The sequence below is a fragment of the Brassica napus genome, chromosome C2, assembly GCF_020379485.1.
Source record: "Brassica napus cultivar Da-Ae chromosome C2, Da-Ae, whole genome shotgun sequence".
Taxonomy (NCBI): Eukaryota; Viridiplantae; Streptophyta; class Magnoliopsida; order Brassicales; family Brassicaceae; genus Brassica; species Brassica napus.
In genome coordinates this window covers 28,217,954-28,289,027 of record NC_063445.1, presented here as the reverse complement: position 1 = coordinate 28,289,027, position 71,074 = coordinate 28,217,954, and the positions used below count along the sequence as shown (strand labels likewise).

Below are 71,074 nucleotides of genomic sequence, written 5' to 3'. Positions count from 1 at the left end.
AATATACCTAATTAATATTTCATAGAAGTACAGATAATGGAGCATAAACGCTTGGGACTGATTGTACAAGATGATGGAGTACCATTTGATTTATATATATACAGAGACGGCCACTAGCTTCCTGCTTCGAAAACCCTAATTCTTGTTATTAGTATAACGCTTCATTAGGCCTTAATGGGCCTACGTTCAGGCCTTCAAATAAAAAAATTGTAAGCCTGCTTTGGGATTCTCAAAAGGAAGAGAAGCCACGGAGGCTACATCAACAGACGTTTGTTGAATATTTAGCAGTTGACATGAGAATAAAGCAAAGAATATGTAATCAATCAAGGTGATGACCATCCCTTTAACATAAGATAAGATGATAATGTGATCGAATTGGAACTAGCAACAGACGCTGATACAATCAAGGAGATGAGAGAAAGAAGACTAGGACGAACGTGGAAAGCAACAGAACCAGAACGACGAGAAGAAGAAGCTCCATCGAACTGCAAAGCTTAATCCGATTCATCCGTTTCTTCTCCATGGCTAGCTTTCTCCTCAGCTCTTCTACTTCTCTCCGCGTCTCTCCTTCCTTCTGCGATTCTCGGAAACTATAATCATCGACTGTACCAAATCCATACCGATCTGATGATGAAGAAGAAGGAACTAACCTCAATGGTGATCGTCGGATCGCGAGATGAAGAAAGTCGCTCTCTCATCGATTCGTCTTTGCCTCTCATCATCATCTCTCTCTCTCTCTCTCTCTGTTTCCATTTCGAAACTACGCTAGATTTTTAATGGAGCGCGGATTGGTGCATTGCTACTTGTGTTGACACATGTCAGTATTTGATTGACGCATCGACCTATAGGCAGGTGTCATTATCTGATTAGTACACCGTTTTTTCTACATAGTACATTTTCAAAAAAACCATAGTAGATTACAAACCTTCGTATGATTTTTATATAAGTTTCGTTGCATCTTCGTCTTGTTCCCCACCTGTGAACAATAAATATTATTTATAGATCTTCTCTCCTTCGTATTATCTTTGTTTTTGTTTCAGCTTTAATTAACACATTCTATCACGCATCACGTGCCCTGTTGCTGAATTATATTCAAACAACTTGGTTCTTAACAGAATTATATACTCTCGAGTTTGCTTGTCAAACAATATATATATCATATATGCCTTTAACATAACTATATATAGTCAGTATCCATAAATGTTTAGTTAGGATTGTATTGGACTTATAACATTTCATGTACGTGTTATCTCAGGTAAAATTCAATTCAAATACTATTAGGTTGCGAGATCTTAAGCATGAACAAAGAGAAAGGATGTATCCTTCATGGAAGCATCGATCACTTTTGATGTATCCTTTTTTTGTTTGGACGACACATGCTGCATTGTCTTCATATATGATGGACGGTTTTGAGTTGACGTTGATCCCACTACTTGAAAGGATTTATTTACTTATTGATCTGAGCCAAACACATTATCTGCTTGATTCATGGAGAGCAATTATTTCAGTATGGTTCGAGGAAGTGGCTACAAGTGTTTGTTTCTGGGATCGCCATGATATAGCGGTTCCTCCAACTGTGAAGATGTACCCTGTTTGTGATCGAGCTTTATGGGGGTCAGATAAATATACAGTATCTGCAAAGCCAGCCATTTCTCCGTTAGTATTCTTAGGATAAAATAATCCTAAATCGATCATTCCTTGGAGATAGCAAAAGACATGTTTGATCCAATTCCAATGTCTTTGCGTAGGGGATGAACTAAATCTTGCCAAAAGATTGACAGCATATGATATATCAGGCCGAGTACAATTAGCAAGATACATAAGTGCTCTTATTGCACTTAAATATGGCACTTCAGAACCAAGTATATCTTCATTTTCTTCATGTGGTCGAAAGGGATCATTTTCGACATTAAGTGATTTGACGACCATAGGAGTACTAAGTGGAGTTGCTTTGTCCATGTTGAATCGTTTCAACACTCTTTTTGTATATGTAGACTGGTGTACAAATATACCTTTTTGAGAATGCTCAATTTGTAGGCCAAGACAATATTTTGTCTGTCCGAGATCTTTTATCTCAAATTCTCTTTTTAAATAATCAGATGCCTTTTGTATTTCTTCTTTAGTCCCAATAATATTTAAGTCATAAACATATATGACAATGATAACAAATCCAGATGATGTTTTCTTGATGAAAACACAAGGGCATATAGGACTGTTTACATATCCTTCTTTAGTTAGTTGTTCACTGAGAAGATTATACCACATGCGTCCAAACTGTTTTAAACCGTGTAATGATCTTTGCAATTTTATTACACATAACTCTTTAGGTTTAGAACTTAATGGCTATGGCATTTTAAATCCTTCAGGGGTTCTCATATAAATATCAATGTCCAAAGATCCATATAAGTATGCAGTAACAACGTCCATTAGACGCATCTCTAGATTTTGATTAGCCGCAAGACTCATAAAAAATCTAAATGTGATTGCATCCATAACATGAGAATATGTTTCTTCATAATCGATTCTAGATCTTTGAGAAAATCCTTGAGCTACAAGACGAGCCTTATATCTCATAACCTCGTTTTTTTCTCATTTCGTTTCCGAACGAAAACCCATTTGCAACCAACTGGCTTCACAGCTTCAGGTGTGACTAAAATAGAACCAAATACCTCTCGTTTGTTAAGTGAATCAAGTTCAACTTGTATTGCATCTTTCCATTTTATCCAATAATGTCTCTTTTGACATTCTGAGATAGATTTTGGTTCAGGGTCATCATTCTCTTCATCTATTTCATTCGAAACAAAGTATGAGAAAAAATTATCAACACCATTCACTTTGTTTCGATTCCATATTTTTCTATTATGAATGTAATTAAAAGAAATCTCATGACTTTCTTCAGAATCATGATATTCAGCATTGTCATCGACCTTGTTGTTCATCTCTTCCAACTTCTCTGCTATATTGGAAGGATTTTTTTTTTCTGTCTCCTTCCGTTTTCTAGGATTCTTATCCTTAGAACCAATAAGTCTACCACGCTTCAAGCGTATTTTAGAATCTCGTGTATTATCTTTTACTCCACATTCATGTGGCATTTCTACACGAGCAGGAGCATTTGCAGCCGGTATATGTGATTTTGTAATCAATTTGGTGTCTGCAAAAGTATCGGGTAGTTGATTTGCGATGCTTTGTAAATGCATAATACGATAGACCTCTAATTCCGATTGTTTTGTAGGAGGATCAAGGTGTAGTACAGATGGTACACACCATTTGATATCCTTTCCTACTTGTTTATTTTCTCCCCCTAGAACTGGAAATACTTTTTCATCAAAGTGGCAATCAGCAAAACGTGTCGTAAACATGTCACTAGTTTGCGGTTCTAGGTATCGTATAATTGATGGAGATTCACAACCAACATATATTCCTAACCTCCTTTGAGGTCCCATCTTTGTACGTTGGGGAGGTGCAATCGACACATATACAGTGCAACCAAAAATTCTTAAATGAGAAATATTTGGTTCTCGTCCAAATGCTAACTGTATTGGGGAGTATTTGTGATATGCACTTGGTCTCACCCGAATCAATGCTTCTGCATGCAAAATATCATGTCCCCAAACAGAAGTTGGGAGTTTAGATTTCATAATCAATGGTCTTGCAATCAGTTGCAGACGTTTAATTAATGATTCAGCCAAACCATTTTGTGTATGAACATGAGCAACAAGATGTTCAACATCAATTCCAGTTACCATACAATAATCATTGAATGCTTGGGAGGTAAACTCACCAGCGTTGTCTAGTCTAACTCTCTTCATCGGATAATCAAGAAACTGAACTTTTAGTTTGATTATTTGAGATAAAAATCTCGTAAATAGCACATTTCGAGAGGACAATAGACAAACATGTGACCATCTACTCGACGCGTCGATCATTACCATAAAATAATAGAATGGTCCACAAGGTGGATGTATAGGTCCAAAAATATCGCCTTGAATTCGTTCAAGGAACTTTGGTAACTCTTTATCTATTTTGGTTGGCGATGGTCTTATAATCAACTTTCCAAGAGAACACGCAGTACATGTCATTTTATTCCCCATATAAACTTCTTGAGGTTTCAGTGACTGACCATGTGAGTTCTCGATGATTTTTCGCATCATTGTAGTGCCTGGATGACCAAGACGATCATGCCATAGTGTAAAATCGTCAGAATTTCCCTTAATCACCAAATGTGATTCGATGGCACTTACATATGTATGATGCAGACCAGAAGGGAGTTTTGGTAGTTTTTCCAACACCTTTTGTTTTCCCGATTTTTCAAGAGTAATATACATATACTTCTTTCCATTCTCAGTTGCAGACTGAGTATCAAATCCTTGAAGATATATGTCTTTAAAACTCAACAAATTCCTCATAGAATTTGGAGAAAATAGTGCATTATTTTATCGAGAATTTTGTCCCATTGGGTAACGTGAAATGGGCTTTACCAATCCCATCAATCAAGTCTGCAGGACCCGATATTGTGTTAACAGTGATATTTGTCGGTTTTAGTTCAGAAAAATATTTTCTGTGTTTCAGAATAGTGTGCGTTTTTTCACTATCTGGTATACAAATATCTCTAGCATTGATCTTGGTTGATGTTACATTTGTAATGTCCATTTCTGAGGCAAACAGAAAGAATTAACATAAGATAATATTATTCATAAAATATTATGCATCATTAGCAAACATTAAACACACAATAATTATACAGAAGAAGGTGTAAAGCACACAATAATTATCCATTAATCTTCCACAAACAACAATTATTTATGGTATAATTGTGGAAATTCAAGAGTCACATGATGGGTACTTAAGCTTTCGTGATAGCGGTCTCCTCGAAATCATTCACAAAGTCAGACGCATCGAGGTGTGTTGTACCCTTAGAATGTTCCGCAAAGTTTACTTCTTTTTCTTTCCCTTTGACGGACTCCTTGTATAGAGCACAAAGTTGTGCAGGGGTACGACATAAACAAGACCAATGTCCCATAGTACCTCATCTGAAACAAGCTTCTTCTCGCTTCTGAGAGGTATTTCCTTGGTGTTCTTTTCCCTTAGGGGATTGCTCAGAGCAGACCCACTGGAATGACTTCCTATCTTGTGGATTTTACTTTCGTCCACGTCCACTATAGTTTTGACGACCATGACCGCGACACCGAAAGGCCTTATTTTCTTTGACTGGTTTCTTCGCATCTAATGCGTTTGCTTCTGAAAACGGTTTAGAACCAGTTGGACGAGTCATGTGTTTCTTGATCGGAAGCTCGTTGTTCTTTTCTGCTATGAGAAGCGACACAATCAATTCTAAAAATTTGGTATATCCCTGCAACTTGTACTGTTGTTGCAGGGTGATGTGGCTCTTGTAGAATGTGGTGTATGTCTTCTCAAGCATTTGAGATTCTGTGATCGTTTCACCACAGCATCTCAATTTGGCCATATTTCCTAACACAACAGAATTGTAATTCATCCCTTTGTAGAAATCTAAAAATCTCAGACTATGCCATTCATCCCGAGCAAGTGGAAGTGTTATGTCTTTCTGATGATCAAAACGATCTTTCAGAGACTTCCATAGCTCTTTAGGATCTCTCATGTTGGCATAGTCATAAATAATACTTTTATCAAGGTGTCTTCTAAGGAAGATCACCGATTTAGCCTTTTCTTGAGGCGTTGAAGTATTATTCTCTTTAACTGTATCGGATAAACCAAGAGATTCAAGATGAAGTTCGACATTTGTAACCCATGAAATGTAGTTGGTACCGGTGATGTCTAGAACGGGAAATTGGAGCTTCTCCATGTTTGCCATTGGATTTCTAAAATCAAATAATAATACTCCCTCTCTTTCATAATAGATGATGTTTTTTTTTTTTTGTCATCAACAATACAGACTCATATTGACTCTGTGAACCAAACTAGGTGATCTGCATCCATGTGAACGACGAAAGACGGCTGTTTTCTAGCACTGCATGCTAGACTATCCGCTTTTGAATTTTGCGTCCGTGGTACATAGATGATCTCTGATCGGGTGAAACTCTCTTTCAGGGTCTTGATATCTTCCAAATATGTTGCAAAAGCTGGCCATTCTTCTGGTTCCGAAACCATCTTCACCAATTGAGAACAATCTGTTGCAAACGTAATCTGAAATTGACGTAAGTTCCTCATGCATTCCATTGCCCATAAAAGTGCTTCCATCTCCGCATGAAGAGGCGAAAGACTAGCCCTTACATTCCTCGCCCCCAGTAATCCATCGAAACCTTCCAAAGTACTAAGCCAACCTTGTCCTGAAAACCTAGCACCCTCCTTCCACGAGCCATCCGTAAAACACCATCTTCCTGAGATCGACGGCAATACCGTGTCTATTCTTGGTGTTGGCGTCCTCTGGTCATTTACTACTTGTGCCTCAGCCCATAATATTGATTCTATTTCCGCCAATTTAATCGTATCCATAGGATCTATATCCAAGTTGCTGAAAACTTTATTATTCCTACCTTTCCAGATATACCATAGAATCAATGCAAACTGGTGATCCTCCATATGCGGGAAAACTCTCCAGAATAGATGATCCATATTTGTGAATAGGGAACTTGTTGGAAAATAGACTGGGTTTGATGGTATCTTCGAAAGAGCCCAAACCTGGAGAGCCGGAGGACATTCAAAAAACACATGATTTATCGATTCCTCAGGAGCTCCACATCGGGTACAACAAATATCCCCTTGAATCCCCCTTGCCTGTAAATTCTTACGAACTGCTATGCATCCTGTCACTAATTGCCATAGAAAATGTTTTAGCTTTGGTGGGCACCGTATTTTCCAGCAGTAAGCCTTCAAAACATCAACTGTGGGACCAATCAGTAATGGTGGTCTTCCTTTGTCTGGATAAATCCGTTCTACCTGATATCCTAATTTGACCGTATATTTTCCATTTTTTGTAAAGTGCCATCCATCTCTATCCACCCTCTGATTCCTACTTAGTGGAATATTTTCTATAAGTTTCGCATCCTGAGGATCCACCAAAGTCTGAATTACCTCTAAATTCCAAGTACGCGAGGTAGAGTCAATGAGGGACTCTACTGTAAGATGAGGGTATAGATTGTGTTGATTTTTATTAGCTGGTCTCGGGCGAGTGGTTGGGAGCCAAGGGTCATTCCATACTGATATAGAAGATCCTGATCTCACCCTTTTGATTAGTCCTTTGCTAACCAGAGATCTAGCCGAAACAATACTCCGCCAGCCATATGACGGAGAATATGAGCGAATCGGTTCTAAAGGTGAAGCATTCCTATAATACCGACCTTTGAAGACTCGAGAAATTAAAGTATTTGGCTTCTCTATCAGACGCCATAACTGTTTACCAAGCATCGTTGTGTTGAAATCAATGATATCTTTAAAACCTAAGCCACCTTCCTCCTTATCTACACATACCTTGTCCCATGATTTCCAGTGCATCCCTCTTGTGCTTCCTCCTGGACTCCACCAAAACTGTGATACCGCACTTGTTAGTTTTTTCACCGTTGCTTTAGGTAATCGATAACAGGACTTCGAATGATTTGGTAATGCCGTGATCACCGACTTAATAATCACTTCCTTGCCCCCTTTTGTAAAAAACTTGAAAGTCCACCCATTTACTCTATTATTTAAACGATCCTGAACAAAACTAAAAACTTGAATCTTTGATCCCCCCCAGATTTTCTGGAAGACCAAGATATGATCATATTCCTCCAAGATTCTGAATACCCAAGATATCTCTTAATTCCTGTCTGACAGGTTCTTCAATCTTATATCTAAATTGAATGGAAGATTTATCAAAATTTATTAGCTGGCCCGAGACTGTCTCATAATCCTTTAAAATCCTAAGGATGGTTTGACACTCTTCCTTTTGAGATTTACAAAAGAAGAGACTATCATCCGCAAAAAGCAAATGAGAAATTGATGGGCAAGCTCTAGCTACCTTCATTCCCGTAATTTGTTCCTCTCTCTCCGCCTTTTTTATGTTTGCAATTAAAGCCTCAGTGCAGAGAATAAATAAATAAGACGATAAAGGATCTCCTTGGCGTAGACCTCTATGTGGAACAATGAGGCCACAAGGTTGACCATTTATAAGAACCCGATATTGAACCGATGAAATGCATTTCATCATCAATTTAATCCAATGAAGATCAAAACCCATTTTCTGGAATAAAGCCTCAATAAAATCCCATTCCACTCTATCATATGCTTTGCTCATATCTGTTTTAATTGCCATATACTTTCCCTGACATGCTTTATTAGTCTGCAATCCATGAAACATTTCCTGAGCGATAAGAATATTATCAGAAATCAATCTTCCTGCCACAAAAGCCGATTGAGTCTCTGATATGAGTAAAGGAAGACAGATTTTCAATCGCTGACACAAGACCTTGGAAATGATTTTATATCCTACATTACAGAGCCTGATTGGTCTCAACTCCGTCATCCTTGTAGGTCTCTCTGTTTTTGGTATCATACATATATTAGTAATATTTAGTCGTGCATCCATTGCCCCCGAAACCAGAAAATTATTCCCCATCTCTACCAAATCTTTCTTAATAACATGCCAAGAATGTTGGAAGAATAGTGCTGTCATGCCGTCCGGGCCTGGTGCCTTTTCTGGGTACATCATAAATAGAGCCTCTTTAACCTCCTCCTCTGTTGCTAGCCTCAACAAACATTGATTCATCTGAGGGGTGATGGTCGGTGTAATCTCCGCCAGGAAACTATCAAAGTTCGATGGAGAGGTGGTACTAAATAAGTCCTCAAAATAATCCACTGCCACCCTTTCCACTCCATTATCCCCTGTAATCCAATTCCCATTAGCATCATGTAATTCAACAATCCTATTACGAACCCTCCGTTGCTTAGTTAAAGCATGATAAAATTTTGTATTAAGATCCCCAGATGAATACCACATGTTCCTACTTTTTTGGTGCCAATACTCTTCTTCATCCTTATATGCATCCTGTAATTTCCTAGAAACCTTCAGAATATCCTCTTGAGTCCTGGTATTATCTGTTTGTACCTCTTCAAGTGCTTGTTGTAACATATTTATTTTTTCCTTACCATAAGGTGGATCATTTTTCCGCCATTTAGCAATTTCATGACGACAATTACTAATTTTTGCCACTATACTCTCTGCGCCCCCTCCTGCTCTTTCTTCATTATGGTCTATCCAGCCCATTGTAATTGATTCTAGAAGACCCGCTTGTCCAATCCATCTCTTATCGAACCGAAATTGTCCTTTCCTCCTGGGGACTTTATCTTCCATATAAGCCACCACTGGACGATGATCTGAAGCCACCCACCCAAGATACTCTGTAAAGGAACATGGAAATAGAGTATGCCACTCTTCGTTTGCTAGGGCCCGGTCGAGGCGACATCTAACCATCACTGCCCCTTTCCCTTTTCCTCTTCGCCCTTGCCATGACATTTTATTCCCCCTAGCCGGGAATTCTAGTAGACCACTATTTCTTATCATATTATTGAAAGGAATAAAAGAATCCGCACTCCTTATAGACCCTCCATCTTTTTCATGATTTCCAGTAATCTCATTAAGATCACCAATAATGAACCAAGGGGCAGTTCGCGCCAAACCATATCTAGTTAACCGTTCCCACACTTGTTCCCGCAATTTTTGAACTGGATCTCCATATACAAAGGTAATATAGACCTTTTTGCCCAGAGCTTCCGCTTCCACATCAATCATCCGGTTACTTGAATATAGAACCTGTACCTGATACTCATTATTATAGAAAAGCACTAATCCTCCACTTCTCCCCACCGGGTCTATGGTGACCAAATTATCAAATCCAAAATGAGCTTGCCATTTTTGAACAAACTCTGAATCCTGCTTTGTTTTTGCTAAGAACAAAAAATCCGGTTTATGTTTATACCTTATCTCACTCAAATAACTTAAAGTCCACTTGCTTCCCATTCCTCGGCAATTCCAACTCAGAATCCGCATTTAAAAAATTGTTGTTTGTGTGCTCTGAAGAGCCGATTTGATGGGTGTAATGATACCCTATTTTCACAGCCCAAATATCTTCCTTTCTTTGTAAGCTTAACCATGCCAAAAAACAACCAAAATGATGCCACGAAGACAAAACGATTTTTAACATTTAGTCTCCATGTTAATGCAAAACCTATACCATAAATTAAATGAAATATACGATCTAGGATACGACCAAAATCACACACTATATGCCTCGAGCAAAACACTCTATCATCGCTATCAATTTCTTTTTCTAGCCAGTTTATTTGACCAAAATACCAATCCCCACTATCACCTTGGTGTGGGAGAAACCCATCGCCTCGCATCGCATATATATAACAATATAATCCCTTCCATCGTAACTGTGACTGATCCTGGTTTAATGATACCAATGACCCAAAAACCTCTCGCACCATGTCATATATAAAAGGCCAGTCCACACCCCTCAAGCTATTCTTTACAAAAAAATCTGCAGCACCATATCTGATACACCAACACTTCCCCGAGCATGGAACATATATAATATAAATAGAGCTTACTCTACCCCAGCAACAGAAAACGGAAGCTATGGGATAATCCATGATCACAAATGCCAACAAAAGAAAAACAATCTCCTAACTTGATATGCTACCACTGAATTAAAAGATTCCTGCAACCTATCAAGCTCACCGGACTATTCCTTCCCACCCCTAGACTACTATATCTCGTATTCCTTGCCATACCTACTATACCAATATCCCATATTCCACTCACACAGCCATATATATACTCAAATCGCAAGCATAAGCACAGTACCATAATTAAGCAACCAAACCAATAACAAAAGATTGTTTTATTATTCCATTTCTTAACCTCAAAGAAAAACCTTACCATTAGCCATAACAACGCAAGTAAGACCAACCTCTTACTACTTTTAGAAACCAAAAAGATGCAAATGCTCGTAGAGCTTATTAAAACCAGAAGACAAAAAGAAACATAAGACAGGCCCTGCCTGCTTAAAAACTCTCGAAGCAAGACTGTATCCATAAATCAGACCCTCTGATTCCCAAGTTTCGGGTTGGAAACACCCTTACTCTCCACATGCTTACCGGTATCTCCCTGTCGTGCTCCTGGCTTTGCTGCAGCTCACTTTCGTGGAGACGCAAGCGCATTAAACACTCTCATTTTTGTGCTTCCCACAGTTCTGCTTGAAGACTTGAACAACCTCTTGCGTAAGCCATGCTTCTTCACTGCATCTCCTCCAAGCTTGCCTTGCACATCATCCACAACTACCACTTCATCTGTGTCTTGAGCGTTACTCTCATCTTCCTGTTCCTTGCCCTCCTCGTCAATTTCCTCTTCTGATAGTTTCTCCATGAAATCCTCTGCATCCATATCTATTTCATTCTCAAGTAAATGAGCCTTAATCTCATCCATATCCATAACATCCTCCTCCTCTAAATCAACCTGATCCTCCTGCTCTAAACCAACCTGATCCTCCTACATATCATGTACCACAGCCAGACCTTGGTCAACATCAATAGGATCCGAAATGACTTTCGATCCCTCAGCCTGAGTTTTAGCCAGATCAACTTGAAACGCCTGGGAAGGTAGCGTGTTGCGACACTCTTCTACGGATCTGATCTCACCCTCCTCGCGAGCTTCCTCACGAGCACCATGCTGAGGCTGTTGCTCCCTATTCTGCCCTGTAGATGGTCGAGTTTGTCCACTTGAAGCGCCAGACCTAAGGTCCTCTTTCCTCGCAGTTCTGTACCGCGAAGCTTCCCCATCACCTCTATGAGTTCCACGATTAGTGTAGGCTCTCTTACATCCTCTCTCTGCCACCTTCGTCCATTTAGAGTCTGCTTCCTCCCCCATCTTACCCTTGCCCTTGCTATAATACTCCCGGCTCTCTCTTTCTTTATTCTGTTGAACCTGATTTCCATTGATAACAACACCTTTATAACTTCTTGCGCGATCATCGTACTTCCCACCATCATACCAAGCACCATTCCCTTCTCTTCCTTCACGTTTCTTTTCTGGACTCTTATTAGTGTTCTTCACATCTAAGGGGCAGAGTTCATCTTTGTGGCACAAACTACCACAAACCTGACAATAGCCAAATAGCTTCTCGTACCGCAGTGAAACCGGGGCTTCCTCACCATCATAGAACTCCCCACCCGTGAAGTCAACCGTTGTTTCGAAACAAAGCTCCTTAAAAGCATCAACCACCACTTGCACACGCGGGCGAGTGATCCAAGTCTACTGCCACCGTCCTTCCTATGGCATCCCCAATGCTCTCGAAAGTGGGTACTGTTTTGAACTCTCCCGGAACTCCTATGATTCGAACCCAGAAAGTTATCTCTGACGGGAAGAGTACTGACTTCTTAGGTTGCCAACGCGCCAAAGACAACATCCAGTAATCGAAATGAAAGGGTTGAAGCTTAAGAACTCCTTCCAAATCCTCCACCTTGTCGAAGTCAAACTGGAACTTCCCAAAACCCAAATCCGAGCCAACGACCTTCTCTTCCAATTTCCATATCTTCGGGAGGTTCGAGATGAGAGCCTTCATCTCCTGTTCCTCTGTATTCATGCATCTGCCTATCAGAGTTTTGGAAAAAGTCTTGATGAGAGCTGAATTGTCAAAATGGGGCACAGAAATCTTCAGGCGCTTTCGAGTTCCTTCTCCATTCTTCCCCTCTCCCACATTACCCAATAGCTGACTCTGTGTCATTGCCAAAAGAAAACCAATAAAGCTTTGATCTTTATCAAAAACACAAGAGAAAGTTACACAATATATGTTCCAAGTATAGAACCCCATATTCCTTTTATACTGATCCCAAACTCGCATCCCACGGCTCCCCCAAATTTCCTTAATTGCTCGATATCCTCTTTGATTCATGTTAATCAAATCAAGCTCCCTTAAAAATCCCATTAACCGTAATCTCCTTCTCCAGTCCCCTTTTTCTCGTGTTGTCACATTACAACTTTCCTTATAATCCTCTGTTCGGAATCTCTCCGTATCTCTAAATCTCGGATTGATCAAATTAACGGAAAGAAAAATAATACCTTCATCTTGATTCGATTTCATCTTGATGGTGATCAAAATCAAAATGAAAATCCTCATACTCCTTAGTTGTCGCCAAATCCAAATCTCCATTTTCCTTGTGCCCTCGATCATATCTTCCGATCCCAATTTTAAATAGAATCGCGATATTCCGTTTCCAATCTTTCGATCTTGGAAAATCTCATTTCCAATTCGAACCTCTGATTCAGATCTACCCGCCTCCTCAATAATCCCAGGATCCCAAAACTGTAGAAACATCAAAACCCAAGAACTCTCCTTCACTTTCTCCTTCAATCTTTGTTGTGTGTGATACATGATGTTTGATACTATTTTTGATGTTTCAAAATACATTATGTTTGATACTATTTTTTAATTAGTCTAAAGTTCATTGAAAACTGTGTGACCAATGATGTTTTATAGTATTTTTTATGATTGGCTGGATTAGATTTATTTTATATTTTTAATGTTACTTTTTAGAAAATGTGTATATTTTAATTCTTGTGCCTTCATCCAAAACATCAACTATTTTGGAACAGATGGAGTAAATAACATGATTAGAAATATTATTTCATTTAATTATTCGAGATGCAGGGATAAACATTGCGATTACAAGTAATACAAATGCATAAAACATTAAAATAAAAATAAACACATTTTCTTCAGGAAAGAATTCTTCAAAGAGCAAATTATAGAAAGCAGCAGATAAAAACGCAATTACAAGAACAAAAATCGGATTAAACATTTTCTTTTTATGAATGAAAATGATTTCTTTTGTCGAATAAGATTTTGGAGAGATGTGAAATGAATTGAATGGATTGTAAGCATATTTATAGATTTTAAAACACTGTTCATTAGCCGTTAACTAGCCGTTTAGAAAGTAATTTTTTTTTTCAAATTTATATATGACCGTTGGAGGTAAAAAAACATAAGATAAAAATTAATCATAAACAATCAGTGAGTAATTATAAAATTTATCAGTTTAAACACAAATATAAGTAAAGGTGCTTCCTTAATTATATTTAATTATATATATGGTGATAAAATTATTCGTCAAATTTGAAAGTAAAAATATTATGGTGATCAAATCTGTAAAATAATAAATTATGATAATAGAGTCAATTATAAAATAAGAAATTAAATGTTTAGGCGGTATACCGGCCATTATGATGCCTTAACCAACCATTATAAAATTAACAATAAGAAGCGGGGCAGCAGGACCGCACTCCGGTAATCATAAACGTAACAAATAAAAATGGAGGCCTCACTCCGAACACAATAATCAAAAGAAAGAATTATAATAATAGAGTGATCGTGCTGATAACGTGTTATAATTATATTATATATTGTTTTATTTGTGTTTCGTATACATGAAGTGTTTATTTGTTTGATCATGTTACGTAACTAATAGAAAAAGTAGAGGAAGAATAAGAAAGAATAAGAATCATAATAAATGAGAAGAAGAAGTAGTATATTGATGTTATTACGTTAGAAAGGGGCAATGTGATCACAATGCATTACATGTTTTATATAGAAGAAAAATCAGACAAATAATATTGTAAGAATTTATGATGATGGACAACAAGTTAACTTGTATACGCAAGTGCTTGACTTTGTAACAAGTATAAAGTTTAAAGCTGAATCTAGGTTCACCAACCAATAGAAAATTGTCATTTTAAATCTAGTATCTTTTAATTAAAGAAACCAAATAACTTAGCAAATTATATTATTTTTTCAAAATAAAATTTAAAAATAAATAAAAATAATATATAAAAAACGAATTCAAAAAAAAAATAATGTTGTCAACAAAACACTAAACCCTAAACTCTAATACTAAATCCTAAACTCAAATTCTAAACCCTAAATCCTTGGGTAAACCCCTAAACCCTTGGAAAAACACTAAACATGTTGTCAACAAAACACTAAACCCTAAACTCTAATCCTAAACCCTAAAACCTTGGGAAAACCTTAAACCCTTGGGTAAACCCTAAACCCTTGGGTAAACCCTAAACTCTTAGGTAAACCCTAAACCCTTGGAAAAACACTAAACATTTGGATAAATTCTAAATTATAAATCTTAAACACTAAACTCTAAATCTTAAAAATAAATATTTTTTTAAATAATATTTTTTTAGAACTATTGTTATTTTTATTTATTTAATTTTTAATTTTTTATTTTAAAACATAATATAATTTGGCAAGTTATTTTGTTTCCTTAATTAAGAGATACTAGATTTAAAATGACAACTTTCTATTGGTTGGTGAACCTAGGGTTCAGGTGAACCCAAGAAAAAGTCTAAAGTTTAAAGGATAAAAATTAAATTTTGAAGGATGGGAGAACAAGCCTTTAAAACTCCCAACACCCGCTCCTCCGTGCATGCAAACTACAATTAATTAAGTGCATGCCTCTTCTTTTCAATTCATTTCGTACTATGACCTTTAACTCGAGAAACTGAATTATATATTTAATAAAAATGACTGTCGCAGGAAAGGAAGAAGGATTCTCATCAATATATATAATCGTTAATATGTAGAAGATTGCAGCGTCGATTGAGACTGGTTGTTTCTTCTAGAAGATGTGGTTAGGTATGTGTTTGAATTTGCCATTGAAGAAGGAAAGACTGGAAAGATTCGAGAGATGGAACGTTGTAAAATAGGGATATCGAAGGAGAGCGTATATTTTAAGATTTTGAAATTTGAATAAATGAGCTTATTATGGGCCTTAGTTTCAAACACCGGTAGGCCCATATTGAAACCCATCTAATATGGCGGACCGTTGAGAGTGAAGTTAAATCGTACGGTTGAGAGTTGCGTGAAAAAGTGCAGGACCGTCCGATTGAAGTATCCAACGGATCAACAAAAGATCTCATAGCGGCAGGAGCCCGATTGCCAACGAAGACATACTTCTCGTCTTTATCGTTCTTCTTAGGAAGTGGTGAGATTCTTAGATTAGCATGTCTTTTTTTCAATTTCTCTAATCTCTAGATCGCGAATTTGCTCTTGTTCGTTCTCATTTTGTTTAAACTATCTTGTTTTTGCAATTTTGTGAGTTAGGGTTTCAAGTTTCCTCAATCGTTCGTTGAATCTACATGAAAGCGCTTGACTCCGCGTGAAACCGTCGTTGAGGTACTTGAACTTCTCTGTCTTTTGCTAGAGTTTGCATCGTGCTTTTAGATTTGGGGGTATTTGATGTTTATTCATGGATCGATCATATAAAGTGAACAGATTGAATGATTACTTTAATTAAAAGGTTGGTGCGAATATGTATATTCACAGAGATTTTGGGTTGTTTTGAGTTCTAATAAGTCTGTTCTTTTAGATGTTTGCAACCGTAGAAGTAATAAGGTCTCTCACTTTAGCCTCTCTATGTATTTTGTTTCTTTTCTTCAGTATGTGTGAAGCCATAACAACTGAAGATAAGTTTGAATCTGTGAGCCGAACAGCCGAAGCAACAAAACAGATAAGCTCTTTTTTTTTTTTCTTGATCCTTTTAATAAGATTTTCAAAGGTTTTTATCCAATCCAAGAGATGAGCCTTTTTGCTTTGGTTTTTATCAAAACAGAGAAGCTTTGTTTTGGTTTTTCATCAAACCCCAAAAAGGATCATAGGCAGACACTAATCTGATAGTGTGCTGACAGATTCTTATTTGGGGACATTGTCCCGTTGCTGAAGCCTAGACCCATAGAAATTTTTAAATCATGGCCCCAACAACTATTGGTTGGTGGTAGTGCATGCCTAAAAAATGGGGACATTGTCCGCTTGATGGTTGGTGGTAGTGCAAAAGATGGAAAGTATGACATACTTTAGTTACCCACGGCTTTTACATAAACAACAACAAACAACTTAAGAAAAGTTTTTAGACAGAGACTGAGATGGTACCCACGGCTTGATACTGTTGGATGGAAATGTTCCGTGGCTTTCAAAATAGTCTTTAGACAAAAAAGACTATCAAACATTGGATGGATGGATGGATCAAACGACCCACAAGTCCACAACTTACCAAAAAAACACACAAAGAATGTGAATGTTGGATGGATTAAACGACAAACAATACAACATAAAGACTGAGAATGTTTGGATGGATAAAATGAGAAAAACAAAGACTGAGTTACCCACGGCTTATAAAGGTTTTAAACAAAGACCTTGACTTCTATGAAGAGTCTTTAGACAATATCTTACCCACGGCTTATGAAAAGTTTTTAGACAAAGACTTTGACTTGCTTGTTACACACGGCTTATGAAAAAGTCTTTAGAACAAGTAAGTTAAAACAGCTTTATGAAGAGTCTTTAGACAATACTACTGCCCACGGCATTACAAAGGCTTTTTTTAGACAAAGACTCAACTCAACTTGGACAATACTACTATTACCCACGGCTTATAAAAGGTCTTAAAGATAGAAATTATGAACCCTTTAGACTTCTAAGTTTATTTGATGTGAAAACGACTAAATGTGGATGAAAAAAAAAAACTGCATGCGGCTTAGAAAAGTCTTACACAAAGACTATGTTTGTTTGAGTTGTTGTACGGTGAACACGACCAACAACTTAAAACAGAGACTTTGAACCAAAAGGCAAAAACCATATCTGTTCTTCAGTAACCACAAGGCTTCAGAGAAAGACCAACGGCTTAAAAGACGAATAATATGAAAGAAAAACAGACTCTTTACTTCACCACAAGCCTCAACAAAAGGTATTTTGACAAAGACTACATGTCAGTGTTTAGCTTGTTGGATGGAAAAAAAACGACCAACGGCTTAAACTAAGTATTAAGACTTGAACTATGAACCGAAATTGAGTTGGAAAAATGACTAACAGCTTGAACCAAGTCTTATGACAGAGAGTATGAAGTGGAAAAATTTCTCAAATACTGTTACCCAAGACTATGAATGGAATATAAAAAAAATCTTTATGAGAATCAAAAACAGATACCCAGAGCTTTGAAAAGTCTGTAGACAGAGATTCTTTGGGGACATTCATGTCACAACTATTGGTTGGTAGTGCATGCCTAAGCAAAGGATGGAAAGTCTTTAGACAGACTTTGATTGTACCCACGGCTTAGAGAACTAACAAACGGCTTAAGAAAAGTCTTCAGACAGACTTTGATTGTACCCACGGCGTGCAATAAGATTTTAGACAAAGACTGTCTTGAAAACGTCTGATGAAGAGTCTTTAGTCCATATCTACCCACGGGTTAGGAAAAGTTTCTATACAGAGACTTTGAGTTTCTTGCTACACATGGCTTATGAATAGTCTTCAGACAAATAATGATTTTAAAACGGCTTACTGAGAGTCTTTAGACAATATCTACCCACGGCTTACGAAAAATCTTTGGTTTTAAGACAAAGACTTAACCTAGACATACTATACTACCCACGGCTTTATGAAGAGTTTTCAGACAAAGACTGTTGAATCTTAAACAGATTTATTGCCACAGCTTAAAAAGTCTTCAGACAAATACTAAGGGTTAGTTTTGGACTTTGTGGATAGAATGGAGAAAACGTCATAACAATACCAGTACCCACGGCTTCAAAGAAGTTTATACACGAATCCAATGAATTGGTTTTGGAGTTGATATGAATCAAAATCAGACTCCTTACATCACCACAAGCCTATTTAGACAAAGACTATATGTCAGTGTTTAGCTTGTTTGATGGAAAACGACCAACACAGAGTGTATGAACCACACATTGAGTTGGTTCTTCTGACTTGTTGCTTGGGAAAACTCACCAATGACTTAAGACAGAGACTATGAACCAAGTCTTACGGCTTATATGAATTTCTCAGATACATAAACCTAAGACTTTGAACAGAATAGAAAGACTTTTAATGATAACTGAAAACAGATATCATAACGTGAAGTAAAGACTAATGAATTCTGTTTTTTTCTCAGGTATGCATGTGCTTCAGAAGGTGCTCATTTTAAGTGTAGCAGGTTTCTTTGTAATTATGCTTTCTAAATTTCTCAGGTATGTATGTGTTTTTCAAACTTGTTTGTAATTTAGTTGATGAAAGTCACAAGAAGGAGACACATACATGTAAGTAAAGACTAGTTTAAATTGTTTAGGTTTGGGCTTGCTTGTTCATTATCTCGTTGATGCCAAGGTTCTGTTCAGGTATATGCTTTTCTTGACTTTTTCTCTTCTGAAAATTTATAAAGTAGTTAAGTGATGTACACGTAAACTAAAGAAACTGGAGAAAAGTAACTGAAATGTTTTTCTTAGAAAAAATAACATTTTGTTTGTGTGTCAGTGTTTGTAATCCCTAATTTTGTGAAATGAATGTATGTTGGAGTCTCTTGGAAATCAAAGTAAGTGAGAGACTCCTGCATATTGTGGTGGTAGTTTAAAAAAAAAAAATTATAATGTTTCTCTTTTGTGTTATACTCCTAAAATCCAGTGATCATTCTAAAACAATGTTAGTAATCTCTTTATAGTTTGGCGCTTAGAGTTACTTATAGATCAACATATGTGAAGACTGCAGATTGTAGTATTATTTTCTTTGGATATTGAATGTTTGTGTGTTTGTGTGTTTGTGTACGGACATTACCCTCTGTGATCAGTGTAAACATGCGAAATGACATCTTCACATTTATGCATTTAACGCTGCTGATTGCTATGTTAGATTCGAATTGTATATGTTTGTATTTCCATTAGCTTTGGTTTGGTGCTTGTGAAATGGTTGTGCTTTGGAGTCTATTGTAGATCAATGTAGGTGAGAGACTCCTGCAGATTGTGGTGGTAGTTTCTTTGAATCTTGAATGTTTCTGTTTTGTGTTATACTCCTCCTAACCCTCAGTGATCATTCTAACAGTGTTAGTAATTTCTTCAGTTTGGTGCTTGTATGTATTATAAGGTCTCTCATTTTATGAAATAGATGCATATTCAAATCTCTTCTCTTGTCAATCAACATGTGTGAAAGACTGCAGATTTTGGTAGTAGTTTCACTGAATCTTGATTGATTATGTTTACTTTTAGGCGCATAACTCTCTGGTGATCATTATAAACATGTGAAATGACATCTTCAGAATTTTGCATTCTACCTTGATGATTACTATAACTATGTTAAATACTATAAATTGTATATGTTGACTTGAAGTTTCCCTGCTATGGTACTTGTGTTTATCCCTTGGTTTTTGAGTCTTGACAACATTTCTCTCATTTATGTAGTTTCCTTGAATCTTGAATGTTTATGTTTTGTGTTATGCTCCTAACGCTTGGTGAGCATTCGAAACATGTTCACATTTTCTAGAATTGTGCATCATATGCCGACGCTTACATGTTACATTCTATAAATTATACATGTTGAATTTAATTTTTACATTTTCTAGAATTGTGCATCGTATTAAGCATGGAAACCTATTGAATCAATATGTGGAGTTATTAGAATGTGCAACTGATCATTCTCGAGTTTTTATTATTGATAGATGTCACATTCAAGATATTAGTCGTATCTAAAATCTATATGTAATCATGTGAGTAGGTGTTCTATCATATTTACATATTGAAACAATATACATTATTACAAAATTTTACTATATATATTTAAACTTTTAAGTCTTAACCCCCCCCCACCCCACCACAAACAAAATCTTCCTTTTCCGATTAATAACCTAACCATTTTTTTTTAATAACCTAAACATAAAGTACATTTAGTTGAATATTTATTCAACTTATGTCTCCAATCTTTACAAGCAGCTAAAGTCTATCTTTCTCATTGATATGAGAACAAACCAATGTACTGATCGTACTGCCAACTTATCTTCATGTGATTAAAGGGTATCAACTTACTGATCGTACTGCCAACTTATCTTCATGTGATTAAAGGGTATCAACTTAGTGGACATCCGTTAAGGCAATGGCATGACACTATGGGACGATCGTTACGGCACGTGGACATAATTTAATTACCAGAATAAAGTCTGGTATCTTTTCTTTGTTTTTATTTTCACTGATAATGTTTTGGAAGTGATGGATATAAATGTTTGAAAAAGAAGATAAATGTACCAAGTAGAAGGATAGTATTTGCAGAGAGATAACTCTGTAAAGTTATAAAATCCCTACAGGATGATGAATTGATATGTGCCTCCAGAACAAAGCTAACAAGAATAAAATAAAAATAAAAAAAAAGCTAACAAGAATAGATCTTGCTGCTGAAAGAAGAGGCAATCTTTATATCCCAGAAACCAATCCACAAGCAAAGAAAGGAAAAAACTAACCCTAATTTCTCAACTCAGAAACATGTGAAGCCATCAAAACGGGAGCTAATCAGTTTATAGAACCGTTGTAATCGGATAAAAAAAACACTTACGATGACAGTGTATCATTATGGAATAGCATTAGTGCATATCTTTATATATAAAATAGACTTTCAATCCCTCCTGGTGATGCCAACAGGGACGACACGTCAGAAATTCGTTGCACGAGAGGACGACACGTGTCCGGCCAATGAAACACACCGTTTCATTTAATCCAATTCGGGATGGGCTTTCATTGTTTATTGCCTGTTGGGCTGTTAATTTGGACCCTCTTACATGATACATGAAGATCGTCTCTCTTCTCAGTGCGACGGCGAAGCGTGACGTCTGAGATTCCTTTCGCTGTCTGAAACGGTTCGACTAATCAAATCGAACTCTCATCTTCTTCTTTTATTTTCTCTTCTCTTCCCTCTAGAGTTTCAGGCAATTTCTCTTCCGCCTCCCTCCGTCGCCTTAAGAGGTTCTCAGTTTGATTAATTTCTCAAAATTATTATCCCGAATTGTGTCTGTGCTGGGCATGTCAATGTTCTTTCTTCTCGATCCTGTGATTTAACCTTTTAGGTTTACGATTCATAGAGCTTAATTAATTAGTATTTGTTTCACTGGTAGATTGCCTTTGTTGAGTTTGTGTAATCTATCATTAATTGGGTTAACATTACTCTCTTTGCCCTATTCTTTCGCTTAAAAATCTGAACTTTGAGAGCCTTTGTGACTGCTTGTGCAGGATGTTAGTTGGGTTCAGAACATCAGATATTTTGGTTCTAGATGTCTGGCAACAAAGATGGATGATTGGGGTAAGATGTATACATTAACTATTCTTTATATATATATATATATAGATACTGACTACTTTCGGTTAGTAATCAGCCCTCTTGGAGCGAGCAGTACGTGTACGAGACGCTCTTTGTGGTGTTAGCTGAGTTTGAAGAGCGATGCAAGGAGCCGGAACGTGCTAGGTTTATCTACAATTTGCTCTTGATCATATTCCTACAAGGAGAGCTTAGGATTTGTATAAAAAGTTTGTGGCGTTTGAGAAACAGTATGGTGATAAGGAAGGGATTGAGGATGCCATTGCTGGGAATAGGAGGTTTCAGTATGAAGATGAAGTGAGGAAGAACCCTTTGAACTATGATTCTTGGTTTGATTACGTTATGCTTGAAGAAACTGTGGGGAACAAAGATAGGATAAGAGAGATCTAGGAGAGGGCTATTGCTAATATTCCAGCTGTTGAAGAGAAATGATACTGGCAAACACACATCTATCTCTGGTGAGTTTATTCTTTTTCAGTTTGGTTTTGGCAATAATGCATAATCGATTTAGCTAGAATTAGAATATTTACTTCTTATGTAGTTATGTGAATCATGCTTTGGATAAGAAGGTTAATTTTTTAAACTGAGTTGTTAGAGTTTGATCATGGTTTGCATAATTAGTTTCTTTAACAGTGAAAGCTATTATTGTTTGTCTTTTATTTGCATATTTGGTTCTGCGATTTTGAAATAATGCAGAATTATTTTAGAATGTTGGGTTCATGGTTTGCGTAAAATGTTGATCATGCTACGCATAAGAATGTTAATATGGGTTTGGGTTTGGTTGACTTAGTCAGTATTAGCTCTCATTGAGTTTTAAGCTGCACATTGAGGTCACAATTAATTTATTGAAATAGATTGTTGCATTACGTGGAAAGCTATTGTTGTTTGTTTGTCTTTTATTAGCATATTTTGATCTGCGATTTACTGAAATTGACACTGATATAACTAATTGTTGTAGGATTAACTATGCATTGTATGAAGAGATTAAAACGGAAGATGTGGAGCGTACACGAGATGTATACTGGTACGCCAAAGCCTACCTGTTCTGAAACTTGTGAAGTTACTTTCATTTGTGTTTCACTCTAGCAGTTTAGTCTGACTGTTTGTATTCATCTTACCAAACATTACATAGAATGTCTTAAGCTTATCCAAATTTTTCTTTGCCAAAATATGGTTGCTTGCTGCTCAGTTTGAAATCCGGCAATTGAATCTCGCCGGTGCTCGGTAGATATGAGGAAACGCTATTGGGAAAGCTCCAAAAACTAAGGTAAGCATGAAATGTGCTTGAACGTTATATGTTTCATTGCTCTCATTTAACGTACTTATTTTTGGTTATATTTTTCTTCTGTAAACAGATATTCAAGAACTACATTGAGATTGAGCTCCAGCTGGGAAACATAGATAGATGTAGAAAGCTTTATGAGCTTTATCTTGAGTGGTTTCCAGAGAATTGCTATGCTTGGAGCAAATACGCTGAGCTAGAGAGGTCTCTTGCTGAGACTGAACTAGCTAGAACTATCTTTGAGCTTGCAATATCTCAGCCAGCACTTGACATGCCCTAACTGCTATGAAGGTAAAATATTCAGTCCAATAGATTCAAAAAAGTAAAATATTCCTCAGACTTTTGAATCGCTTGGATCATTGAATTTTTTTTTTTTGTGTGTGTGGCAGGCGTTCATGATATCAAAAGGAGAATCGGAAAGGACACGAGCTTTATATGAGCGACTATTGGACCGCACAAAGCATTACAAGGTATGGCGGTGTGGGTTTGGTTTGCAAAGTGTGAAGCTTCTGCTGCGGAACAAGAAGAAGACGAGGAAGAGGAAGACCAAGAAAAAATAGATGCTATTGAACTCAACAAAGAGTGCATCAGACGTACAGGTAACATTATAACTACATGTTATAAGAATTTTGATTATAACCTTGAGACATGTATTAACTGTTAAGAGGGAATATTCAGTGCAGAAAAATGTATCAATGGATCAGCTGCAATCACCAATTTATATTAAAATGAACAGGGGGGGGGTGCTTGATATTTTTGTAAACGATGGAGGCTCCATCATGGAGAATCGGGGATGGTCTCTCAAGTGGTATATGGAGCTACACAATGTCTTTATAAATTAATCCAACTCTCAGAACAGATTTTTTTTTTCGATCTCAACAATTTTATCATGCATTTTTCTCTGTTTTTCAATAAATTTTGAGAGCTCTGCAAATCTGTCGAGAACACTTAGCAATTGTAAAGGAGATTCCTTTTATTCATATTTGATATCGTGACATCCTTTATATGTAACAACATAGTATATGGCCAAATACTTATCAAGGTTACAAACATCCAACTTGAATAGAAAACACTTAACTCAAAATTTGTATTTATAAAAATTTGTAAATAAATTAAAACGCTTCAATTTATAAACCACTTTCTACTAACAAATTCATGATAAAGTACAAGATGTATCATGAATGGTTATTCGATTGTTTCTTATAAACTTTAATTTGAGATATGAGATTAATACGTAGTGTACAAATTAAATAGGATAAAAGTAATCACTGTTTTGTTAAAATGTATGAAAAAAAAATATAATTGTAGGATTATATTGACGCTTAAAATTTCTAAAATAAATAGATAAAATTGTTGTAAAACAATTATGAATCTTAATACTATTTTTAGTTAGAGTAAATTAAAAATTAAAACATAAATTTTCCTATTAGTTTATTCACATGCCCGCCCGTAGGGTGGGTTTACCCTAGTATATTATATACAGAGGCGGCTTCAAGTGTTCTGTTTAAAACCCTAATGTTCCTTGTGGGTAACGCTTAAGAGGCCATAAATGGGCTTCACCAGTTAATAAAAATTATTATGTATTAATAAAAATTATTAAAAGCTTAAACCGGATTAAGAAACCCGATTTTGTTACAACATGAAATTAACAGAGACAAAAACAACAACAAAACAAAAGAAACAACAGAGCAAAAAATACAGAACAAGAAACAAGAACACAAAAACACAAAAACAAAACATAGAGCTCTCGTGTGTGGACACATTCACCAGAGATTATTCATAAAAACGAAGCCTTGGGACCAGAAAGAAAAACAACAACAGAGTCTTGAAATTACAGACTTATTACAGTCTCAACACATCCTTTCACTTCTTCAATAGATTCCTCGAGAAAATCCTTTTGCAATAAGGATTATTACGCAGAATCGCATGTGGTCTTATGACTTCCACTAGTGAAGCATGAAGTGGACCCTGTTGATATGTTCAATCCCGGTTTAAGTTCCTTCAAACCAAACCAAAAGAAAATTAATCAAACTTGGTACGTAATGTCTGTAGTACCTTAGTGGCAGCAAGAGCGGCTTGGATGACGAAATTAGCGTAAGGGTCTTGAAGAAGGTGATCAAAGTGAGGAACTGAGACAAGCTCACGCACTATCTGTGGACGACTCTCGGGACAATGCATGAGGCATCTTTCCACCATGTGGCTACTGAACTTCTGCATGGAAAGTTGTACGTAATGCCCTTTTAACTGACTCAACATCATCGCTACGGCCGAAGGTATCCTCAGCTCTATAACGAACTGTACTGCGTAGTTCCTACACAAAAAAAAAATATCGATCATGCAAAAAGAGTATGTGTGTTCCTTTGTGTAGTGAGATCAATTTATTTATACCCAAAGGGGTCTTGAGCAAGTAGGAGACTATTTCTAGAGATTTCACCGATCAGCTTCTCTCGTTGTTGTCTCATTGAATAAGCAATGCATTTTTGGAGTACACAACATCCATGTCGATGTGTTGCGATTTCAGTGCAGAACTTGGTAGCTGCGTCAAAGATAAACTGTCGAGAAACAAAAGGAAATAAAGTTTAAATTAGGGTTTTTAGTGATAAATCCCCTCAACTAAAGATTTTTCGTAAAAAATTTCCCCAACTTGTTATCTTGTAATTTAACCCCTCAAGTTCTATTCCGTTAGATTTTGTTATCCTCCGTCTATTGTTCCGTTATTTATGGACGGATATCGTTTACGCCGAGTTTCATTTTAGTGATGAATCTCCCAACTAAAGATTTTTTGAAGAAAATTCCCTCAACTTGTTATCTTGTAATTTACCCCCTCAAGTTCTATTCTGTTAGATTTTGTTACCTCGGTCTATTGTTCCGTTATTTATGAACGGATACCGTTTACACACAAATGCAAAGTTTCATTTAAACCTAAAAAAACATGTTTTCTTTTTTTAAATGTGTTTAGTCGAGTTGATTTTTATTTTTGTTCTAGTTTGGTTATGAAAATTTAATTTGTAAAACATAAAAGAAATCTTTGTTCTATTTTTTGTTCTATTTTTTTGTTCGATTAGAGAAAATAGCATTGACTTTACACATAATTTTTGTTCTATTTTTTTTGCCCACCCCTAATAAAACTGAGCATTGAAAAAGACCATAAATAGAGACAAGACAATGTTAATTTTTGTCTAAATTAGCGTTATCTTTTTCAATGCTCTGTTTTATGGTCTTTTATGGTCTTTGCATTGCTATTTTGGAACACCTAACTTTCGATTTGGGATTTTGAGCTTCATTGTCTGCTCTATTTCATTTAATAAAGAAAACATGTTTTATAGTTTAAATGAAACTTTGGGTTTGTGTGTAAACGGTATCCGTTCATAAATAACATAACAATAGACAGAGGTAACAAAATCTAACAGAATAGAACTTGAGGGGTTAAATTACAAGTTAACAAGTTGAGAGAATTTTCTACGAAAAATCTTTAGTTGGAGAGATTTATCACTAAAATGAAACTTTGCGTTTGTGTGTAAACGGTATCCGTGCATAAATAACAGAACAATAGACGGAAGGTAACAAAATCTAACGGAATAGAACTTGAAGGGTTAAATTACAAGATAATAAGTTGGGGGAGAGTTTTAAGAAATATCTTTAGTTGATGAGATTTATCATTAAAAACCCTTTAAATTAATATATTTTTAAAACCATAACGCGAGGTCAAAACCATCTTAAATTAACATTTTTTTGGTGAGTATCCAGAACTTTTTAACCGGGCTAGAATATGGGACCTCTTAGATCCCTATTAGGTAGAGGCAGACTTCTTCAGTGAATGGGGTGTCATGTGATGACACATCTTTATTGAGTGTATGTTAGAAAATCAAGAAATCTGTAGCAGTCTTGGTAAAATTTGTTCAATGACCCCTCTAAAAAACCAGGGACTGCTATTAGGTGATCCAAGAGTTGTATCTACTATGTCAACTCCTAGTTAGGTTTTAAGCTAATGTACATGATCTTGAGATCAAGATTAAAAGAAAGTGATTTGACCTTGTTATCTTCAGTGCTTAGGCATTGCAAGCAACGTTGAATCACATGGTTGCCATTTAAATCCTTGATCAAATCAAGAAAGCCAGGTCTCAGCGCCGATTTCACAAGAGAAACTTGTTTTCCTGTCTTAATCGTTTCCACTAATCTCTGAACAACTCGAGTACTACAAAACAAAAAGGAACAAAGGTTATTACACGTAACCTAAAACATCACAATCATGGTCGGTTCTGATCACAACCGGATGAATCATTTGTTTTGGCTCATAAAATTTTAAGGTAAAGTATATTCATCAAATTGTCAAATTATTAAGATTAACATATAAATGTTCATGAATCATGACCCCTTAAATCTCAGATCCGGCTATGATCACAAGTAACATGTAATAGTTTTTTATTTTACCCGTATGCGTTGAGAGATATCCTGATAAGTTGACCAGGCTCAGCAGTAGCCACAAGCACAATCTGCGTCCTTTGTTCTTCATTACAAACATCTAAAAGCTTCTGCATCAAGTAATTCCCAAAAGGATCCATCATAAGCTCAACGACATGAGGAATAACCTCATTGAATATAACCAAGGCGTCAACAGGTGTTCCTTCATCGAATATCCTCTGCAAGAATCTACATCCGTGTTGGTCTTTAGCCATCAAGTACACATATCCCTGAACGTCACACACGTTAGGCAGACTAGTGCTTCCATGGTCAGAGATGAATGATTTGGTTCTCTGATGATCCAAGCTAAATGGCTCAGAGCCTTGGCAGAATAATGGCGACATGTCTGATGTTGCCATTGTTCTGTAGTAAGCCGAGTGTTCTCTACTTCCTCCTCCATTGATGTAAGGACTGTTATTACCAACGTTACTGTTTGAGTAGCTAGGCCAATCGAACTGGCGAGTGTTGGATATGGAATCTTGAGTTTGGTTCCCAAACGTGTTTCTCTTGTCGTAGTTTATGTTTTGGTCGGAATCTTGATTGTTGTTCAACCATGAAAAGCCTCGATGAGTCCCTGTCTCCTCGGTGATTTTCATGTGATAGAGATCTTCGCATAGACCCGTATCATCACCATGAACACTCTTCTCATGATCTTTATAAAGCAATGGCTCGTGATGATAAGTGGCGTGGTTGTGGATAGGGATGATCCCGTTGAACGGAGGTGAAGCGAAGGGAGAAGAAGAACTGTCATCGGAAGAAGAGAACCCGTTAGAGAAGGAACTCGACAGAGAATAATCCGACGACGAGTTTAAAGAGAAATCTCCATGAAAGTAGTTTTGTCGTAGAAGACTGAAGTTAGGTGATTGCGACGGTGTGCGTAGAGGAGACGAGGAAACATAAGCTTCTCGAAACTCACCCATCTTGCATAAGAGAGAGGTAGGAGGAAGATGATGACAACAGTTGGCTAGTTTATTTTGGTCTCTCTTAAAATGAAAGTGAAAGGTTCAAAACCACACAGTAGTTAAGGAGGAGGAGGTAGGGAGAGTGAAAACATTATTATTTTTTTCAAAGAAATAAAATAAACGTATATATCTCCTTAATTGTCTGTTTTAGCGTTATAATCGTTCTCTACTTACAGATTTGATGTAAAGACTAAATCAACAGTAACTGATTTAGAATAAAATCTTTATAAATGATCTTTTAAGGTTTTGAATCGGTCAAACTTACTTACATTTTCTAAACTTTATTTAATTAAGGCAACATTGACTATTTATTGAGTATTCCAATAAAAAACTTATGAGATTTATTCCTAAACAAACTATGCGGTGATATCTAATCTATTAAAATAGAGTCCTACTTTTTATCTACTTACAAAGGTTGTCATTGACTTTTGGACCTATTCTAGCTTTTACAATTTATTATCCATACTCAATACAAAATATTCCTAATATTATCGAGTGACTTAATTCAAACCGACTTTAAACAAATCATACTTTGGTTATCTACTGAAAGCTAACAAATATAACTTTTAATCGTACCAATAGTAAACCGACCTTACACAAACAATACTAGCACAAGGCGCCTATTTCTCTGCTTGATCGCTTCAATACGTACAAGTAATATCAGGTCAATATAAACCTCATAATTGCTCATCTTCAGTTTACGAATTGCACATGCAACATACCATAACCAAATCAATTCATATCAATACATATTTGTCCATATTTCATCATACTAAACATTTTAACAATCTCTAGAAGTAGACTTACGTTTGGTATGAATAATAAACCGAATTGTTTTATTTCCACATCATATATCACCAGTGAAGCTTGAATGTGAGGCCTTTATCTAAACCGAAATCGTTTGTTCCTCTGTTACATCTACTTAAATTTTCATTATGTTGCCTGCCATTATGAACATAACATAGTCAGCAATGAAGCTTGAATGTCTAATATCCACAATCATGTAAGCCAAATATGATCTGTTTCATCTTTACATTTCAAACAAACCTTTGTAAATAAGACAATTCTTTATATTTTCGTTTCTATTCATACACATTTTTAAGATTGCTTAAGTCATAAATTTAGATGAAAATTACTGTGAGTTTAATAAAAATGGTAAATTGATATATATTGTATTTTCAAAATTTCAAAATATTTATATCTAATAAAGATCTACATAAAATCAGCTTCATCAAAATATTTCTTACCTCAAAAAAAATGGATTTGATCAAATCTACAAAACCTAATCTTCAGGACCGTAAATATTTAAACTATTAAACTGTTAAATTTTAGTAGTATAGATTAGCTATTTTTAAGATTTCTTCCCTTATAATTTGATTTTGTCATCTACCAACTTCCCATCTATATTCTTTAGTTTTGATATAAAAAGTAAAATTTTTATTTTAAAGATTTTATCCGTTTATGTGTTGACTTCGTTATGTAACAACTTCCCATATATATTACTAGGATTTGATATCTTAACTTTCTTAAAACTGAAAATGAATACGCCTAGCAACCTCTACGGAAATATTATACTTAATGGTTAGTTTAAGAGCAGGTCAATTTAAGTGTCTTAGGTAAAGATGATAACCTTTAAATTTTTTTGCCAATTGACATAGCAAACCTCATGCATCTCTTGAGAAACAAAAGAGTTATAAGAAGATCAATTGATTACGTAGATAGTTTGGAAACCACAGTTTCGATCGGTCCATCAAAAAAGAGAGAGAGAGAAACAAAGAACTTTATTTGTGTTTTCCCTTTACTTTTCAGTTTTCACCGACAGAAACAATTTTTTTAACAAAAGAAGTTGTTGAGCTTACAAATTTTTTTTCCTTCCCCGACAAAAATCTGTTACAAGTGTGAGCTTAATTTTGTTTCTTTGTCAAATTACTGTGTTTAAATAATGGGCCTAATCCATAAACGAATTTAACTAGCAAATTGATGATCTTAAAATTCTATCCATTGATATTTTCTGGCCAAATGTATTATAATATTTTTAACAAAAAATGTGATATAAGAAAATCCCATAAATTTGTTAATTATATTTAATAAATTATATATATATATATATACATTCTTTAAAAATGTTAATCTTAATGTTTAATAAGATATATATCTAGAACACATTTAAGCACATATATTTTTTTAAATACACTTTGATAATTACAATGTTAAAATATGCAAAATTAAAAAAAAATAAATTTAAGAAAATTTAAATTTTTTAATTTAAGGAAAATAATATCACAATTAATCGTCAAGTTAAACCATTAAATTACTATATGAAACATTTACATTGTAAACTAATACTATAACACAAATCAATTCAATATACATAAAAAAAAATATTATATAGATGTCAAATATATATATATAACAAAAAATATAAATAAAAAATTTGATAAAACAATATCCGCGCATAGCGCGGGTCAATATCTAGTTAATGCTTATACACGAGGATATTTGGGTTTCGATCCCCGGAGAAGATAGAGTTATACGAATTAATGAAAAAAAAGCTTACAAGAGATCTTCAGCATGGCTCAAGAAGTACCGTCAAGCGTGGATTTCACAAGACGGCTCAGATGATCCAGTTAGACGTAAATCCTCGTATAATTGTCGGCTGTAAAATCGTCTGTAACATTTACCAACGTTAAAAACAAAAAAAACTATGTGGTGATATTTGATGTAATGTAGCTTGTAATTCTATTAATGTGTTACGTATCCAAAATTTTGTTCAAATGTTTGCTATATCATACTTTTTAATAAACGCAACTATTCTTTGTATAACATAAATATTTAATATTCCCATTTGCAATTTCTTGTAAACTATAAGATTCTTCTTAACATTTACACCCAAAAAAAAGCCTATAAGATTCAATCTTATCGCAAGTTTCAAAGTGATACAGACATAACCGTTTGTTGTGGTAAGGTGTTGCTGAGAGTATGTTAATCGAAGATATTGTCAATGTAAAACCATTTGTCATCGAAGTGTTATGGAAATAGTTCTTCGTGAAATTATGTACCAAATAATTTATCCAAAGACTTATTATCGAGAGGTTCACCAACCAATAGGATTGTGTTATTTCATATTTGATATCTTTTAAAAAAAAACAAAATATCGTCAAATTATATTATCTTTTTAAAATTAAAAGGTAAAAATAAATAAATAAAAAATAGTAGTAATTACCAAAAAAAATATTTTTAACATCGTCAGCAAAACATTAAACCCTAAATCATAATCCCTAAACCCTAAATCCTAAACCTTAAACCCTTGGGTAAACCCTAAACTCTAGGATAAATCTTAAACTCTATGATAAATCTTAAACTCTAAATCAAAATCACTAAACACTAAAACACTCAAGGGTTTAGGGTTTAGGGTTTAGGATTTAGGGTTTAGAGTTTTAGGGTTTAGTGTTTTTATTTAGAGTTTAGGATTTATCCAAGAGTTTAGGGTTTACCCAAGGGTTTAGAGTTTACCCAATGGTTTAGGATTTAGGGATTAGGATTTAGGGTTTAGTGTTTTACTGACGACGTTAAAATGATTTTTTTAATTTTTTTTTCTGTAGCTGCTATTTTTTTTTACTTTTTTATTTTAAAAACATAATATAATTTGATAATATTTTCTTTCCTTTTTTAAAAGATATCGAATTTAAAATAATGAAATCCTATTGGCTGATGAACCTAGAGGTTGAACCCAAGAATAACTCTTATGCAAATTGCATATGTTAGTAAATAGTTTGTCAACATTTGTAAAATGTATACAATAATGTACCTAACGTTAAAATATATATATGGCCAGCCGCCTGATTACGGACTCTCGGTAGAATTGCCGACTTTCAGTGGGAATTTCAGCTCTCGGAAACACATATCGTTTGTTAAATAAAATGCAAATACGATTGTAAAATAACATCTGATATTGTATATATGTACTATATTTTATATATGTGATTCCAAGAGAGAAATACAGAAGATATAAAAAAGCAAATAGCGATTCCAAAGTGACTTGGTTTTCAAAGCACGATTGTGATGCGTGGAAGCTAACAAGAGGTCCCTCGTTTCTTACTCTTCATCTTCTTGGAAACTAACTACTCTTTCCTATTTTTAGAACTAAAGGATCTTTTCCTTTTTGCAAAGTAGCAAAAGCATCGACCATCTTCTCTTCATTTTCCAACAAACTCTCGTCGTGTTTTGAGGTTTTTAATCATAAATAAAGTTCTGCGTCGTGAATCATGTGTATGTGGTAACCCCACATTGCAATATCACAGTAACTTCATAAATTTTTAAGACAACAAATCTTTCAACTCAAGCAACATCCTCTGTCCTTTTAGAGCTTGTTAAAGGAGATACATTAGAAAGCCCTAAGACCTTTAAAACACAACTGAATAATAGTTATTATATCACCATAACCAAAATAAACCAACGAAACTGCATAATACAAATCACACTTTTGACCTGAAAGCGTATGAGAGATACCAACAAGAACACACACCGATAAATCGCGGTTTTTAAAAAGAGTTAAGAGGATTCTAAACGAGAGCAATGCTTGTCTCACCACCTGGTGGTTTACGCACACCGCCTAGATAGTCTCTGGACTCTACCTTCCCATCTGCAAATATGTTGTTCCCTCCTATCTCCTTTAGCTTGGCTTCACTCAGCTGCTTTTCGCCACAAGATGACGTACCATCTCCCTTGAATATATCATTCCCTGAGAGCTCTGCAAACTTCTTGTCATAAATCTTCTTCGCCGTCTTCACAGATGAGTCTTCTTCACCAGACTAGTGAACATAAAAATTCTCAATTAAGCTATATATAACAATATCAAGAGTTGCTTAGAGAAGTCAAGTTCTTACGGTTTGAGATTCAGCTCCGAGGTTGAAGTTGTCCTTAAGAGCCAAAGCTCGAGTGGCTCCGGACCGAGGTTTGATCTCAGGTGGTGGTGCGAAGATGTTCTGTCCGCTGATCTCTTTGTACTTAGCATCAGAGAGCTGCTTCTTCAGATTAGAAGCCGATTCGCTCTCCATTGTCCCACTAAGCTCTCGCTGTTTAGCAACCTCAGGTAAAGTAATAGGCTTTTTAGGAGACAAGTCCTCCTCTTCACCAAATGATATATGGCTTATACCACTAAGTGCTTGCTGAAAAGAGGTTTAAAATCAAAGTGTTAAACATTACAGAACATCACATGATTCTAAAAGAAGTTGATTAATAATACCTGATATACCCTTCCACTTGGAGCACTAGAGAGCTCTGAAGCATCATCTTCTTGGTTACGAGCAAAGATCCCACTCCCAGTTATCTCCTTCATCTTATGTTCTGAGCAAGGCTTCCTAAATGCAAGACAAACAACAGTTTCACAAGTTTGACATCATCTCTCCAAGCTATGCAATGAATCTCAGTGCCATAGTCCAAATATTAAGAATTTTTCAAAAATATTTACATAAATTATTGTCTAAAACTTTAAATTTTTAGATATATGGTCAAATTTAGAGCTTTTACTTTCAAAAAAAAAACTTCAAAACAAATATAAATAGAGTTATTAATACTTTTATAACTATTTTAAATAAAATTTCCCAAATTGTAAATAATTCCCAAAATCTAGTTTATTTTTAAAATTACTTCATTACATGGCTAAATCTACTATTAATATTATTGAGACGGCACTGATGAATCTATACAATGCAAATCATCAAGAATCCATTAAACAAGGCACATCCCCAAGATGAATCCAAGGTAGAAACTAAATTTGCCAGGAAATCAAATTAGAAAACCAAATGATAAAGGAGGAAACTTTGTAACCTTCTGTTCAAGCTCTCAACTTCTTCATCAGTGACTTGACCTCCAAATACAACTTTGCTAACCCCATCAGATGGCTACACACAACAGACAAAACCCATAAGAGGCAAAACTGAAAAACAAGAGAGGAGGGTAATAGAAAGTGATGAGCTTTGTGTACCTGGTGAGATCGAACGGCGGAGCGAGCGGCGGAGGAAGGAGAATCCGACGGTGGAACTTCCGACCAAGTGAGTAGATCTGCGGTGGATGTGTGTGGCTTTCTCACTGGAGTGGTTCTCTCCATATTGTTTTTTTAGCAGAATCTAAAGGCTGATGCTTTTTTTTTAAAAAAAATTCTCGCGAAGAAATGAAGAAGACGAAGAGGAAGAAGAAGATTACGCTTTACAACCCCCCTCTCTTTCTTCACAACCCCCCTTGAACTTCTTTCTCAATTCTCCGTGAAACGACGGTTTTGCCCTTTTCCTTTGATCCACTCACGGTCTCGCTTGATCTGGAAGCTTCTTCTTAAGGCTGTGTGTTGTTTAATTTGATTCAAAATTCGCTGTCCCGTTTTTTTTTTAACTTTTGCCATGAAAAAAAATGTAGATCCAAATATTTCAATCTTTTATATATGCAGATTTGTATATTTCGAACTATTATCGATGATGATTAATGTAAAATCTTTTACCTTTATAAGAATATAATTTATACTATTAAAAAAAATTTCTAAAAAATATAACACATAAAAAATATTTTCCATTCTAACTTTAATGATAATATGTAAAATTTGTGAATAATTTGCAAAATGAACATAATTTGACCAAAAAAATTCTGATCCACAACAGAGCGGATAAAGTGAGACATATTTAATCTGTTTTATATGCTTACTTTTACAGAAATCGAATGTAACGCTTGGGGAATTTTAACAAGTGTCAAATGAAGTTTAACAAATTTTACTTTCAAATTATATATAATTAGCAGAAAAATTAAAAATAATTGATCGGGTATGTTTTGGGGGGGGTAAAGAATAATAAGAAAGCACTAGAGTTATTCTTTACTCTGACACAACACCATGTGAAAGCCATCATAAAGACTTTTGCCAACGTTTTCTTAAAGCAGAGATCACGTGCTGTCACGTTTTTATTAGCTCACCAAATGCAACAATTTGAAACTAAAAGGATAAAAGGGTCATTAAAAAAGCCGAAATTTTATCCTTTAATTTGAAATTATTATCCGCAATTCATGACCCTGATTATTCGTAACAAATATTTAAATCGCGAGAGAGATCCTTTGTTTAAACGTTACAACGGATTCAAAAGATCGCTTGATCCTTACAATTATGCAAATTAATATTAAAAAACTTTATGGGCCTAAACTAAATTTGTTTGGGCTTGGTTGATAGTCTATTGGGCCTTTTTCTTTTACATAATTTCGATTAATTTAAATTTGTTTCAAATTTCGATTCGCAAGTGTTTTTGTGGTTCTGTTAGCGAAGCTTCGTGCTCAACAGGCAGCCACGGAGGTTTGAAAATGCCGATGACGGTTGTTCCCGGTCGATTTACGCCGGCGATTCTCTCGATTGGTTCTCGTTTACCTTCCTTCAAGTACGCTGCTCGAAGAGTCGCTGTTTTCGTTCCCAGATCAGCTGCCTCCATCTCCGTCGAGACGAACTCGAGTGTACGATTCCGTTCCACTTTTGATGAAGGAATCGGAATTAGAATCTGTTTGATGATGCGATTTGATTTGGTGTACTAGGTGGATTCTGTTGTGGAGAAAGAGAAGGACATTCTAGCTTGCCCCATATGCTATAACTCCTTAGCATTGATTAGTCAACCTAATGGATTAGTGTGAGAGTCATTACTCTTCACTTAGAAGTTTAATTAATGTTCAGTGTGATTGAGAAGGTTTGTGTTGTATTGGCTGCAGAGGATCTGCTGGTACTCAGTTACAATGCAATACCTGTAAAGGGAGTTACTCGGGTAACGAGACGCATCTTGATTTGGCTGTTGCTAGTGGAAGCAACCAATACACTGAACCAATGCCTCTTTCAACCGAGTTATTCAGGTTGACCATATGCTTTAACGTTAGGCTCTAAGTCTCTATAACTGAGTCTCTTTGGTGTTGTTGTTGATTTTATAGGACTCCGTTAGTTTCCTTCCTATACGAGAGGGGTTGGCGTCAGAATTTCATATGGGGTGGTTTTCCAGGACCAGAGAAAGAGGTGACGACGGGAAAGAACTCTCTCTTCTTTTTCAAAAGGGTATTTTCGTTTAACCTTGTATTCCACAGTTTGAAATGGCTAGAGAGTACCTGAAGCCTGTTTTGGGAGGCAATATCATCGACGCCAGTTGCGGAAGTGGGATGTTCTCGAGACTATTCGCTAAAAGTGAGCTGTTTTCTCGGGTGATCGCTCTTGATTACTCGGAGAATATGCTAAAACAGTGCTATGAGTTCTTAAACCAAGAAGAAAACCTTACTAACAAAGAGTTTGTACTTGGACCTTGTTCTTCCATTATTGTCTATGGTAACCACATGTATTGTTTTCTTTGACTCTCCTGTTGCTTTTTGTTTAGGAATGTTGTCCTGGTCCGAGCAGACATAGCTAGGCTCCCTTTTCTTTCGGGTTCAGTTGACGCTGTCCATGCTGGTGCTGCTTTGCATTGCTGGCCTTCGCCATCCTCAGCTGTAAAAGCCTTTTCTTAATCCAAACATTTAGCAAAAAAATACATACAACGTTTATGTGTCCCCTTTGGATCTTTCAGGTAGCTGAGATTAGCCGTGTTCTTAGACCTGGTGGAGTATTTGTTGCCACCACGTTCATTTATGATGGCCCTTTCAGTTTTATCCCCTTCTTGAAGAATCTTCGCCAGGTATACTTACAAGTTACAAGTATGTATATATGTTACGTTTAAGCATTATCGTTCGTGTGGTCGCTGATTATACCTTCTGGTGATAGGAACTAATGAGATACTCAGGTTCTCACATCTTTCTAAGTGAACGTGAGCTTGAAGATCTCTGCAAAGCCGGTGGACTCGTTGGCTTCACTCGTGTTAGAAACGGGCTATTCATAATGCTCTCCGCCACAAAACCCAGCAGATAAGCTCACAATCTTTCTGCTGTATAAAGTTATTAACATTGTAAAGAACATAATATTGAAACCTCTTGTAAAGCTATTTTGCAAATGTTATTATCTACTAGGTTTCTTGTGAAAACTCGATATCTATATTTGAATTTTCCGGAAGCAGTTCACGCATCTCAGAATCTATAAAAGCCTCCATCCGAGCACTTTCTCTGTCTAGAGGATACGTACGGTATAGAAAGGAGTAGATAAAGCAGCAAGCCGCCATTGGGATGCCTATAGATGTATAAAGAGCTTTTGCGAGCGACACTGCATTCTCTCTATCGGTTGCTATCTCTGCTGATCTTGATGAACCTTGAGGGATTGGCTTATAACCATAGACATGCTGCGCGAGGATTCCAACTACGGGAGGAGCAAACGATGACAAGATGGACTCGAAAGATTTGTCTAACGCGTAGACGCTTGTTCTTGACTTCTCCGGAACAATCTCTGCAAAGATCGGGCTGCAATACCGAAGAGAGTGTTACTTACAAGTTACAAGTAACAAGCGTAGTAGCGAGAAAAGAGCAGGTGGAAAAGAGTGTGTGTTTACTTGTTGGTAGCTGGAGCATTCCAAGAAACAAACAGACCCAATAGCACTAAGACCACACCATGGATTACACCTGTAGATGGATCGTCAGGTAAAAACAACAAGAGAATTGCAGCGAGCGGGATCGCTGAAGCTGAGCTAATCTGTGCAAGAATGATTCTTCCTGAGTTAGGAAGACGTGTCGACAGATAATCTCCCATTTTGCCACCAAATAACCCACCAAGAGAAGACGCAGCCACGAATAAACCCATCAAGACTGCAGTTTCCCCGTGAGAGAACCCGATAAGCTCCAACCACATAGGTGCAAAAGATAGAGCAGACCAAGGAAACGACCCGGTCACTCCCTGAGCAACAATGATCTGAAAAGAACGGATCTTTACAACAGTACCACCTTCCCTGACCAAATCCTTAACCTCCGAGCAAAAAGGTTTAGTTGAAACTCGATGAACATTAACACCATCCTTCACAAAGTGAGGGTCATTAGCGAAGAGTCTCACTAATACACCGACTATAACACTGATCACACCTACGATATGGAAAGCAACTCTCCAACCAGGTACACCCATGAAGGTTAATGGAGCTATCAAAACAGAGCAGAGACCGCCTATGATCGAACCGAGGTTTGCTGTTAGCTGTAACCATCCAAAAGCAGAGCCACGGTTAGCATCGTCCGTTGAGTCAGCAACAAGGGACTGAATCGCTGGAGCCACTAAGGCAAGACCAATCCCATTCAGAGCTCTCGATACTGCTACCTGCAGACACAACAGTAAAACTCATAACGTGTCTCACTAAGCCCAAACACAGTGGATCAGACAAAAAGACAGAACATGGAAGAAAGTGGAAGAGAAAGCGACAAGGAAAGTAGCAGCGGACCAGAGGAAAGCACCGAGAGCAATGACGTGAGCTCGGTTATATCGCATGGACATGTAAGCAGCTAATGGATAGCAAACGGCTTGAACCATGGATCGCAACAGTGTCAACGACCCGAGCCCGGTTGGATCCGTGTGGAGAGCTGCACCGACCTCTTTGTATACACCTGGGAGTAGAGACTCGTCGGCTCTCTCCATAATTCCGGCTAGATTAACCAGAATCAGCGTCACCGTCTCTGCCTTCATCTTCCCTAATATGCCTCGATCTTTTCTTCAGTTTGATTTTGGGTTTCTGAGGGAAAACATACAACTTGGGATGTGAAGCGAATGATCAATGTTGACGGTGAGAAGTAAACAGTCAATGACGTCGATACGTGGTCGCTCACGGTGGCGCGTGGAAATGGTCAAAAGATGTTGTAATGAAAATTTGTGAAATGGGGCCCACCGCTGACGTCTTGTATAAAACTGACGACAAGGCCATTTATATGGGCTTTGGCCCATTATTTCATAAGTTTTTCATATTTTCAAGTTTAAACTATTTAGGAATCGGTTCGGATTGGATTGTGTTCGACTTGTTTTGCTAATTAGGGTTGGAAACGTATCCTGCTAGTACTATCGCAAAATGAACAAAGATGATGATGAAGGAGAATTTGTTTATAGACATTTTACACTGTTCATATAGGTTTGTTTCTTGTGAATATTCGTCTACTCTTGACTTCTACTAATCATGATGTGTTTTTCTCCATTAACTCGAGGAAACTCGCATAATCATGGCTCACGTTGGTTAGTCGTTGATGTCATTATCAGCAAGAAGAAACTTGAAGTTGTGTCGCTAATTTCAAAATGAATTACATATCTCGATTATTGGCCATCATAACTGGACGACGTCATTTGAATATAATTTTATCATATGATTAACTATAATATGGTCCATTTATTGACCTCTTCAATGGTACATGCACCTAACGCATGATCAAACACCATATACAAAAAATTGTCTATAAAAATACTCTTTCCGTTTCTAAAAGATTCATGTTTTAGAGTTTTCACACTTTTTAATAAAACATATTAAAACTTAGTTATAAATGCATAGTTTTTTGTAATTTTATATTTCTTATATTTTTAAACCAATAAGATTTTAAGAAATGCAATTAATGTTCTTGAACTTCACAATTTTTCATTATTAGTTGACAAAAATTATATTGAAAATATAAAATATATATCTTTTTGAAACAAAATTTTTCTCTAGAATATGGATCTTTCATGAACAGAGGAAGTATGTATTAATGTAAGTAAACATAATATAAAAGCATGTACATATTTTCAGCATTACATTATAAACGTCGTGATGAAAAGAAAAAACACAATACTTGAGTTACCCTGGAAATTCAAGAAGCCCCCAAAAAAATTCAAAATTAATTATATAATGAAAATAATAGTAAAAAAGCTTAATCATATTTAAAAAATACGATGATTAACTGTGCGTAACAATAGAACTGGCAAAAGCTAGCTTTTCCAGCTCCGACTCCGAGACAGAGGATCTTGAACTCCTCCGACAATCCAAGTTTCCTTAGCTATGTCTGAAGAGAGTCTGTAATAATCGGTATCGTAACTCATCAACACTAACTCCATCTTCTCTTCCTCCATTAGTGATCTCAAATCCTTCTTATTCTTCTTCACACCCACCTCTTCTTCTTTGGTATCTTGCTCTGTTTTCACTTGCATTCTCTCTTCTAACCAACTCTTCGCCGGAGCCGATCTACACCTCATTAGCAAAAGCGCGTTCGACGGTGGAACCGCCGGTTCTGCGTCTGCGTTTTCATCAAAGACGCACTTCTTGATGTTCTTGTCGTCGTCGCTCTTACTCTCTTCCTCTTGCAAGACCATAAACCATTTGGAGAAAATATTCTTAGTATTCTCTTCTTCATCTTCTTCTTCTTCATCGTCGTCGCTAGTGATGACATCAGCATGTCGGAAATCACCAAAACACCTGAAGTCGAACTTGATGTTCTTTAGACAAGTCAATAAACCAAGAAACTTGCTCTTAGATTTATTGCTATGTATCCTCTCTATCTCCTCCATCACCGTTTGCCAGTTTTTTCCTTTCCCGCCGCGTTTTCTTGGCCGGACTTTGATCTGACCGGCGCAAGTGACTTTAGGTGAAGTTGGTTCGGCTATTTCCTCACCGCCCATGTTCTTACTGCTTGCTTGCTTAGCCCACAAAGCAGGACTCCCATGTCCTCTTCCACCGCCGCTGGAGAGTTTGCTGAGCTGGCGACGGTGGTGGGGATGATAGTTGGTGGTGGAGATGGAGGGACGAGATGGGCTACAAATGGGTTTAGGTGTAAGAGCTAAGTGGGCTCTTGAAGGGAAACAAACCAACAAATCTGCAGGGTAGCTAGAAGTAGATGATCTTCTGCTTCCATCTCTGCTTTTGATCATCTCTTTGTTTTTCTTGTCTGCTTTTGCTTTCTTGCTGTTTGTTTTTTGGATCGATCTCTCAATGGCAGAGTTCAGCTTTTTATGTTTGGATTTATAAAGGTTTCTTTTTAGGCTTTGAGATTCCTGTGCTGACAGCTTCTATATGCTTGTTGCTTTTGTACGAAAAAAATATGGGTAATTGGGCTGTACAACCTTCAAACAAATTATAATTCATTGTATGACAAAAAGACCTAGCTTGCAAATATGTATTGTATCTTTTGTATAATAATGCCATTATACCTTTGTATACAACAGGTAAAACCTGCACAAAGAAAACAAAATTTAATTAATAATTTGTAACTGTTAAAAGTAAAACGTGATCTTTCATTACTCAGACATCTTTTTGAATTGAATTTCTTCTCACCAAAATAACAATCAATTGTTCTAAAGAAGAGACAACGATGAAGTCATAGACGGTGATCACACACAACAACTCTTTCATTTATTTTCTTTTTTCTCTTAAATCAATTGATTCTCACAATCATGCTTTTGTTTTCATACTCTGTTTCTGTTTTTGTTTTACGGATCCAGTGGTGAAGAACATACAACGATGAAAGCGTAGACGGTGAGCACACACAACACCTCTTTCATTTTTTCTCTTTTTTTTATCTTAAATCAATTGATTCTCACAATCATGCTTTTGTTTCCATACTCTGTTTTCATTTCTGTTTTTGTTTTACAGATCCAGTGGTGAAGAACAACGACGGCGAGTCGGTAAAAGCATTACCGTGTCGGGAAAAAGAGAGGCAAGACGATCTCTATATGGTGGTGAAGAATAATGATGGTGAACGAAATGAATGTGTATCAGCCTGTCTGAAAAAAGAAGAATTGAAGAAGATGAACTCGCCGTCTATACTATATTCAGTGAAATGAATAGTATAGTATATTCTTAAGTATAGCTACCTATGTACAGTTACCATACTATTTGAGACATATTTCTATAATACTCCGTAAAAATGTAATAATATGTCATGTTTTTAAATTTGATAGGTCTCTTCTTTGTCATTTTGTGTGATTAATTGTAATATGAAATTCATTTTTCGAGTGTTGGACAAATTTGATTATTTGGAACATTCGTTTACTATACTACTTAGACTATATGGAATATAAGATCTACAACATGCTAACCAAGTAAATGTGCTTTCAAGTGTTTAATATTGGAAAACAATTTATAGATTGTATTTGGGTTTATGGGTTCCTGCCTAGGGTTTAGATTTACTAAGTAAAAGTTTGGTTATAGTAAACCATATTATATACATTCTATTTGGGTTTATATTTCCCTGATTAGGGTTTAGCTTAATCTATTTATTTAGGTTTAGGTTTTAGGGTATATTTGAATTAGGATTTAGTGATTAGAATTTAGGATTTTGTATTTAGAACGTGAGAGGGTATTGTTGGGATCATCATTAACTTCTTTCATGCAATCATAGACATTTTATAGTTTCACCAATATGTACTATGTTATTTATTTTGTTCCATTCTATTTGGGTTTTGTGTTTATATTTGGGTTTAAGGTTTATATTTGTGTAAGGGTTTAGTGATTAGAGTTTAGGGTTTAGTATTTTGTAAGGTGGAGGTTGAGGTTTGGGTTTAGTGATAGCAGTTTAGGGTTTAGCATTAAAAAGATAGGTCTGGGTTTAGCATTTAAAAGTTGTATGTTGGGTAATAGTCATATACTATTCAAAAGTTAGGTCTGAGTTTAGTTTAATATTACATAATATTATATATTATTTTCAGATTTTGATAATTGGGTTTATGTTTTATATTGGGTTTAGGGTTTAGTAATTAGAGTTTAGGGTTTAATATTTAGATGGAAGGGCGATGTTTAAAGTTTAGGGCTTAGTATTTATGGATTGAGATAATGTTTATTATTTAGATGTTGAGAAGAGAATAATGTTTAATATTATTTTGGTGATATGGAATAGAAACGCTTTAGAAAATAGAATACACTTTTTATTTTTTTTAATATTTTATGTTTCTATCCACTCATTTTACTGCATATAGTAAATAAATATGTTGTAAATAAATTTGTGACATGAGTTCTTTTACGTGATGTGCTTGTAAATAATAGTGATTCATTATTGACCAACAATAAAAATATCTTGGGTGGATTAAATTGGTACGTGGCTGCATGTGTTTCTATCGAATAAAGTAGTCTTAATTTAGTCTACACCCTATATTATTTTGGCCAAGTCATATCTAATAATACAATATTACCGGATGATTACAGGAAGAAAGGGCAGAACCGGATAATAATTGGCATAAATGATAGCTATTACATTACGTCAAAATCAATACCACTCACTTAATTTTAATGCTAAAGTTGGTTATTCAGCGAATTCACCCAAAAAATATTTACTTTTTATTCAAACCTTTTTTTTTTTTTTGAGATCAACATTCAAACCCTTTTCTAGTGAAAGAAAAATGGGTGGTGCAATACCAAAAGTCGTTGTAAAATGCTGGTATTAAAAATAAAAATTGATGTTAAATTGGTGGACAAACAAGAAGAAGTAGTGATGGGGTCAAAGGAGGGAAATGGGTTCATTACAACTTTATTACATCGTAAACAAGAAGCTTCTTGACTGAATCATTCACTTTCAAACATTCAATGGTCCTTACTACTTCTTCATACATTTGTTCATCATTTCACTTTGAGATTTATGCTTATTGATGGGTTTGTTTGATGACTTAAATACAAAATGTGACATCAATATGTGGTCAGCATTAAACTCATGTAATAGATACGAGTCTAGATTTTACCTCTAAAATCTTAATTACCAAAAAAGGAATATAAACCACATCGTGGTGGCCTAGTGGTTTCCACTAGAGGAGGAGTTGCCCTGTTGGTTCAGGCCAGAGATCGATTCCCCTCTAGTGCGAAATTATTAGCTCCACATGTGGCCACGCGGATATGGACCCATGCTTACGGCCCATTTGAATCCTCGGAAGAAGATCCATCCATGGGTTGCACATTCCACCCGGGGGTTAGGTCTGTGTATTTAATAGAGCCGGATTTAATTCGTTCTCTTTTCAAAAGAAAAAAGGTATATATTGGCCATAATAAATAGATCCACAATTAGATTTCAAAGTGTTTTTTGTCTGGCGATTTTTATTGTGTGTGTACATGTACATTCATAGATGAAAATAGTTAAATCAACATTAGTAGAAGGAAAAAGAATAGCATGTGAATGTGACAAGGGTGATGATGGGTTATAGTCGAATGCTCTAACAAATTAAAGTTGGAAAGGTTTCGTGGACTTTACTTTTGCAAATTCAATATAGAATCATGATAACTTTATGAATATATAAAAAAAGAAAGACAATAGTATAAAGAGGGAAAGAATGGAAGGGCACGAGGCTTGTTTCTTAATCCAATGGTATCACAAGCTGTGTGGTCACACTTCCCTTTGTTGTTGTTTATCTTCAACCACACACTTATCAATTTTCATTTGCTATCTCCCAGTTTAAACTATCTTCTAACTATATCACCAAACTATAGCACCAAATGACAATGAAATGTAGGAGTGCAAACTCTTTTTAGGATGTGAATGATGTGATATGAGGATGATGTGATGAAGAAATTGGAATAGTTCATGCTAAAATTATTGTGGCATGGGACATGAATTATTTGATATAATAGTTTCACAATGGGAAATAAAATCATTGCGAATAAAAATGTTAGGAAAACTAGGAAAAAACTGTGGTTCCTTTTAAATAGTTTTAATCTCAACATTTAAATAATCGAAAATTTTATGATAAGTTTTAAATCAAACTTCAACTCAACAACAAATAAGTCAAATGGTATTTGTTTAAAGATTAAAACACACATAAATAGAAAAAATTTAAGCTACTCTTAAACCATTTTAGAGTGAATTTAACCACAAAATTTTCAATTAAATTCTTTATGTAGCACTCTAATCCTCAACCTGGAACGTTACCAAACGTCGCACGTTATTACTGCTTTCTCTTTATCTCTATCACTTTATGTTTAGAGGCTTCTGCTCTTTAATGCAGTTACGTCTGACATTTGTTGCATGATTTAGACAAGTTTTATTTATTGAATAAGAGACTTTCGTTTTATGGGTCTTGTTCTTCATTACTTTTTACAATTAGATTACGTATAAAACGAGGAAGTGATTTCATAATCTCCTAAACTTTGCTCTATACACAATATATTGATTTAGTGTCATGCTTCTCACGCAACATAATCCGTCCTTAACTGAATATTCACAGTTTCTGTTGTGTTACTTGTGTAACGTGTGCCTTCTCGGCTTTGGGTTGTAGCTCTGGTTCCATCTTTAATTCATGAAACTCTTGCTTTAATTGTCAGGGCATTATGCATAGCGGAACTAAAACATGTATACATGTTGCAAATTATCTATTGAACTCTAACAATCGTTGCAAATTCTTGTAGATTGTAATAATAATAATAACAATAACTAGGGTCGGCCCGCCCTACGGACGGGTTGCATATTCAAAAATAATTGAAATAGTTTGAATAAATAATTATTTTAATTTTTATTAGGTAAAAATATAAATAGTAGTTAAATTTTGTACTTGTTTTTTTTAAGTCTAAACAAACTATGCTATTTTGATAATTATTAGTTAGGTTTTCTTTTTTTTCTTTGGAGTGACATTACATCAGTTCTTGCTGAAAATAAAGTAAGGACAATTGTAAATTTGAGGTTAGTCTTTGACAATTCATCTCTATATGTATAGAGAGGGAAGATATACATGCAAGTCTTTAGCTGATTATTTGGTTCCATTGCTGCATAACTATGTTTTCTGTATTTCTCAACCGTCTTGGTCCTTCTACTAATTTGGTATTTTGGTATAAGTTAAAAAGTTGTTTGTTTTTCTCATTTTTACCAAATGAAATAAAACATGACTTTTATTTGTAAAGATTTGTTCTAGAAATATATTTATATAATAATATTATGATATAAATATAAAGTAGAAAATATTATATTTTAAATTTAGTGTAAAGAATATATATTTATGTTTAAATAAATCTGATTTCTAATCATATAAAATAATTTTTATCTAGGATAAATATTGTTATGTTGTTTTTGTATAAAACCAAATAAACCAAAAATCAATGGTTTATAAACAAAACCAAACCAAATTAGATATAGATCCAATATGGTAGTTAATTTTTATAAACCAAAATAGCAAAAAATCTAAAAATATGAATCGAAATCAGACTGTAATCCAGAATGAACATTCCTAGATAGAAGCATTAGAAGGAAGCACTGGTTTAACAGCCCAATCACTAGAGATAAATGTTAAATTAGTAATAAGTAGATTAAAATAAAGATCCAAATATGAAAACATGAACAAATTTGTTGAAAATGAAATTTTGAGGTCGAGCGCAAGTTTGTTATGTTTATAGATTTGTTTCCTATCAAGCTTATTGAGTTTTCTAATATTTTGTTTGTCATCCTATTGATAAAAACAATGTTCTAAGACACGACTTCACTTCTAAACTAAAATCCAATCTTAGACCCATCTATGTAGGCCCAGCACCAACCGGACTGTTCTATCCTTGTTTATAGAAAGTGGGATGTTCAATGTTCTTTATCAACATTAGGAACAATTGCTAGAGAAGAAGTTTTAATTGTTTCTTTTTCTTCCAGCACATTCTGAGTATTCTACATTTTCTGCAAAACCAAATTTGATTAGTGTTTAATATATCTCTCAAGTCCTCTAAATTCCTGCTTATACTTTAGACAATGTATCTTCAAGAACAGAGCATACCTTCTTCTTTTTTGACGAAGAGTAAACCATTGCTCATATAGTTTATGCATGAGTATCTGTTCTTCCACCTACAAAAATCATCTGTTAAACGATCTCCACTTGGTAATGACATCACAAGCTCAACAAAGAGTTTGTTTGATCATAATACCATGAGTTTATGGAGTTCTAGTGATAAGGTATTATAAGATTCTTTGAGTAAGTCACCATGCTTCTCCGAATGCCTATTTTGACAATCAAAACAAATTAGTTTAATGAGAATTAATCCAACAAAGCACCAGTTTGTTGTGGGTCCATCCTCGCAAAGCTATACATAGCTACATTTTCTAAAGCCTTTAAATATGCCAGAGAATTTGAAGTTTCCTCTTTGTATTTAGTCCAAACAACAGAAAATCTCGTTCTAAATGTTCAGTTTTCAATGGGTCAGTAGTATGAGATTTAAACTTTATTAAATCAGTGTTCCTTTACGTCGTCTAGATCAAAGCAATCCTGCAATATTAGATGTTCTGTATAGATCATGTATTTTAGTTAATGTAAACCTAGTAAATAAGTAACCAAAATAATTCAGTAAACCATACAGAGAAAGCAAATGTGAAGATAAAAGAGATACCTGAGAGGCTGGGAAGACATACATACATGGGTAATACGTAGGCTTCTGAGTCCCTTGTGTCAAAACGTATGGGTAGTGAAGTTAGATTGGCATCCAAACAATGAAACATAACTTTGCCTACTTATTGCAAGATATAGCCAAGAATAAAAATTTAGATTCTTTAAAACCCATTTTTATTTTGATTGTTTTGGAAATCGATGCATAGTTTTACAGATGTAAAATGATATTTGCAGTTGGAATATTGCTTAGTTACGAAATAGAAGCCATTTGAATTCCCAAGGGTTATTGCACCGATCTCGGCGACCATCAGATACTCTTCATGAACTTTCAGATTTTTTAATACTCAAGCTAATAAATGACGATGACATACGAAAGAATTAACTTTTGTAAGCACAAAAATCAAAAACTACAAAAAGTCAGAAGACTAATATGACTCATATCACTCTTGGTCTTGAAGAAATTTTCAAACAATCACAAAACATATTAAATAATCTCAATCACTGAATTCGGAATATATCATTTGTTGAAAACATGTGAAATATAAATTATGAGGTAATGGTGTTGAAATTTTTGATACATCCAGCCAAAAAAAAATGACTCTTCTGATCATCAAGCCATCTTATAAATACGTGTTGCCCTCCACATGCCTACAAAGCAACATATGTATATATATATATATATATATTTTAAACGATTGATGTAGCTAAATCAACAATTTACAACAACTGTCGCTTTATTGTAAGTAACCTTGCCGATAAGAGTAACCAATTCATATGAAGAGAACTAAAATGGAAATTGATGAATCAAGAACCATGAAGATCAAATTCAAAACTTATTATTCCAATTTTTGTTAAAAATAACAAAATACATACACAGCAAACCAAATAGTGTGTTTCTGTAAAGCACTTTTGGCTAACCAACTCCAGATTTTATTCCACAAATGGAATTACTATCCAAAGACAAAATCGATCGAAAAAAATATTAACATAATAAACAATTGGCATGCTTTGTGGAGAATCTCTGACGCAGACGTAGCTTACCTTTTCCCTCTTCATGTTCCATTCTTCCATGGATCCACCAATGGCACAACCACACAGTGTTCAAGCTTCATCAACACTTGGTATCTTAACCAATGCAGCAGCTCGAACAATGCTATCCCTGCATCATTCTTGTCTTTTGGAGACCCATTCTCGAGAAGGTCCAGTTAAGCAAGTATCACACTGTCGTGTATGATCTTGTTTCCAATGGATAGCGTAAGGGTAAAAGAGTGTCACTGCTGCATTTTCTCTTGCTTCCATGGTTCCCGCTCTAAAGACTTGAACTACTAAAGTGACTGCACCATCAAACTTTACCAGCTCTTTGTTATCTTATTATATAGAGAGGATCACAAAATAGGGTTCTTCCTACGCTCTTCACACATCAAATCTACATAAGAACCATATAAAGTTTAATATTTGAGTCTTCGAATACGCAAGTACAATCAGAATTGACAACCCGTGTTTAGAGTAGAACTTTTTGATTCTGTCAATGACAGAAGCCCTAAAAGCAAGAGTCTTAATAGTTTATGTCCTAGCACGACCTTGAAGCTTTGAGTGCGAAGCAGCTTATGTTGCTGCTACCAATCGTCACCCCATGATCCGGCGAGGCTCTGACTTGGATCTCCGGAGACAACTGAGGCTCAGCTATCGCTAACCCATCACCGATGTTGCTGCTACCAGACGTTACTCTTGTGTGAAGCAGCGTAAGCTTAAGCCGCGAATCCAGTGAGAGAAGCCATCGAAGCTGTGACTTGGAGAGTCAGATTGGAGATGAAAGTATATGGCTTTTATACTGAAAGGGGTCAAAACCTGAAGGAGAGCGAGGCTAGGTTTGACATTTGCCGATAGATCAGAGATTGTAGATCGGAGATTATAGGGCGATGGCGGCGGATGGAGTAAGGTTCTGATCAGAATAAGATTGCTGGTCTGAGAAAACGAAATGAGGAGATGGTTCTCATATCATCAAAGCCTACCTTTTTATAGTCGTAATGCCACCGCCTTACATGAGAAAAAATCGCATTCAAAGGAGATCATGGGGTATTGATTTAAGGACTTTAAGAGTGTTAATTTTGTAACTGGTAGCTATTCAGATTGAGAAGGAAGAAGATGAAAAAACGCTCGAACTCAGGTTATCAGATGGCGAAGATGTAACTGGATTCAACCCTAATAGCAAACGGCACGTATAAACTTAGATATACTCGAGATGGGCTTGGTCGATCATGAGAAAATAAGGGCCGAATAGAAACGAAACCCATAAGTAGATTAACTTAAATGAAACGGTGAGTTTCATTTGTCTGGAACAGGTGTCGCGTGTACAGAAGCCGAATTTCTGACGTATCATCCTACGTAGCGCGTCCAGGAGAGAGTAAAACTCTACTTTATATAATAAGATATACTTATTTTACTAACGTGTTATCCAGAACAACATGTTTTTTCTCTCTTGTTGGCCGTCAGTCGTCACCAGTTTGAGTAATGATGAAACTCGATTGTTGTCATCATAATTCACATGAAATGGGTAAATAGGCCTGCTCGATTCCCCGCTTTTACTTTAGTTTACTTAAGTTTACCAATGATGCGCTAATTGCGTTCATCAGGTGCACTATAGATTTGTTGAAAAATGTAATGCACTTGGGAAAAAATCAATATAAACTAACAGGCCCCAACAATCAAATAATTTAAAGGATGAAAAGAAAAGTTTGGCCTTGTTATCATGATAAGTTGCATCAACGTAGAGCCGTAGAGGTAGGCCTTTATTAGCACTAGAAAACCAACTTTTATCTAACAGTTAAGTATCAAATCCTGAAGAAAAACAATTATACAAAGGAACATATTGTTTTCTAATTAATTTTCAGGAATTATAAGTTCAAGTAGATGAAGATAATGTTGATGAACAAAAAACAACCAAATTACTCCATATTTGGAATAAACCTATTTTGTACTCTATTATAGAGTGAGAAATAAAATACTATTGGAACATTTTTATTATAAACTCTATTTTAAAGTGAAAAATAGAGTGAGGTTGGAGATGCGCCGACAGCCCATTCGAAAAAGTTAGGCAATATACACTTTACTCCCTTTTCACGAACTTCTCTTCTCTTTTTTTCTTTGTAAAATAACAATGAAACATATTTTAATTATAGGTAAATTGAATAAGTATTTTGTAAACATAGGCTTAACTGAGACAAACACCATGGCAAGTGAGACAAAAGGAAGCCTCATAATATTATGTAAATTGTATTGCTTAACACTTTTAACCTGCAATCAAAGTTTTGGATTGAAGCATCATTCACACCTATAGGCTATATAGTCCACTCTCTAATATTTATATATATGAGATATTTAATCTGTTCGGTAGTTTGTTTGATTTAATGCACAAATATTTGTCATGTAGCTAGGACCACATTCTTGTTTTGCTTCATAATAGGGGTATTAATTTTCGATTAAGAAGTTGTACTAGTGACCTAATCAAATAACAATCCGATAAAAAAAAACAACCAGTGTATTAAAAAATGTTTTGTTATGTTTTTCATGTAGCTGGTTTAGTCTGTCTCCTTAGTTTCAGGTGCGGTGGAGTGGCACTTCTGGCGGGTTCTCCTTCCTGAATAATCTTGCGGCTCATCGTCTTGTGTGGTCTACCGTGTTGCTTCGCTAGCGGTCGCCTGGTGAAGCTGTCAATGTTCGTATTGGCTCCTTTGTGTTGAGGTCATCCTTCAGAACCGGACTCTGGGCAAGCCGCATTCTACCGGGTCCGGTGTCTCCGTGTGATATGTCAACCATCTATTGTGAGCTGCTGTGGCTCAGAAACAGCTTCGCTTTAGCTCGCTAGCTTTGTTTTCCTGTCTTTCTCCGTGCGTTTGTCGTTGGTAAGGGTGGGTTGGTGTAGTTTCAGAGTAGTGTTGTTTAGATTAGTTTTTTGTTCTATTTAGTTAATCATCCGCTAAAAGTCAACTTTTTGCCACAAATAAAAAATGGTAATAATACTTTAACATGTTTACCAAAAAAAAAAAACAATGTTTTTTTTTTTTTTTTTTTTTTTTAACTCTGAGAACATAATAAGTAGCATAGAAGCAAAGACAATGATCAAAGATCAAAATGAAATAGAAACATAAACCGAGCCAAAAACTCATCCATGTCGACACCTCCAACAAACCCCACCCATATCCTTATCATCATTCCATAGCTGGTAAACTCACAGTCTTCCCTCCATAACCCTGTTCCTTCACACATCCACGTAAGGAAAACATAATTCCACACACCACACAGTTCCTCACCTCCTTGCCCTGTCTTCATCAAGAACCCGTCTCAACCATTCCGGCTCTCCTTGTGCCACATAAGACTGTAAGCGTTGCTCCTTTGTCACACTTCTCGCCATCAAGAAGGCACATTTATTTTCCTCTCTTGAAATAGACTGCAATTCCCACTCACCTAACCTCTGTAACACCTCAAGAATCTCCGCACCATAGCCCCTAAAGGCAGGCCAAGCCCGAGGTCTCGTAATCGCACCCACCAAATCAGGAGCTTCTACTTCAAAAAACACCTTATTTATCTTATGAAAAGCCATGCTTTCAATCGCCCACACAAGAGCAAGATGTTTAGCTTATACTAATGAGTCAATTCCACTAAAAGCTCTCCTGCTATGCAACTGAACCACTCCTCTGCTATCTCGAACAAACCAAGCAGCCCCAGCTAATTTAGTACTTTTAGTCCAGGCGACACCTACGTTGCACTTTAAAATACCAGCACTAGGAGCTTTCCACTGCACCTTACTATTTCTTCTGCGACAAGTCTCCTCATTGTTCACCGTGGGGAGATGAACCTCAAACCATTGTCTTGCATCATCTTTAATTTTCTCCACTGTAGCCTCAACTGCGTACTCTTTACCTTCAAACTCAAAAGCGTTATTATTTTTCCATAGCATCCAAAGGACCCATGGGAAGATACGAGTAAGAGCATCAGGGAGCTCCTTATTCGATTTGATTTCCAGTAGATAGGCAAAATTCTCCAGTAAAGATCGATTCTCAAAACCCCTGGGAGGAAAAGGAAACCCAATTTGTGCCCATAGTATCCTCGCAGCCGGACAAGAAAATAAAATATGATTAATCGATTCACTCGAGAAACCACATCTTTGACATCTTGAGTCAACCTTCATCCCCCTAGCAATCAACTCATCTGTCACTGATAGTGCATTAGATAAAGCTTTCCACAAGAAAATGCGAATTTTTGGCGCTGTATTGACCTTCCACACTTTACTCCTGAGCTCATTCAGAGAAGGTCTTGCCAATGCCTCCTTGCGAACCTCCGACTGATCCAAAGAACAGGCTAACCAATACCCCGACTTCACTGTGTATGCTCCCCATCTGTTATGCACCCACTCATAAGCATCCTTCTCCCCCATAGCCGGTTTCTGTTTCAAAATCAGTTTTATATCCGCAGCAAAGAAATTTTCTTGTAGCTTTTCCATGTCCCATGTCTTTGTTTGAGGGCAAATCAGATCACAAACCCGCAAGTCCAGATTGAAAAGGACAGGTTTCCTCAGTGGTGCCTTTGGAACTTCATCAAACAGCCACTTATCCATCCACACATTGATATCCTCCCCTGATCCAACATCTCGACGAAGTCCTTTTTCCAACAGTATCCGACCAAAAAGAATACTCCTCCAGGCATAAGATGGTCTAGATCCCAGACTAGCCGATAAAAAATCACCATTAGGATAATACCTGCTACGCAGGAACCGTGCGCATAAAGAATCCAAGTTCATAAGCAATCTCCACCCTTGCTTGGCAAGCAAGGCTTGATTAAATTTCTCCAAATCTCGAAACCCTAAACCACCATTCTTTTTCTCAAGGCACATCCTCTCCCAAGAAACCCAATGGATTTTCTTTTTTCCTTCTTGAGCATTCCACCAGAAATTGGTCATTGCACTAGTTAGATTCCGACAGGTGATCTTAGGTAGCTTAAACACTGACATAGCAAACACTGGCATTGCCATAGCCACAGCTTTGAGTAAAACCTCCTTCCCCCCTGCCGAAAGAAACTTGTCATACCAGCCATGAAACCGGGACCTCATCTTCTCGTGAATATACTGCAGCATCTCCACCTTTGATCCGCTAAAACATTCCGGTAACCCAAGATATTTCCCTGTACCTCCTTCATTCGCAATCCCAGTCATCTCTTTGATTTTGGTTCTTATACTGTCTCCAATCTTCTTCCCAAAAGTAATAGCCGACTTGTTAAAGTTAATTAACTGGCCAGATATCTCCTCATACAGCTTCAAGACCTTGCAAACTGCATTACCCTCAGCCTCCTCTGCCTTTAGAATTAACAAGGAATCATCAGCAAAAAATAGATGATGAACTGATGGCCCTTGCTCAGAGAATTGGATACCACTTATTTCTCCTCTACGTTCCGCCTCATTGAGCTGATGTGATAGCCCTTCAGTACACAGATCAAAAAGAAAAGGAGACAAGGGGTCCCCCTGTCTCAACCCTCTCCCCGGACGTATCATCCCTTGAGCTTCTCCGTTAATCAAAACAGTGTATGTAACAGATCGCACACAGAACATAATCCATTGACGAAAAATCTGATGAAAACCAAGGGCGTTGAGTCATCAAGATAGTTCCACTCAATTCTGTCATATGCTTTTGACATATCAGTTTTAATTGCCATGAATTCCTTAGAGATTCTATCATGTGATCTCAGGCCATGAACCACCTCATGTGCAATAATGATATTATCTGATATCAGTCTCTCTGGAACAAACGCAGACTGGGTAGGCGACACAATAACTTCCAATAGAGGCTTCATCCTAGCAACCAAAATTTTCGAGACTATCTTATACATGACCGAACATAGACTGATAGGACGTAGATCAACCATTAGCGTCGGGTTTGGTATTTTTGGAATCAGGCATATTTGTGTGAAGTTCCACTCCTCTGGAAAGACACCGGTGTGAAAGAAATTCTGAACTTCTCTCACCACTTCAGGGCCGATGATCTCCCAATACTGTTGAAAGAATAATCCATTCATCCCATCACAGCCTGGAGCACTCGATGGTTTGATCGCAAACACTGCAGCACGAACATCTTCCTCAGTCACCTCCTTGATCAATTTTTGATTCATTTGCTCTGTCACCTTTGGTTCAAATCCGGTGAAAAAACCGTTGGTCTCAGAAACACCATTTGATTTGAAAAGCTTCTCAAAATACTCTGTTGCTACCTTCCCCATCTGGTCATTAGAAGAAGCAACAACACCTTCATCATCAATAAGCTTAGTAAGTTGATTCCGTTGTCTACATGCTTTCACAGATGCGTGAAAAAAACTTGTATTATTATCTCCAACTACAAGCCACTTATCTCGACTCTTTTGCTTCCAAAAATCTTCCTCTTCCTTAAAGGCTTTGCCAATCTTGAATTTCAGATCTTGGATCAGCACAAAGTCAGGTGAAGTAGAGGAAGTTTCCAGCTCCAAAGCATCCCTCAGCTGCTGCATCATCACACATGAGTTCTGATTATTCACCCTCTTCCACCTACTCAGAGATTGTCGAACAGCTCCAATTCTCTTCATTAAAGACATACTTCCCAGACCACTCCATGTCTCCTGTATTGTCTCAGCCACTCTAACTTTACCCACCATCCTTTTGTCGAAACGAAACGCCCATTTTCTTTTCTCATGTTGATTAACCAAGTTCACCATCACCGGCCTGTGATCCGAACCTAATTTCTCCATAAACTCCTGAGACGCTTGATAAAAAACTCTCCTCCACTCCTTATTCGCAAAACATCTATCCAGTTTGCACTGAATATATTTTTGGTATCTCTTCCCCGCCCACGTGAAGGCATCTCCCACACCAGAGATCTCAGCCATCTCACACACTTTCAACATATCAGCAAACTCCTTGAAAGATGTATCACTACGTTTAGGGCCACCAATCTTCTCCTCGTTATTCAGAATTTCATTAAAATCTCCCACCATACACCAAGACTCCTTACGGCCAGCACCCAACCTCATCAGACGTTCCCACACCTTCTCTTTCCCTATCTGACTCGGTTCACCATAGACGAAGGATACACAGAAACTATAGCCTCCATACGAGATTGCACAGTCAACCACATTCTTATCAGCAAACTTCACAACCACACTTACTTCCCGCTTCCACAATAACGCCAAACCACCACTGAGCCCATTAGGCTCCACCTGAAACACTCTATCATACCCTAAAGACACTTGCAGATCACCGACTAACTCCGTTTTTGTTTCGTTTCCATAAGAAAAATCATCTCTGGGAAATATTTTTTACGTATTTCTTTGAGATGGGAATTGTCAAGTCTTGAGACTGTCCCAATCCTTGACAATTCCAACTCATTATCCTCATTACTGATCCGGCAGTCCCCCATTTGGGACCACCTCTGAGTTAGTACGCCTTGTGATTTTTGCATAATTCCCTGCTACTTCCTCTGCCCTTCTCTTAGTAGCCATATTCTCTTGTGTGTCCTCTTCACCTTCTACACCAATATTTTCAGAGCCTGTTGGTTTGGATTTGAAAGTTCTTTGTCTCCTTGGAGGACGTCGACGACCACCGCCCTTTGATCTTGAAGTCCCGGAAGAGCTAGCCACGGTGTAACCCGCACTAAAACCCGTTGAACATTCAATAGATCCACTTGGTGTTGAAAAAATCTGATCCTTCCCATTCGAATTAAAATTCCCGCGTGAAACATCACTCGTTCTGCTCCCTTCTTTCTCCTCTCTAGCCTTCTCGCAGTCCTTTCCGGAATAGTCAAATATCAAACCTTTCTCCCTGTTCACATCTAAAATGACAACTGGAGCCGGCTCTAGCCTCAGAAATTCTTTTTGACCCCTAGGATTCTTCTCCAAATCCAGGATAGACTGTCTCACGCGTTCTTCCCGCACCCGCTTTTCACCACCATCTGCGGCCCGGATATACTCTCTCATGTTCTGCAACACATCAGGATTGATTTTCCTTCTTCCTGTAGCCCTATCAATGGCCACTTGGTCATCAGACAGAACTCCATAGAGGGGGTCATTCTTCTGAATACAGTGTTCACTGCTCTGTTTCGCTGCCACAACTCTCTGTCTCCTTGCATCAGATTGCTCCCTTCTCGCCTTGATAAGCAAAGGACATTTATCTTTTTCATGGGTCAATCGCTGGCAGTGATAGCATCGCTTCTGAATCCTCTCGAAATCATAACGAAGAGTAACAGAGCCACCTCCAGGTAAATTAATAACCTTCTCCTTTCTCACTGGTCGTGACACATCAAAAAACACTCTGACCCGCACATAGTCATGGCTTTGAGCTTTGTTTGGATCAAAAGCAACCACATCCACCCTCCCGATCAAATCCCCAAAGGCTTCAATAGCTTCTGCAGTATAGTGATTCACCGGAATATTTCGAATCTGCACCCACACCAGCAAATACTTTAGGTAATCTTCAGGTGGCTTCTCTACCCACCGATCAATCACAATGCTCCATTCATTAAACGTCCACACCCGTTTCCTCATCACTTCTTCAAGGTCATGTTCGAACTTGAACACAAACTGGAAAGTCGTTTTCGATAGAGCAATCCCTTTAACTCTATCATATACTTGCCACTTCCTTGGCATATCCAAAATGAGATCACTGATCTTTTGACTTTCTGGGTTTAAAGTTCTTCCCATTATACTCATCTTATTCCTCTCCACAGCGCTGAATTGAGGTAAATCCGGTAGGTTAAAAGGTACCTCCTCCTCCTCCAGTGACATGGACTCAAAAACTTTCTCAATATTCATGAAGAAAATATCGAGCGTTTATCTCCAAACCCTTAGTTCTTCACAAACCACCCCCAATACTCAAAGACGGCTACCGAAAACCCTAGTTTTTTTGTGAAAAACACTATATTTGCTTAAGTCTTTACCCAAATAATATAGATTTTTTGTTTATGATAGACTCAAAAAGAGGAAAAAATCTCACCCGTAAGCCCCACTTCCCTTATCAAGAATATTCTCTTGAAAGAGTAGAGAGAGAACACAAGCCCAAAAGAGGGTGTAAAAATTTTGTTAAAACTGAAAAACAATGTTTTGTTATGATAACAGTTCAATTAATTATGTACACATTTATTGTTCACGAAAGTTCGATAAGGATATTTAAAAGTCGAACTACAGCTCACTTAACTTCAAAACTTGAAATATATGTAATTTAAATTATTTTTCCTCGTGTACCATTTCTAACGGGCCGGGTTAAACCGGATCCAATATACTACTCCCTCTGGTCCCGAAAGTAAATTTTTTTAAAGTGTTTACGCTTATTAAGAATTATGTGATTTTCTCGTGCTCATCAACGGATATAAATATTTCTAAAGTAAATATACTATAATAATTTATTGCTATTTACTTTTAAATTAATTTATAATTTGTATCCATCATTTATATTTATAATATTATATTATTTTAATAATACATATGATTTTATATATGTTATATATATCTAATCGGTTTCGTTATTTTTAAAGTCGATTTAGTTATCATTTGGGTAATTTTGATTGCATCTCTGAATTCAACTATAATATTTCTTATTCTAAATATATTAAAATTTTGATTAATTTTTTATTTGCATTTAGGTAGTTGTTGTCTTAGATATGTAAATATATTTTATGAAGATTATGTATAACATAAGATATATTGTGATTATAATAAAATAAAAAAATAAACTAAAGTGTCTGATTTAAAATTACATTAATTAATATAACGATAATATTCTAAAGTCTCATGCATATATATAAATTTTAAAAAAGAACTAAATTGTAACAGCTATTTAATATTTTATTTCATTTTATATGTTTTGAGCTGTCCTATGATTTATATTTATAAAATAAATTACTATTCTTATAAAATTATATATTCTTATTGTAGTTAAATCTATGATTTTAGATATAACTTGGATTAGTCGAGTCACTCATGTTGTGAGTATGTTGAGTTACATACATTCTTTCAAAGTCAAAATGAAGTATAATTATTTATTATTATAATTAAGTCAAATAAAATCAATTTTATTTATCGTTTAAATGTGCAAGTATTTTTATAATATTTATCAGATTATGTGTTGATGTTTAAAAAAGTATATTATAAAATAAAGCGATGTCCAATAGGAAGTTAGGTGATACATTTTTGGAAGCTCATGAACATATATTAATATTTACAATAATTAAAATATTTTATAAATTCTAAATAAATTTATGTCTTTGATTTATTGAATTGAAACTGAAATTTATTTTAAATAATTTTAAAAATGAGAATTCATATTTGCTTTGGTATTTTGATTATGAATAAAAACATAAAATTTTTTAAAAAAATTAATATTAAGTAAAAAATTACTTTAATAATGATAAAATAATATATCAACCTCGTTAAATTATTTTGTAACTATTTGATCAAACAATTTTTTATTTTTTATTTTATTTTTAGTTTTTTTTAATATCTCTTAAAAATAAGTAGTGAACAAACTTGTGATTGTATTTGAAAATAATATTATATAAGTAAAATATAATTTATCAATATTTTTTTGCTGTAATTGGAAGATATTATAATCAACTAAATATATGAAAAATAAATAAAACACTTCAATAATATTAATTATAAACTATTTTAGTTAATTAAACATATATCAGTTTATTTTACTTAATTATTTTATGTAATCATCTAAGAAAATAGATAGATATCTAAAAATATTTCTATTACTTTGAATTTTTTCGTATTGTTTAAAATTATGTTTTAAAAGAAATATTATTTCGTTTTCTAGTATCAAGATTATCTGTGTAAATTGTTTTTGATGAAATCACATTATATAGAAATTTATATTTTTCATCTAAGAAAATATAGATATAAAGAAAGTATTTTATTACTTCAAAAGTATATTTTATGTTATTTAAAAATATTTTTTAAATGTAATAATATTATTTTGTCAACTTTCCTTTTTTTTTGAAATCATACTATATATACATATTTTCGTTTTTCAACTCGTTTTTAGCTTTATTAAAAATTTCCTTTTTTATTATATGTATATGTTTTTGGAAAAAATTTAAAAGGAAGCTAAATAAAAAAATAAATAATAGTATTTAATATTTTTAATTCATTAAGGGTATCAGTGTAATCAATCATCGTGAGAGTTACTGTGAGATCGACACATAGGAAACTGACTTATCTTTTAATATTATAGAGATTCAATAAATATTTATAATTTAATTTTTCTTTTACTTTATTAGTAACTTTTCACCAATGAAATTTAATCAATTCAAATATTTTCATTTAATGTTTCTTAAAATGTATAAAAAAGTACCTTAAACATATAGAAAATTTATATTTGTGGAACAAGTAAAAAATCTAAAATATCTTACTTTCGGGAACCATTTTACTTTCGGGAACGAATGAAGTACTTTGAATCTCGACTCTCGTCGCAACCTGCGTGATTATTAATTGCTTGCGTTGATTCCATGTAATAACACCCACGCCTTAAATACAACCATTGTCTGTTGTTGTACTCTACTGAGACGCATTTAACGTGACAATCATATTCTATCAGTGTAATAATTCGATCGTACGCCACAGCGAGTACAGATGGGTTTGTACGGTGTGTTACAATATACATTAAAAGGCCGGATAAACGAAAGCCCATTAGGCTAAAAAGAATTCATCTCTAACACATTTCTCCTACGCTTGAGCAAAGCCGCAACGGCTTCTCCGTACATACAATCACCGAAGCCGAACGCCCCCGTCGCCAGCTCAGCATCCTCGTCATCAGAAGCCACACCACTCGGCCTTACGACAACGAGCGTCGCCGCCTCTAAACAAATCCCGCTCTTCAGCTTCAGCGACGGCGCGTTTCTCATACTCATCCTCACGTTAGGAACCACCGTGCGTTCCCGCGACACTTTTTCATCCCCACGCGCCTCCGTCTCTCTGTATTCTTTCATCCCCGCCGCGTCCATCACCACCGCACCTTCCCCATCTCTGTCACGCACGGTCAACTTCTCCATCTCCTTGTGCTCCTTCACCAAATCTCTCATCTGGTAGTGGCGCGTGGAAGCCGCCATCAACGCGCTGATCGTCCACACCACGCGCGTCTTTAAACCAGAGACGAACTCTGAATCGGTCTCCGCGTCGCCGTCGATTGCTAAAGTGTTGACCGTCGCTGAACGGAATGCGACGATGACGCAGCTCTTGAGACTCTCCCCGAACTCCGCCTTCCACTTAACAGCAGCGCCTTTCTCCAGCTTGAAATCTCCGCCGTAGAACTTCACATCCAGGTTCCGGATCTGGTCAAACCCGGCGAGAATCTTAACCGGAGTCAGGATTTTAGCGGGTTTGGAGAAGATTGGGAAGAATCCGTTGACAGATTTGAACAGTGAACGGAAGAAGCTAGTGATCGCTGAATCTTTCTCGGAGTCGGATTCTCCGATCTGATCGAGTTGGAGAAGGAGCGAGTCTGACTCAGTGGCCAGCGAGTTGAATCGTTTCGAGACGGAACGACATCGTATCAGCGTTTTGACGTCACGGACTTTGTTCAGAATGTCGATGACCCACAGGATCGGGAATCGCATCAAAAGCATCCATGATCCAAACCTTCGGGTCGTTTAGAGAGTCTTCTCACTGTCTTTCTCTGTGTTCTCTTCTGATTTGAGTTGAATAGGTTTTAGACTTTAAATAAGGAAACAATTCAAAAGGCGATATGATATTTTAATTCTCGGCATGTGGGACCATCATTGCCGTTGGGTTTATGATATTTAAATAATAAAGAACGATAAGTACGGCTTCCTAATTGTTTTGATCTTAGATATTTTATTAAGAGACATCAACCATTGAGATGCTCTCTATCCAGGCGACATCGTCCTTGATCGATGGTTTAAACCTACTCTAAGTAATTAAGATTTTTTTAAAGACAATCCGAGAGCTTTAAATCAACTTTTTAAATAAAATGTGAACCTGTAATTTTATGGCAGTTGAATAATTCGGGTTTTCGAAACTTCGTATTTTTCTTCCATTTCAATAAAACATACTTATTCTACTAGTTTCATAAAAAATACTTGGTTCCTTGCTTTAGGTTCATAAATATTAGGAATGTGATTGGCAATTGCCGCAGATGCTCTCCACAACCATAATTATATATGCAGTCTTAAATCTACGCCAATCTTGATTTGTATTTTTGTTTTAAAGTTTACGGTCATTTTTTTAAATCCACAACACTTTTTTAAATTCATGTGTTTATAATTTCTCTGCAGGGACAAATACCTCAAATTTAAAGATTTTTTAAAAATTAAAAATCTAGAGCCAAACCAAAAAAAAATCACAGCAATATTTCTACAGCCAAAAAATGAAATCACAGTTCTTACCAATCAAATTCTAAGTTGCTAGCTGTTACTTAAAAAAAATTAAGAACTTGATTGACATCAAAAAAATTTAGAAGTGGTGAATGTTATAAATATATATTTATGATTCATTTCCAAAATGTATTACCTATTTTTTTTTTTCAATCTACCTTTTATTTATGGCAAATCTACAAAATATATTGGGTAGTTCTAAGCAAAAAAATCAGCCAAAATTTAAAAACAAATATATTTTATTAATTTATTATAAAATAATTCATTTTAGACAGTAAAAAAATTAGTAAAATTATCTAGATTTATTTTGATTTTATTGGATTTTATTTTATTCAAGTGTTTAACTTGTTGAGAAGAAAACCTTAAAAATAAAGAAATAAAAAAAAGATTCTCAAAGCCATCAAAAGATCACGTTAAGAGGCTTTGAAAAAACAAACATCTCAAGAGTAAAACTGAAACAGTTGATGGTTGAAGGCTTTTGCAAGCTTTGAGAAAAACACGGGAGGCAAAAGCCTCATTGGCTTAAAATTAACTGAGGACTGTGAGATATGGAAAATTCCCAACAGCCTTCAAGCCAACCAGCCAATCGGTGCCCAAGTCTATATATACTGAAAACGAAAACAATGAATGACTATCTAGCTTCTAAAAGTCATTTGTTAAAAATGATGAAGTGTGAAATTTTAGCATATGTATTTTGCCAATCAAGAGATTTCAAATCATCAGCAGAGACATGAGCTTTTGAAGATGCAAGATGTGTGCCCTGAATTAGTCGTTGACATAGTTGCTGAAGCAGACGTCGTGGTGAGTGGTGAAGACCATGTGGAGTCAAGGTGCTGACCTGAAGTCGTGTAGACTTGGAGAGCAAGAGAGTATCTTGGAGATATGGAAAGATGAATAAACTTGAGGAGCAAGTTTATGACTTAAAAAAAGAGGAATAAGTGCATTCCAAGAAAAAGAAAGTTTCACTTATTGTTATGGAAGATGTCCATACATGTTGCCTTGGAGACTAGGGTTTCGGGAACGTGGAGAATAAACTATAAGATAGATATGGGGTCGTCTGTATAGAGACAGAGACACAAAGGCTGATCTTATAGAGATAGAAAAGCTCTTGGAAGTGTTCTTAGGTCGTGCTGAAGCAGTGGCTGAAGTACTTGCCGGAAGAGAGACATAAGCGGGTAGCTTAGGAATCTTTCAGTAGCAGTTGTTAGGGTGTAACTGACAGTGTAAATCTGATTAAGTAGAACTTGTAATAGAGTGTACAATGCGATTTCTAATAAAGCATAAGTGTTGCTTGTAGTTGTTTTGTCTCTTTGATTTACCTTCTGCAGTACTATTGTGGTGTCATCTTTGCACTAACAAGTGGTATCAGAGCAGGGCACCTAAGTTATCGGTGTAATCCTGAAGGTGAAGATGGACACAATTGTTTCGATACAGAAGACAATCATGTCGAACGCAGACCAGTATGGTCATTGGAAAGCTCGCATGAAGCAGATAATTCGAGGAATCAATGAAGATGCGTGGACAGCTGTGGAGATTGGTTGGGAGGAGCCTACCATAGTCACAGGAGATGAGAAGAAGACTAAGCCAAAAGAGGATTGGTCAGAGGCGGAGCGCAATGCATCAAAGTTTAATGCAAATGCGCTTTCGGTGATTTTTGGAGCCGTTGAAGCAGAACAGTTCCAGCTGATTCAGGGGAGTACTTCGGCTAAATAGGCGTGGGAGATCCTGCTGAATTCGTTTGATGGAGATGAGAGTGTCAAGAGGACACGTCTAGATCATCTTGGGTCGTAGTTTGAGAATCTCAGGTGGTCTAATAATGATTCTGTGGCGACCTTCAGTGCCAAACTCAGTGGTATAGCGCATGAAGCATGTGTACTTGGGAAGAAGTACAAGGAGAAGAAGTTGGTAAAGAAGTTGCTACGCTGTCTTCCAATGAAGTTTGGAGCTCATAAGGCGGTCTTGAATATGACCACAAACACGGATGAGCTCAAGTTTAACAAGCTTGTGGGTATGTTGAAGGCAGAAGAGATGGAGACAAACAGTAGTTCAGTCTCTACGTCAGGTGGTGCATCAACGAGTATAGCTCTTGCTGCTGACAAAGATGGAGTTAGATCTCCGAATGTTGAAGATGCCATGGAGATGTTGGCTAGGAATCAGTATGGTCGCCAGGGAGGTGATCGTGGCAATAGCAGAAGAAGAGAACGTCTTAGATGCTATGATTGTGAAGGTGTTGGTCATATAAAGGCTGACTGTCCTAAGTGTTCTGAGTGTAGAGGTGTTGGACACACACGGCGTGAATGTCCAAACTCAAAGAAGAAAAAAGGAGTTCCATTGCAGTTGTCTGATGATTCAGAGTCTGAGAAAGATGGAAAAGTGATGAAGAACCTTGTTGCATTTGGTGCACGCAAGGAGGAATCTAGTGAATCCTCGGATTCAGATATTGGTACAGATGATGAAGAGTATCACGTGCTGTACAACAAGTGGTTGAATCTCAAGGATCAGAATCTGAGATGGGAGAATGTGGCTCAGAAGAAACCAAGTTGCTTGAAGAAGTGCTGGAAGAACTTGCGATTGTAAAAGAGAAGAATGAGTCTCTAGAGCAGGAGGTTAGCAAGTTGAGGAAAGTCCAGCAGAAGGGGCTGTCACATTTCGTGCAAGGGAGCACATCAAAAAGTGGAGCCAAAGAATCTTGTCAGGAAGTACGTCGGGACGTACGACAAGGAGTACGACAGGAAGTTCTACAGCGCGTAGCTGTGAGTAACAAGCCGAAAGTAGTACATCAGTGCAACAACATAAAGGTCAGACATGAGTTTCTGAAGCATGGTTGTGCAGCTGTTACAAGGAAGGAGACTGATCGGTGCATCAGCAGCTGTGTCAGGCCAAGCAAGAAGCAACATCGGATGTGCTGTTGGTTCTGTGGGAAGGTTGGACATAAGAAGGTGGAGTGTTTTGCTCATGAGAAGAGCAAAAACATGACCAAGAAGGTGAACAAGACGTTCACTAAACCCAAGAGGGTTGAAGAGGTGTCCTTAGCCAAGAGTGGCTTACTTGATGAGATCAAGGATGAGATATCAGAAGATGGATGCAGCTCTGGTAGGAGTGATCTCGAGGTTGATCAAGAAGCACCAAGTCTGGAGCCAGGACACGAGGTTGTTTGTGGCACAAAGGGGAAGGAAATCGAAGTGCGTCAGGAAGTGGTGCGAGATGATCTTCAGGGGTGTGATAGTGAAATCACTCCAAGACAATAGCAACGAGTACAGAGGGCACTTGGTGTGGATGGGGAAGGGCTCATGGTCAAGAAGACGACACATGAAGGAAGCCAGGTCCTCAACAGAAGCTGGTATAAGGGTAGTTCGACAGGTGCGTCAGGTCGTGATGCAGTACTTGTTATTCCACTGCAGCAGGGGCTGTGTCATGATTATACATGAAGAAACAGATGGGTGGGTCTGTAAGGCTTGACATCTAAGCACCTGTTTTAGCTTAGTATGCAATCAAGCAGGGAGAGAATGGTGATGTTCTGGGGGAGAAAAGCATGGTGTAGTGCACATCTCGTGGGGGGAGAAAAGCACATTTGGTATGAAAGTTTCCAGGTGAGGAACATGGTTGCAACGTGGTTGCTGAACCAGAAGAGTGTTGTGCTTGATCGACACACAAAGCTAAAAGGGGGAGATTGAAGATGTTAGATGTCTGCCCTGAAATAGTCGCTGACGTAGTTGCTGAAGCAGACGTCGTGGTGAGTGGTGATGACCATGTGGAGTCAAGGTGCTGAGTTGGAGTCGTGTAGACTTGGAAGCAAGAGAGTATCTTGGAGATATGGAAAGAGGAATAAACTTGAGGAGCAAGTTTATGACTTAAAGAAAGAGGAATAAATGCATTTCCAAGAAAAGGAAAGTTGCACTTATTGTTATGGAAGATGTCCATACATGTTGCCTTGGAGACTAGGGTTTCGGGAACGTGGAGAATAAACTATAAGATAGATATGGGGTCGTCTGTATAGAGACAGAGACACAAAGGCTGATCTTATAGAGATAGAAAAGCTCTTGGAAGTGTTCTTAGGTCGTGCTGAAGCAGTGGCTGAAGTACTTGCCGGAAGAGAGACATAAGCGGGTAGCTTAGGAATCTTTCAGTAGCAGTTGTTAGGGTGTAACAGATTGTATAAAACTGATTAAGCAGAACTTGTAATGGAATGTAAAAGGCGATTTCTAATAAAGCATAAGTGTTGCTTGTAGTTGTTTTGTCTCTTTGATTTACCTTTTGCAGTACTATTGTGGTGTCATCTTTGCACTAACAGCTTTATTATTCAGAACTCGGTAAAAAAAATCTTAAAAGCTAACTTAGAGATTAAGCTTGTAGAAAACTTAAATGGTGACAACGTCAGTACAAACTATTAAACTTTCTTCAAGATGTGTTTCAATTGTTCTCCTTAGTGTTAAGTTTAGTTTTTTCATTTTTTGCTTCTTGTTTAGTTTTTGGTCTCTCTGCTTTGTTTGGTCTTCGTTGTACTTCTGTGACAAACGAAAATATGTATAAGTTTAACATTTCAACCCAAATTTTTTTATTAAATATATATAACCATTAACACTAGGTTACTTTACGTATACTGATATATAGGTTTATCGTTAATGTATTCACAAGAATAAATCGCATTTTATACGATTTCTGTTCTATTCTATCATATCTTCGATTATAAATTTATGTTCCAATTTATAATGTTTTTTAAAGAGTAAATTAATCATTTAATTATATTATATATATATATATATATATATATATTACATATTAGAATATTATATACTATATAGTTCTAAAACTATAACTAAATATTTAGTTTTTCTTTAATATCACTACATGGCGTTAGATTATCAAATATATATATATATGTATATTTTTTTTAGGGCTTTTTGCAAAAGTGACTCAAAACTTGGAGTCAAACAGAAAACTAACCTTTTCTTTTGACTCCTTTTTTTTTTGAGATTTTAACCCCACACCTGCATTTTATCTACGAAAATGCCATTAACATTTTTTTTTTTTTTTTCGAAAATGGCTTCTTTACTGTCTCAACCTCATCTTCTTCAAGTATTTACAATATTGCCACTGCAATGAATAGTGGCAACAACCTTGTACGAACTGTTTGGAGCTTTTAATGCCCTTTAATGCACGTAAATCTCTTTACACTCTCTCTGTTTCAATTGTTATGAACTAAAAACAACATTTCTTTCACTTTCTCTCTATATTCATCCAAAAAACTCAAGCTTTTGATTCAAAATATGGGCTATGGTTGACAGAGCCATATTTCTTTCGTTTTTACTTACGGTTGCTTTCGTTTGAGGTTCTGGGTGGTTGGAGAAGACCCTGTGTGCAAACGAAGTCATCTCACCTAGTTTAAGGTACGAATTTGAATTTTTTTTCAAGATCTGTTCGCGTAGAAGACTTACTAGTAAGTCATCTGTATGTAGAAGACTTACTGATGAGTCTTCTGGTCAAACGGACGACTTAAATTAAGTCGTCCAGCTTTGTTTGTTAAAAAAAACACTCCAGACGACTTATATATACGTCGTCTACGAGAAACGGGCTAGTTTTGCATTTGACCGAATCGTGTCAGATCTTTGACTATTTCTGGACGACTTATAATTCAGTCGTCTCTGGGAAAGTTAAAATTTTAATATTTTATGAAAACTTGACGACTTACGTGTAAGTCGTCCTAGGTTAGTTTTGTAATTGAAAAATAAAACTTCATAATTTAACTTTAACCAGACGACTTAATATAAAGTCGTCCCTCCAGAAGACTTAATTTAAAGTCGTCCGGGGAAAGCAAAGTCGTCCAGAATTTTTCCCAATTTTCTGGTCAAACCTTGCTTATCCCGGACGACCTTAAATTAAGTCGTTTAGCTGGACGACTTTCATCTAAGTCGTCTGGAGAAAGTTAAATTTCAAGTTTTATTTTTCAATTACAAAACTAACCTAGGACGACTTACACGTAAGTCGTCAAGTTTTCATAAAATATTGAAATTTTAACTTTCCCAGAGACGACTGAATTATAAGTCGTCCAGAAATAGTCAAAGATCTGACACGATTCGGTCAAATGCAAAACTAGCCCGTTTCTCGTAGACGACTTATATATAAGTCGTCTGAAGTTTTTTTTTTAACAAACAAAGCCGGACGACTTAGAATTAAGTCGTCCCTTTTAATTTTCAATTGCAAAAGTGACCTCTTTAGACGACTTACCTTTAAGTCTTCTGGACGACTTAATGCTAAGTCGTCTGCGGCAATGTTTATTGAACTTCTTCATTTTCTCTATGTTTACTAATGTGTTTTATTTTGAATATTTGCAGATGATTTTTCAGTTACATGCAGTGTATGGAGAATGGTTGTTGAGAGATTTCCGTTGGGATTTTGTGGTTGATGATCTCAAAGGAGCAAGATTGTTTTTATTGAATGAAGATTCAACACATGCTGAACTTGTTGCAATGGCTCAAGAAGATTATAACCTGGACATGAGAACAGTGAGTGTGGAGATTAGCTACTCATTACCAGCAGAAATGATGATGGCTCCAGGCAGTCTTCCCATTCATGTTACAAGTGATAGACAAGTTCGAAACTTGCTGGAGATACTCAAAACCCATAGAGTATGTCTTTGTGTATCAAGCCGCAGCAAGGTCGAAACGGTTTCAGAGAAAAGGGATATTGATGAAGCTGGTGAATGGGAAAAAGATGTTGGTGATAATGATGAAGCTGGTGAATGGGAAGAAGATGTTGGTGGTGATGATGAAGCTGGTGAATGGGAAGAAGGTGGTGATGATGAAGATGTTGGTGATAATGAGTTTGTTGAAGATGAAAACCAAGATGGGGAGGAGGAAAATGGGGAGGAGGATGCTGATAATTCTATTGTTGGTGAAACGGATCAGAATGGTGGGGATTACAGTCTTTATGGAAAGGTTCCAGATGAGGACGAGGAAGATGATGATAATATTTGTTTTGAAGAAATCCAAAAGGCATATGCTAAGACAAATGCTATTGAAGGAGGAAAATCGAATGGTACCATCTATGTCAACCAGAGTTTTGTTAGCAAGGGTGCACTGCTTTCAGAGCTGCGGTTGGCAGCAGTGAGGGGTAAGTTTTCTTTCAGATTATACAAATCAACGAAAACTCTCGTTGTGGCAACATGTCCGGTTAGCTATTGTGGATGGAAGGTCAGAGCGAGTGTCAAACATGGGACAAACACGTTTTGGGTAACAAAGTATGTGGAAAAACATTTATGCTCAGCGGGAGACCGAATCGCTCAGCGGAGACACTGTACTCCGAAGTATGTAGGTAGTCTTTTCATTGATCGTGTTGGAATCATTGATGGGATAACTCCGCAGCATATCACTGATGCAATGAGGAACATGTTTGGCATGGCGCTTGATTACACCACTTCATACAGAGCACTGTTATATGCACAAAGATTGGTGAGAGGATCAGCAGAAGAAGGGTATTCGCGTCTGGCATCATATCTCGAGCAAATCTCCATTGCAAATCCTGATTCTATCACGGCGATAGAACTTGATTCTATGAAAAGATTTAAGTATCTATTTCTCTCTTTTGGAGCTTCTATCAAAGGTTTTAAGTATCAGAGAAGGGTCATTGTGGTGGATGGAACTCACCTAAGTGGAAAGTATGGAGGAACTATGTTAGTTGCAGCCGCACAAGATGGCAATTTTCAGATATTCCCATTGGCTTTTGGGATCGTGGATGAGGAAGATATACCTTCTTGGGAATGGTTTTTCACAAAATTGGCTAGTTGTATATCTCATGACAAGCCTCTGGTGATAGTCTCCGACCGGCACAAGGCCATTAAAAGTGCGTGTGATAAGGTGTTTCCTTGGGCAACCCGAGGAATATGTTATTATCACCTTCAAGATAACATTGTCAAAAAGTTTAAAGGGAAACATCTCATGTACTTGGTGAAAGGGGCTGCTTATGCTCACACGGTTTACGATTTTGACCGGTACATGGCTGAGATACGGAGTGCAAACCCGGAACTTGCAACGTATTTGGAGAAAGCCGACGTCAGGCTATGGTCAAGGGTTTATTGTAAGGGGAACAGGTTCAACATAAAAACAAGCAACATTGCTGAATCTATTAATTCCGCACTGAAGCGAGCAAGAGGATTTCCGATTACGTTCCTGCTGGAGTTCATAAGGCAGAAGTTAGGAAAATGGTATTGGAAAAGGAGACAAGATGCTTTGAGTCTCACAACTGAACATAGCCGGGCTGTTGAATACTTGCTTGCTGTTCGAGAAGAGATAGCGGGTATGATGACGGTCGAACCAATTGATGGATGGCATTTCTTTGTCAAAGGTGGCAAAATGGACTGTGTGGTTGATTTGGAACATGCAAAGTGTGATTGTGGTGTCTATGGAGTGGAGAAAATACCTTGCTCTCATGCTATAGCTGCTGGAATACATGCTGGTTTGCATATCTCCACACTTGTATGTCCACTGTACTCAAAGAATTATCTGTATGCAGGATACTCAGAGAATATATATCCTATCGTGTCACAACATATTGAGGAACGAGAATGCTTTCCTCCAGAACTAAAGCGTGGTCGGGGGAGACCGAAGAAATCAAGATGGCAATCTTGGTTGGAGCTATCTAGGATGAGAGGA

The 71,074-nt window shown here is 36.4% G+C and overlaps 7 protein-coding genes, 2 long non-coding RNA genes and 1 pseudogene across 16 annotated transcripts; 3 read left to right on the top strand and 7 right to left on the bottom strand.

The window, feature by feature from the left end:
• Positions 1-314: 314 nt before the first annotated feature.
• Positions 315-1,001, bottom strand: LOC125581629. The gene is made up of 2 exons (XM_048747407.1): positions 651-1,001; positions 315-574 (listed from the first exon to the last, which is right to left on the bottom strand). The coding sequence occupies exons 1-2, from the start codon at positions 723-725 to the stop codon at positions 404-406; spliced, it is 246 nt and encodes an 81-aa protein (XP_048603364.1). The 5' UTR covers positions 726-1,001; the 3' UTR covers positions 315-403.
• Positions 1,002-5,137: 4,136 nt separating this feature from the next.
• LOC125582309 lies at positions 5,138-5,830 on the bottom strand. Its single transcript, XM_048748932.1, has one exon. It carries the CDS (start codon positions 5,828-5,830, stop codon positions 5,138-5,140), a length of 693 nt encoding a protein of 230 aa, XP_048604889.1.
• A 10,120-nt stretch (positions 5,831-15,950) lies between these two features.
• On the top strand, positions 15,951-21,141 carry LOC106416793. Its single transcript, XR_007319243.1, has 4 exons — positions 15,951-16,005; positions 16,125-16,196; positions 16,461-19,036; positions 19,135-21,141. It is a non-coding gene; the product is annotated as an uncharacterized LOC106416793 (long non-coding RNA).
• A 441-nt stretch (positions 21,142-21,582) lies between these two features.
• Positions 21,583-24,414, top strand: LOC125575151. 8 transcript variants are annotated; one of them, XR_002662061.2, is made up of 8 exons: positions 21,583-21,784; positions 22,049-22,118; positions 22,210-22,591; positions 23,092-23,157; positions 23,323-23,400; positions 23,489-23,706; positions 23,805-24,014; positions 24,099-24,414. It is a non-coding gene; the product is annotated as an uncharacterized LOC125575151 (long non-coding RNA). The 8 variants fall into 8 exon arrangements; XR_007319241.1 differs by having other exon boundaries at positions 22,192-22,591; positions 24,152-24,414; XR_001270515.3 differs by having other exon boundaries at positions 22,192-22,591.
• A 529-nt stretch (positions 24,415-24,943) lies between these two features.
• Positions 24,944-29,976, bottom strand: LOC106417962 (putative pumilio homolog 7, chloroplastic). Its single transcript, XM_013858667.3, has 5 exons — positions 27,847-29,976; positions 27,448-27,610; positions 25,804-25,967; positions 25,471-25,726; positions 24,944-25,383 (listed from the first exon to the last, which is right to left on the bottom strand). The coding sequence occupies exons 1-5, from the start codon at positions 28,794-28,796 to the stop codon at positions 25,279-25,281; spliced, it is 1,638 nt and encodes a 545-aa protein (XP_013714121.2). The 5' UTR covers positions 28,797-29,976; the 3' UTR covers positions 24,944-25,278.
• A 3,157-nt stretch (positions 29,977-33,133) lies between these two features.
• BNAC02G24890D lies at positions 33,134-35,151 on the bottom strand. Its single transcript, XM_013859416.3, has 5 exons — positions 34,825-35,151; positions 34,668-34,741; positions 34,084-34,198; positions 33,725-34,006; positions 33,134-33,649 (listed from the first exon to the last, which is right to left on the bottom strand). The coding sequence occupies exons 1-5, from the start codon at positions 34,945-34,947 to the stop codon at positions 33,401-33,403; spliced, it is 843 nt and encodes a 280-aa protein (XP_013714870.1). The 5' UTR covers positions 34,948-35,151; the 3' UTR covers positions 33,134-33,400.
• Positions 35,152-36,044: 893 nt separating this feature from the next.
• On the top strand, positions 36,045-37,887 carry LOC106418481 (uncharacterized methyltransferase At1g78140, chloroplastic). The gene is made up of 8 exons (XM_013859207.3): positions 36,045-36,320; positions 36,399-36,490; positions 36,570-36,707; positions 36,783-36,864; positions 36,933-37,129; positions 37,217-37,328; positions 37,406-37,513; positions 37,600-37,887. Exons 1-8 carry the CDS (start codon positions 36,174-36,176, stop codon positions 37,741-37,743), a joined length of 1,020 nt encoding a protein of 339 aa, XP_013714661.1. The 5' UTR covers positions 36,045-36,173; the 3' UTR covers positions 37,744-37,887.
• On the bottom strand, positions 37,773-39,549 carry LOC106418480 (tetracycline resistance protein, class B). The gene is made up of 3 exons (XM_013859206.3): positions 39,139-39,549; positions 38,315-39,063; positions 37,773-38,225 (listed from the first exon to the last, which is right to left on the bottom strand). Exons 1-3 carry the CDS (start codon positions 39,424-39,426, stop codon positions 37,838-37,840), a joined length of 1,425 nt encoding a protein of 474 aa, XP_013714660.1. The 5' UTR covers positions 39,427-39,549; the 3' UTR covers positions 37,773-37,837.
• An 893-nt stretch (positions 39,550-40,442) lies between these two features.
• BNAC02G24860D lies at positions 40,443-41,742 on the bottom strand. The gene has a single exon (XM_013858433.3). It carries the CDS (start codon positions 41,620-41,622, stop codon positions 40,687-40,689), a length of 936 nt encoding a protein of 311 aa, XP_013713887.1. The 5' UTR covers positions 41,623-41,742; the 3' UTR covers positions 40,443-40,686.
• An 18,862-nt stretch (positions 41,743-60,604) lies between these two features.
• LOC106416589 lies at positions 60,605-61,677 on the bottom strand (annotated as a pseudogene).
• Between the last annotated feature and the right edge of the window lie 9,397 nt (positions 61,678-71,074).

Coding starts and splice junctions, on each gene's coding strand:
- LOC125581629 (XM_048747407.1), bottom strand. CDS start 725: ATGATGATGAGAGGCAAAGACGAATCGATGAGAGAGCGACTTTCTTCA. Junction 575..650: donor ATCCGACGATCACCATTGAG/GTTAGTTCCTTC, acceptor CGAGAATCGCAG/AAGGAAGGAGAGACGCGGAG.
- LOC125582309 (XM_048748932.1), bottom strand. CDS start 5,830: ATGGCAAACATGGAGAAGCTCCAATTTCCCGTTCTAGACATCACCGGT.
- LOC106417962 (XM_013858667.3), bottom strand. CDS start 28,796: ATGGGTGAGTTTCGAGAAGCTTATGTTTCCTCGTCTCCTCTACGCACA. Junction 25,968..27,447: donor TAAGCACTGAAGATAACAAG/GTCAAATCACTT, acceptor GTTTCTCGACAG/TTTATCTTTGACGCAGCTAC. Junction 25,384..25,470: donor CCGCTCTTGCTGCCACTAAG/GTACTACAGACA, acceptor ACATATCAACAG/GGTCCACTTCATGCTTCACT.
- BNAC02G24890D (XM_013859416.3), bottom strand. CDS start 34,947: ATGGAGAGAACCACTCCAGTGAGAAAGCCACACACATCCACCGCAGAT. Junction 34,742..34,824: donor CCGCCGTTCGATCTCACCAG/GTACACAAAGCT, acceptor TGTTGTGTGTAG/CCATCTGATGGGGTTAGCAA. Junction 34,199..34,667: donor GTTGAGAGCTTGAACAGAAG/GTTACAAAGTTT, acceptor TCTTGCATTTAG/GAAGCCTTGCTCAGAACATA.
- LOC106418481 (XM_013859207.3), top strand. CDS start 36,174: ATGCCGATGACGGTTGTTCCCGGTCGATTTACGCCGGCGATTCTCTCG. Junction 36,865..36,932: donor TTCCAGGACCAGAGAAAGAG/GTGACGACGGGA, acceptor TGTATTCCACAG/TTTGAAATGGCTAGAGAGTA. Junction 37,514..37,599: donor TCTTGAAGAATCTTCGCCAG/GTATACTTACAA, acceptor TTCTGGTGATAG/GAACTAATGAGATACTCAGG.
- LOC106418480 (XM_013859206.3), bottom strand. CDS start 39,426: ATGAAGGCAGAGACGGTGACGCTGATTCTGGTTAATCTAGCCGGAATT. Junction 39,064..39,138: donor TCTCTTCCACTTTCTTCCAT/GTTCTGTCTTTT, acceptor TTGTGTCTGCAG/GTAGCAGTATCGAGAGCTCT. Junction 38,226..38,314: donor AATGCTCCAGCTACCAACAA/GTAAACACACAC, acceptor TCGGTATTGCAG/CCCGATCTTTGCAGAGATTG.
- BNAC02G24860D (XM_013858433.3), bottom strand. CDS start 41,622: ATGATCAAAAGCAGAGATGGAAGCAGAAGATCATCTACTTCTAGCTAC.